We start from the raw sequence: 70,721 nt of genomic DNA, 5'->3' as shown, positions 1-70,721 counted from the left end.
CAAGGGCCTTGTAGTAGCAAGTGCAGGGAGAATTCCTCGAGGAATGCATGACTTGATGGTGTGCTTCCTACTTGGGTAATTGATGGAAATAAGCTTAAGAACATGACATTGTTACCTTTCAAGGGGGAAGAGTGTCAACGAATATTTCTCTCTTGTTACTTGAGTGATATTTATAGGCTCAAGCACATATAGGCTCATCCGCCTACAATTGGCGGATGAGTCTCACAAGCTAACCACTTGGACATATTTTGAGATTTCATTATGTAGGAAATTTCTTTCACAGCATGAGCAAGATGTGAATTGGAATGCATGGGATGAGTGTGATGGATAATAATGCTTATTCAGTACATAGCTAATTCTAGAGAGATCATCTTGAAGCTGGAAGGTATTAATGAGTTTCATAAGGTATGGAGTTTTATCCGAGGGCTGGATAAGCTAAGGTTAAAACCCATCACCCAAAGCTTTAAGTGAAGCTATTCAACATGCACACATCTATGATGATACTGTTCATAAATAGCGAGCAAAAAATAAGAATAAAACATGTGAACAATTATTTGCACAGTCACTTGCATCTAGAAAGAAAATCATTTACTCATATGGGGGAATCCTCAAAGAAAGCCAAGGGGCCTTGAGGACCGGTCTCAAATAAAGAGTTTGAGAGAGTCGAGAAAGACAAGCTCTCCTTCAATTGTTTTGGCAAGCATGAAAAGAAAAATTGTCCACAAGGGAAATTCAAGATGGCAAAGATAAGGAGGAGGAGAAAGACAAAGCCTTAAACATGGTGCAATTACTCTCTTTTATTTCTCTTCCAAGTACTCTCTGGTGGAGGTCTCACACAAAGGATCTCCTTGAGTGCTGCGCTTGTGTGTATGCATGACAATATTTGGGACGCACGTGTGCATATTCTAATTGATGATGGTGCCACACACAATCTCTTGAAGTACAAGCTACTTAAGAAGCTTACACTACCACAAACTCCAAGTTCACACCACTATGTTGTGTCTTTATGAATGGGCTCGACAAGGGGGTATAGAATGTAGAGGTTAAGGATTTCTTTGTGGAAATTCAAAAGACATCTCATGCACTTGGATTCCCAAGTGATGAATTGTGGTTCTTAGTAGAGCATGATTATATAGTTTAGGTCTTTCTTTAACTAAGAGCTATGAACATAATTCTCTTTAGTTCTTTGTCAATAGAAGACGTGTTGCTGCTAGGAAGACAAGATGTACCTTGATCTGTGCTCATATGTTCTGCAAAACTTTCAAAGTTGTATGACAATGATGAAATAATAGAAGTTTTTTTGTGTTACTCATTGCTTCATACTTTCCCAGGTTTTCCTCTAGGGTTTAATGAAATGTGTCTATTAAGGAAAGAACTTCTTCAACTTGACATGAAGTTCAACCCGACAGTCTTGATTTTTCTCTATGGCCACTCACAAAACATTTAAAAATCATGTCTCTTAGCATGCATCAAATCCACGCAAGCAACTTTTACACGATTACAAAGATGTTTTTCCACAAGATATTCTGAAGGGGTCCACTTCAAAATATGTAAGTGTAGCATGCCAGTTCACACATTTTTTTTTTTTTAAAGTTTCCAAGAGTTACAAAATTACATATACAAGAGTGGTTGAAAAGTGAAAATATGAAAAACTATTACAGTTCTATGAAGATGGAGTCATTTTATTCATGATGAAGCGCGTGTAGAAGGATTTCATGAATACCACTTGAACACACGTTGTGAGCGGGATGAAAACACACATAGCGCCTCTATAACGACCCGACACACACTCTTGGGAAGATACACACACACACACACACACACACACACACACACACACACACACACACAATGGAGCACCACTCGGCTTACACAATACCCCTGGCCGAGATCGGGAAAACACCTATGGAGTGAGAGGAGAGAGATTATCCACTTGCCCACTCCACACAGAGACACACACATACACACACACACACCCAAAAATTCAGCGCAAAAGAGGAGAATTTCTGATGTTTAGATACAAATGAGCTTGGGACAACACCAATGGGGCAAACAACTCACACAATATGGGTAAAAGATACCAGATACAATCACAAATTGGAGCGGAAGCTTCGCTCATAGGAGAAACTTACACAGCAAAAACAACATAAAAAGAGTGAGGAATTTGGCAAAATGGACAGCGCCATCGCGTCCGGAACGGCCCAAAACCCCAGTCTACAATGTCAAAGTGCTCAAATCCGACTTCGGATGAGCAGTTTACGGCCAAAACAGGCTCCAAAAACCCCAAAAAAACACCTGCGGCTGTTCCTCCTCGCTTCTCCACATTTTTTATGGTCTTCTCTCTGTTTTTTCAGTTCCCACACTTAGATTTATTAGTTGGGCACCCTTGGCCTTTTAGATGACCTCAAACGGACCCCGAACAGGCCAAAAACTGACCTCGCAGTGCATAGTTGTCACCTTTTTGCATCATCCGCACACCTGGCACTCATTTCTTTTCAATAATGTATCTTGCAACCACATGAAGTGGCCCCAAAAGTTGGTCCTAATGATGACCTTTCTGCATAACTCTCACAAGAAAACACCCACGTTGTGTCCGTCGTCATCCGCGTGCAAATATTGACCCCGTTCGGCCTCCTGACGCCACTAGATGCCATCTGACGCACCTGCTTACCTCATGTCGTCGGCCCGCGGATAGCTTCCTCGAGAAGTTTTAAGCGCTACCAAATCCTCATTATTGTAGAAAAAACACACTGGTACTGGTAATAGTGAAAATCGCTGCACTATGTACACCCTGTCCTACCTGTACACATGTGGGCCCCACGTAACCACTTGGCTCTGAAAAATGGGCAATTCTTTATTTGATGCACCATGCATGTATATGTACATATGCGCAATCCCCGTCTCCAAAAAACTCCTGACATAATTTGCCCATCCCCTTGCCTGCTAGATCATTCATGATCAGCAGCAGCAAAGAGAGATATGAGACTCGCCGCATCACAGGTCTCCTCATCCCTCGCCAACACTGCTTGATCCACAGACAACTCATCTTGCTCCACCATCATCAATCTAGCATGATACAATTTAAGACGCAATCCATTTACCCTTGACTTATGTAGAACACCATCCAGGTTAGCCAGCTCATATGTGCCATTTGGAAAACACTCCACTACCTTGAAAGGGCCTTCCCACTTAATTTGAAACTTCTTTTGGAAGGTGTTGTCCAGCTTACTGTTGTAGCGCAAAACCAAGTCATGCTTCTTGATACCCTTACTTTTGACCTTTTCATTTATCTTTGCCAAAGCCTTATCTTGCATCTGCCCATAATGCTCCAATGCACTCATCCTATCCAGTTGAACCTCTTGTAACTGCAAGAGTCTCTCTTTGAATGCATCACTAGGCGGCCCAAGCAACTTCTCTAACATCTTGACCGTAGGCAACTCTACCTCCACAGGCAATAGTGCTTCCTTTCCATACACCAAATGAAATGGAGTAAACCCTGTACCTGTCTTCACCGAAGTACGGTAAGCCCATAATGCACTAGGCAGTTCCAAATCCCAATTCTTTCCTTGGTGCTCTGTCACTTTAGAAAGAATTTGTACCAACTCACCATTGAATTTTTCATTTAAGCCATTACACTGTGGGTAATAAGGAGTGGTATGCTGGTGCCTAATCTTCATCTTTGTGCATAAGAAGTCTAGCAGTTTAGCTCTAAATCATGGCCCCTTATCTGAAAGTATCTCTAATGGCACCCCAAACTTGCAACATATTTCATCATACACAAATTTTTCCACATCCTTTGCAGTGATCTGTTTTACTGCTATAGCCTCTGCCCATCTAGAGAGATAGTCCACTGCAGTCAAAATATAGCTTTTGCCCCTGCTTGTGATAGGTAACGGGCCTATTGCATCAATCCCCCACTTTTCAAACACATCAAACGCCATAATGGTTTTTCGTAGCTCTGGCTTCAACACTCTCTTCCCAAATGCTTGACACCTATTGCAAGACCTACACCAATGGTGAACATCCTTGTGCAAACTAGGCCATACATACCCCTCTTGCAAAATCTTATGCAAGGTGATCTTTAGAGCAAAATGGCACCACATGCGCCTTCGTGATTCTCTTCCAACACTATGTAAAGATCCTCCCGCCAAGGTACACGTCTCAACACCAGATTAGCCCCTTTCATGTATAAGACATCACCAATCAATTTGTACCTGTATGCTCTTCACACAAAGCCATACTTCTTAGACTTCTGAATCTCCTTTGAAATGATTCCTGTTAGCAAAAACTCCTCTTCTTGAGCCAAACTTTCTCAGCCATGATCAAGAGGTAAAGTTGTCCTCAACACAAATAGCTCCCCAATCATGCCTTGAGCTGCTTCATGTGCCTCTCCATTTAGAGCACGTTCAATGTGTCTGATGATCCATGCTTCGAACTTTTTTAACAGGCCTTTAATTCTGAAGCACGTTTCCTTCAATGAGGTGTTCTTGCTCTTTCACACACCCAGCACTTGCTTCACCACTAACAAGGCATCACCTTTTATGCTCAACCTTCGAACCCCATGCTTCAAACAAATGTGTAATCCGGCTTCCAGAGTAGCATATTCAGCCTCATTGTTACTATGAGCATCCAATTTGAACCCTCTCTTTCATACTAGCTTCCCCTCTGGATCATAAAGTGCTATACCCCCAGAAGCTGCATCATGGCTCTTTCTGTATGAACCATCAAAGAACAACACATGTGCATTGCTGATCTGTGGCACTTCTTCAACTACCTTTCTCACCACCTCTTCCTTAACAATAAGGGGATTCTCCTTGTAGGTCAACAAATCAGCTAGGGTAGCCCTTGTACTATCTTCCACTAGAAAAGAGAACTCAAACTCTTGCAGCTCAATTACCCATTTCGTCACCACATTTGACATGTTAGTACCATTAATTAACTGTGGCAAAAAGGCATAACTCGTCAAGAAAACAAAAGGCCGTGGTAGCAAGTAATGACGAAATCGTCGACAAGCAAATATTATACTGGCCATCACTAGCTCTACTTCCGAGAACTTTCTCTCCGCTACCAACTTCACTCGGCTTTCACAATACACTGGCCTCATATAATGGTTTCCCTTCCCCTTTTGCAATAGCATGGCTCCAATGGCATCATCCCCTACTGATAGATTTACATAAAACACTTTCTCCCAATCAGGAGCTTGCATGGCTGACAACCCCCCTAACACCTCTTTCACCTCTTGAAACACTTCTTCACACTTGTCATCCCATTGCAATGGATCATGCTTTGCCACTTGTTGTAATGGATAAATAATCTGAGAAGACAATGGAATAAACCGTGCCATGTACTTCACTTTGTGTATAAAGGTTGCCAATTGCTTCGTACTCGTAGGTGATGGAAGAAGAATAATAGACTTAACCTTGTCTGGATCAGCCTCAATGCCATTTTCTGACACCATGTGGCCCAAAAACTTCACCCTTGGCTGTGCTAGATGACATTTCTTTGGATTTAGTTGTCCTCCACATTCATCATATCGAGCCAACACCATCTGCAGCTTCTCATGGTGTTGAGCCCTACTGCTGTAGACACAGAAGTCATCCATAAAAGCTTTAACACAACTACCAATGAATGGTTCCAATACCCAATTTGCTCTCTCTTGATAGAAAGATGGTCCATTTGACAACCCAAACAGCAATACTGTGTAACAATAACAGCCCCATGGCGTAATGAAAGTTGTCTTTGTGCGGTCTTTAAGAGCAATCTTCAATTGAAAATAGCCTGAAAAACCATCACACACACTGTACCTCTCATAACCTGCCACTGAATCCAAGATTTGATCGATGAATGGAATAGGATATGGGTTCTTCTTAGTGGCTGCGTTTAAGGGTTTAAAATCTACACAAATTCTCCACTTCCCATCCTTCTTTGGACTCACCCATTCTGTGGTCTCCACAGGGACTATGAACCCTGCCTTCAATAACTTGTCCACCTCTTCCCGCAAGGCTTCCATTTGCTCTTGACCCATCCTTCTTAGCCTTTGCCGCACTGGCTTAGCACCTTCTTTCAGCTCTATATGCATCTCTTCGCCCTTGAACCCTCTGATCTCTTCATATGAAGTAATGAACAAATCAGGAAAACTAGCCAGCATGTGCAAATATATATCCTTCTCCATAGCTGAGAGGTCTCCACTGATCATTTGTGTCATCAATTCCTGCTTCTTTGACAACTCAACCTTGGTTTGCATCAGCCCTTCAATCACTTCATAAGGCCCTTCACTTTCATCTTCAACCTCATTCGCAAATGCAACTAAACCAAACTCCTGGATTTCTTTGTCCATCAAAAGAAATGCAACATCAGCATCCTCATCACCGCTGGTAGTTCTATCACTGTCCTCATCTGTCACCGTGGAAGAGTCTTCATCACTAGACTCATCCTCATCTTCATAAAGCTCCTCTAATCGTTTCCTTGTGTCCATATTGTATAGCTTCTTGGCACCTGTCTTTCCATAGAGGCTAATCGTACCATGTCACCAATCTTGAACAGCTCCCACTGCACGTAACCATGGTCTACCCAGTATAATAGGATATGCTCCCAACCCTGCTGGCATCACATGAAAATCAACCACTGTCTTTGCATCATATGCCTCCACCTCTAAGCTCTTTACAACACCCAAACATTTTACTTTCTGATGGTTTGCCAATCTGATCGGAAAACCTGACACCCCAGCCACTGTGAGACCCATCTTCTCAACGCATGAGTGTGTTATGACGCATATTTGGGCTCCGCCATCCACATAACCTTGTCCCAAATTTTTCCTTTTATGCCACACATCTACTATTGGACAAATGTCTGGTAGCTCATCCATTGCCAACACCTTTACTGAACCTCTCTCTGGCTCTTTCTCCATTGGGTTAACCATCCTCTTCCACTGTCGCTTTAGCTTAGGCACCATCTCTATAAGCTGCCCAAAAGTAACATCTGCCTTCCTGCTCGTCAGATCCTCCTTCAAGTCATAGCTTAATTTCCCATCCCCTAGTGGAAAATCTGAAACATGAAACTTTCGACGAGCTCTCCTTTTCCTCTTGGCCTTGACATCCTCGCCTTCATGGCTCTTTCCTTTCTTCTTACTAGGACTGGGGCACTTCTTCCTTCTTTATCCTCTGTGGTCCTCCTCCCAAAAGGCATCACTAATGTATCCTCTAGCTTTGATGCCTTCTCCAAGGTGACTACACTTAGCACTTTTGTCTTTCCCTTTTCCTCTTGGGTTAATCCACTGGTTCCTTCATCTCCCTTAATTTCGATGCCATAATCATTTGACCTAGTTAACACCTGTCTTGGCAATGGATACATGTCTCCCCCCATCCTTGGTGGCTTATCACATTGCAGGCTGAGGTGACCCAACTCTCCACAATTATAACATGTGGGCGTCTGCCTCCAAAACCTACCATTGCTTTGTCCAACACCATTCCTATGCCTTTCTTCACCTCCTGGCTGATTTGCAAACCTCCCTCGACCTCGATTATTTCCCACTTGACCTAGCATGTTTAGGCTGAGATTCTTCATCAAATCTACCACTTGCCTCATGTCTTGCCTTAGCCCATCATCTTACACCGATGTAGTGACCACTACTGGCATAACCTGAGTAGTAATAGGAACCACTGGTTCATGATGAACACCTCGTAAAGAGTCCATAGGCTGAAATTCAGACCTCATGGGCAAAGACTCCACCCCTAACTGGCTCATTTTCCTCAACTTCCACTCTTTGTTCCTTGCTACCTCTACTGCATCTTCATATGTCCTACGCTTCTTTAGCTCCACTCTCCAACGTATATTCTCCCAAAGACCAGCCAAGAACCTGTCCTTCTTCATCATGTCAGGCGGGGGTACCTGTGGTGCTAAGGCCTTGCACATCCGCTCCCATACCAATGAGAACTTACGTGTGTACGCATCTACTGGCTCACCTTCCTTTTGCACTAAAGTCTGTACTTCTTGCCACACTTTGTCAGGATCTTCTATCTTCACAAACTCCACTTCCAACCCATGCCTTAGATTGTCCCAACTCAATCTTACAGGTGGATCCGCTGCACGCAACTCCTCTTCAAATGTTTTGGACCAGACTCGTGCATCACTCTTCAAAAAAATTTGGAGAAGATGTAACATCTGCGCAGGGTCATGAATCTGGTTGCTAATGCAGGCAACCTCCATCTTTTCCAAAAAATCTTCCACATCTTCATCACTTCTTCCATGAAACTCCGGATAAGAGAAAGCCATGGCTACCCAAGTTACAATGCTTTGAGAACCCCTTTGAACACACGTGCAAGAACCCAAAACTTTTGACTACCCAATCCCCAGAAACTTCAATGGAGCTTAACTTTAGATAAGGACAAACACATGCACATCAAATGAGTTTTCATAGTTGATCATCGGAATTACAACAGGCAAAGGACATTCCAAGATCTCTCGTAATCTTCTTGGCCCGAACATAAAGACTATGCGCTGCTGGAAAAAAATCTTCCTGGACACATGAACATTTATCTGGATTCTTTGAGTTAAATGAAATGGAGTGAATTGAGGGCCATTTTGATCATCCATTAAAGCCAACCATGAAGCTCCCAAGAAGGCACACCTGACTTAACCTCTGATTTTGCCAAAATTTCAGCAGCATAACAGCATAAATGGCTCAAAAGACCAAAAAACCAGCCATCATAACTTGGAAAAATTTTGGCAGAGTTTCCCCAGAAATAGAGCAGTAGGAACCCAAAATATAGATTGTATATGTATGCATAAACTGTCAACAATAGAACCCGAGCATCAAGTAGGACTCACTAGTACATAGCCTATGGCGAGGTCACAAAAAGGGTGCTCCAGCTACCTGTATCACCGAAAGGATCTCCACATTTGAGAATCCCCCAGCTCAATAAAAACCTCACGCTATCGACCCTCACACGAAGGCTAATGCAAATCGCGTATAGTCAAGTCTCAGAAATGACTATCTTCCAGACTAAGTCTCAGAAATGGCTGGGACTGCCAAATACAACCAAGTATGGCTCCACAAATGCGTACAATGGCAGTTTCCACAAGTAACGTACAATCCAACAGACAATGCGCTCAAATAGGCGCCAAGTGATGCATACCCACAACAACTGCAAGTGACATCACTGCTAGTATATCACTGTACTCCAGCTACTTGTACCTGTGTGAATCACCTGTACCTGTACCTGTCCCTGTAACCTGTAACCTGTAACTTGTAGCCCCGAATCTTGAAGCTAAAAGCTCGAAGCAGAAGGTACTCGAAGAAGATCCTCCGTGGGGGCGCCAAAAGAATGTGAGCGGGATGAAAACACACACAACGCCTCTATAACGACCCGACACACACTCTTGGGAAGATACACACACACACACACACACACACACACACACACTATGGAGCACCACTCGGCTTACATAATATCCCTGGTCGAGACAGGGAACACACCTATGGAGTGAGAGGAGAGAGATTATCCACTTGCCCACTCCACAGAGAGACACACACATACACACACACACACACCCAAAAATTCAGCGCAAAAGAGGAGAATTTCTGATGTTTAGATACAAATGAGCTTGGGACAACACCAATGGGGCAAACAGCTCACACAATATGGGTAAAAGATACCAGATACAATCACAAATTGGAGAGGAAGCTTCGCTCATAGGAGAAACTTACACAGCAAAAACAACATAAAAAGAGTGAGTAATTTGGCAAAATGGACAGCGCCATCGCGTCCGGAATGGCCCAAAACCCCAGTCTACAATGTCAAAGTGCTCAAATCCGACACTGGATGAGCAGTTTACGGCCAAAACAGGCTCCAAAAACCCCAAAAACACACCTGCGGCTGTTCCTCCTCTCTTCTCCACGTTTTTTCTGGTCTTCTCTCTGTTTTTTCAGTTCCCACCTTTAGCTTTATTAGTTGGGCACCCGTGGCGTTTTAGATGACCTCAAACGGACCCCGAACATGCCAAAAACTGACCTCGCAGTGCATAGTTGTCATCTTTTTGCATCATCCGCACACCTGGCACTCATTTCTTTTCAATAATGCATCCCGCCACCACGTGAAGTGGCCCCAAAAAGTGATCCTAATGATGACCTTTCTGCATAACTCTCACAAGAAAACACCCATGTTGTGTCCGTATTCATCCACGTGCAAATATTGACTCTGTTCGACCTCCTGATGCCACTAGATGCCATCTGACGCACCTGCTTACCTCATGTCATCGGCCCGCGGATAGCTTCCTCGAGAAGTTTTACGCGCTACCAACTCCTCATTATTGTAGAAAAAACACACTGGTACTGGTAATAGTGAAAATCGCTGCACTATGTACACCCTGTCCTACTTGTACACATGTGGGCCCCACTTAACCACCTGGCTCTGAAAAATGGGCAATTCTTTATTTGATTCACCATGCATGTATATGTACATATGCGCAATCCCTTGCTCCAAAAAACTCCTGACAACGTACTATATTATTTTAGGTGCATATGCGTAGACTGAAGGGTAAACAAGTTATTTGATTAGCTTAAGGGATCTTGCTATTTTTTCAAGTTAAATTTTGGCTTTGGCTATCATTAAATACGCATACATTTAGCAAATATTTCAAAAATTTCTTTTCATCAAGATTTGGCCATTATGAGCTCTTACTTACACTTTTTAGTTTAAATAACTCTCTAGAAACTTTAATGACCACAATGAATGATACATTACGAACATAATCATGAAAATTTATAATTGCTTTCTTGGATGACATTTTGGTTTACAATGCTATTAAAGAAGAGTGCTTAAGGCACCTTAAATTGGTGTTTGATATGTTACGAGAGCTCAAGTTTTATGCAAAGCTGAGCGAGTGTGATTTTCCTAAAATTAAAATCAACAACTATAGGTCAATACAATGTTGTAATTGATGCTTTAAGTTGCATGCTTGAGATAAATGCTCTTGCATTTATGAAAATTCAAAGTGAATTTATAAAATCTCTTAAGAGCAAGTGTGAGCATGATCAGTCTTTCTTCAAGGTGTGGAGTCATGTTACAAAAGAGATATGGCCAACACTCAAGCTAGTGTTTAGGACAACTGCGCAAAGTTCCACTTTAACTAGTGATAGATGGAAACATTTTTCTATTGTTGATAATGATTACTTACTCCACAAGAGGAAAGCATGTTTACCGACGGACAATGATATCAAGCCCCAAATCCTTTATGAGTGTCAAGATAGTTGTAGTGTTGGTTATCCTAGGATATTAAAAATCTATACGCTTGCATGCCAACAATTATAAAAGCACTAGGTTATTGAGGTAGAAAGATCAAGGCAGGGGAGCTGCTTTGTCCGTTAGAGATCCCTACTAGCAAGCGGAAAATTATCTCTTTGGATTTTATAGTAGGACTACCAACTACTTCACATGGACATGATTCCATTTAGGTTATGATTGACCGTCTTACCAAGATGTATAGGTTTATTCCTACAAAGACTATGATAAGAACTCTAGAATGATCAACATTGTTGGTGGAAAATCCCTACAAGTTGTATGGTTTACCCATCAACATTGTAAGTGATTGTGATCATAAGTTCAATAGTCATTTTTAACAAGAAATATTTGAAAATTTGGGTACTAAGTTAAAGTACAGTTGAACATCCTAAAAGTGATGGTCAAATTGAACGTTTCAATTAAGTTATAGAGTATATGTTACATGCCTATGTGAGTAAGAAACAATCGGATTGGGGAGACTACCTTCCAATTTTAGAGTTTGCGTGTAATAGTGCCAAACATGTTTCTACATGGTTCAATCCCTTTATCTTAATGTACGACTATTAATCCTATCGATCAATTTCGATGGGATTAGCCAATGAAAACATCCAGCAAGTCAAGGACTAATTACAATATCACATGACTCTGTTACGTGGCTGCTCATTTAAATGTCCAAAGAAAGCACATGTTGGCATACCTGCAATGCGCACCTATCAGTTTTGCTCACCACAATGTATGTTGCACAGTTTGTAAGGCCTCCATATGAGGAGAAGCCAACAATTCACATATATTTGGTGGATTCCAACTTGTACGCTGATGAGGTCTTTATTTGTGATCGTAGATGGTACGAAACAAATTTTTAGGAAAGATTCGTCAAAATATTTCTTTTCACCAGAATACCTTGGCCAAAGGACGATTGAAAAGTCATTGAAAAATGACCAGCCAGTGGCTAGTGGTCCTTGGCCGATGGCTAGTGGCCAGATTTCAGTGACCAGTGGCTGGACATCAATGGTCGATGGCTGGCATTCAACGGTCAGTGGCCGAGTTGTACTCGGACTTGTCTTCACAAGGGCGGCTACACATGGATGCATGGACGACTGTCTCTCATGAGAGAGGGTAGTCCATAGAGGCTCCCTTACATCTATAAAAGGAGGCCATTTCCATGAGCCATTGTACACACACATCCTTATTGAAGGATATCCAGCCCCTTGTATTCCTACTTGCTCTAGTTGTTTATATCGCCATCTAAGCTCTACCTTGAGAGCGCATGGGTGGATGCCGTCATCATTTTGTAATAGTGCTAATCTAAAATTTTGATTTTCCACTAATCTACTTTGTATCGTATCTCTCTCTACTCTCTTGCTACAAGATCCTATTTGTTCACCATTTCTTACACGGTATTAGAGCATTAGGTGCTTAGCTAAGATTGTATGAGAAGTACTTGTATTACCATGCAAAATCAATCATGTTGGCATCTTCGAGCGTGGATGCCGGTGCTACTCCGCTATGCATTTGTCCACCTGTCTTCACGGAAGGCAAGCTTGATGGCACCAACTACACTTATGGAAATTCAAAAATTTTACAATTTTAAATTTGTATGAATTATTGGATACAATGTTGGGGCAAAATGGTGTGGACCCAAAGGCTGCTGCAACAACTGATCCGAAAAATCCAAATCTTGTGTTTCCCTCGGATGCTACTCTTCTGTGTGCCTGGAAAGAAGGAATGCATGCGCTATGCGCCATTTTTATGTGCCTGGAAAGAAGGAATGCATGCGCTATGCGCCATCTTTATGTGTAAGTGATTATATGCTCACCTTGATTCAACATTCCACTAAAGCACATGAAGCTTGAGGCATATATGAGATGCACAATCACACCAGAATTCAAAATCTGAAAAATCAATTTGGTGCTGAGAAGCTTGCTGATGGAGAGAAGGTGGAGGCCTTTGTTAAGCAAAAGATCAATTATCTATTGTTGGTGTGGCTATTTCTCCAAAAGATTTAGCTTGACACTGCATTCATATACTTCTAGAGAGATATAACGGTCTTGTTCTGACACGTAGTACCCAGGTTCGTCCAACCCCTCTTATGTTTAAAGATCTAAGTGCAATGTTGCTTAGAGATGGTGGGCGTGATGTTGCTCTCAGAGCCAATGCAAAGGCAAGGGGACTACGTCAAATAGCTCTAAGAAGAAGAAATTTTCAGGTAGTTGTTTTTATTGTGACAAGAAAGTTCATGTTGTTAAAGACCGCAGAAAGAAGTAAGCAGATGAGAAGAACGTCACCATGAAAGCTTCAAAAATTCTCCAACCATGCTGAGGTAGATCTTGAACTATTATGGGTTGTCATAAAAGAGGTATGCTAATTGTCGCTCTTTCTTTAACAGAAGCAGAGTATAAAGCTACTTGTTTGTAGCTTGTGAAGCCGTTTGACTCGGGGGGGGGGGGGGGGGGGGGGGGGGGGGTGTTCATGGACTTAGACTTCAATGTGACAACTAGAATTACATGGTGATTTCCAAGAACCCTGTCTTCCATTCATGCACAAAGAATATTGAGGTTCAGAATCAGTATTTTTGAGAGCTTGTTGAGGAAGAGATTGTGGAGCTAGAGTATTGTCCGACTTAAGATAATTGCACAAATATCTTCACCAAAGATCTTGGAAAAGAGCAACTACTTTGACACCTTCATCAACTCGGAGTTGGCGCTTGACCAACATAAAGCATCTTTGGGTGTTCATTGGGGGGGGTGGTGTTAGTATATCTGCAATGCGCACCTGTCAGTTTTGCCCATCACAATGTATATTGCACAGTTTGTAAGGTCTCCAAATGAGGTGAAGCCAATAGTGCACATATATTTGATGGATTCTAGGTTGCATGCTGATGAGGTCTTTATTTGTGATTGTAGATGGTAAGGAATAATTTTTTAGCAAAGATTCACTAAAATATTCCTTTTCATTGAAATGCCTTGGACGAATGGCAATCGAAAAGTGGCTGAAAAATAGCCAGCCTGTGGCTGATTGCCAATGGTCTTTGACTGATGGCTGGCATTCAACAATTGGTGGTCGAGTTCTACTTGGACTGGTTTTCACAAGGGCGGCTACACATGGGCACATGGATGACTGTCTCCCATGAGAGAGGGCAGCTCATAGAGGCTCTCTTACATCTATAAAAGGAGGCCATCTCCATGAGCTACTGTACACACATAACCTTATTGAAGGATAGCCTTCCCCTTGTATTCCTACTTACTCTAGCTGTCTATATCATCGCCATCTAAGCTCTACCTTGAAATCACATGGGTGGATGAAACCATCATTTTGTAATAGTGCTAATTTAGGTTTTTGATTTTCCACTAATCTACTTTGCATCATATCTCTCTCTATTGTCCTTGCTACAAGATCCTATTTTGTTCCACATTTCTTACAACAAGATGGGTATCAAAAGGATGATAATGCAAAATGACGATTGGTTACTTTTGAAGAAGGTGACCAAGGCTTTCTGTGTATCAAAAGATTTCAAAAGTCTAAAAACGTGTCTAATTTCAAGTGTCTCCTCAATATTGTGGTCCATTTAAGGTCATCAAATTCATTGGAAAAAAAGCCTATAAATTGGATTTACCATCCTCTTTAATTGTACATCCAATGTCCAGTTGTTTGAGGAAACGACTAGGCATTGACGACAATATTGTGGATATAGATGTTTTGGTTGATTATATCAAACCACCAAGGTTGCCTCATGAACAAGGACCTACATTATTGAGTTTTATATCCAAGGATTCTCTAAGGTGGGAGTAGTGTGAGGATCAGGGTCCAAGAAAGGGCATGGGCTATGGACCCATTGGCTTGGGGAAGGGGTCTTATATAGTTAGAGGCCATATAAGGGCATGACTGGGTGGTTCAAAGAAAGCATATTCCCTCTGTCCTCTCACTACCACCTATCTTCTTGCAAAATGATTTCCCGTTTCTCTGAGTTTTGATTAAACTGCAACACCTTGTGTATACTGCCTGTTGATCTCTTTGATATCCAAACTTCACTTATACCCTTGAGTTCTGATTCTCAAGCCCAATTTTGAAAATTAAAGAAAACAAGCCAGAATTCTTGTGTACACTTTGGATTCGACCCTCAAGCTTGTTCTATGCTTAAAATCTCAAGCCCAAGCCTGGGTTCCACGAGAAAATTTCTTTTTGTGCTAAAATTCGTGAATCCTTGTTCTTGCCTATCTTCCCGAACTTGAAAGATTTTTGGCCCGGTTCAAGAGGCAACCTTGTTGCCTCATTTGCATCGGATGACTTGAAGCCATGTATGTTTGTCTTGGAGTCTTTGACACCTTTAAGGCCTTGCTTGAGTCATTGTCAAATTTAGAGCCTTTCTTCTCGAACGAGAGAGCTTTGCATGATGATTTATATGGCCTTTTACATGGACTTGTAAACTATAAGCTTGAAAGACTGTTCCCAATTCAAGATTTTTGGAACCTAAACTTGTTAGTTTGTTCTTACATATTTGACGACTTGTTCTCCATTTCTTTATTTGTTGTGGTCCGCTCGTGATCTTCAAATCCTACAAAAGTAAATGCAATTGAATGCCCCTTGAATGGCCTTGGGACCTTGGGTGCCCAACCCTTTCCCAAAATATGAAAATGAAGTTCAAGAAACCATGGTGGATGTATGCAGGCGATGAGAGAGAGAGAGAGAGAGAGAGAGAGAGAGAGAGAGAGAGAGAGAGAGAGAGAGAGAGAGAGAGAGAGAGAGAGAGAGAGAGAGAGAGAGTAACCTTGCAAGATCCCCATGCCATTACGATTTTCCATGATTCTCACAATCCTACCTGTTCATGGTTTCATGCAGGCCAACCTCCACTGTTGTGTGTGTAGGCCCTCTTTCTCAAGGCCATCATCCTTGACTCCGAGCTTCTCCTTCACAACCCTTCTTGGTTGCATGCCTTGCATGCGGGGTACATGGTCTTCTTGCATGTCATGCATGGACCTCTTGTGGCCCTCATTGCATGCTCCCTCCATCTAGGCATTTATTAGTAGCTTTCTTCTCTCCCCACCATAGCTTGCTTACAAGCCAAAGTGCTAGAGAGGCAAAGACCTCTGAGCTCTGATATCAAACTAATCTCCACCAAACTAGTCCTTAAACAACTCTGCTACTCAAGCCTTGAATTGCATGCCATGTGGGGTTCATAGCCCCTTGCCCATGACCCTTGTGGAAAAATGCTTCCATCTGTTAAGTTCATCACTAGTTAAAGTGTACCTATGTGTAGAATCCTATTGAGAACACACGGTTAAGTGTTGGCAAGACCTCATTTTGTAACAAGATTCCACCTTTTGGAGTAAGAATGATCATGCTCATACTTTCCCTCAAGAGATTGAAGGCATTCACTTTGAATTTTGATAAATTCAAGAGCATTTATCTCAATCATGCGACTTAAAGCATTGTCTACATTGTGAAGGAGTACGAGCGGAAGTGCGACGCGAGAGAGAGTGCGAGAAGAAGAGCACGACGATATGGTGAACTCGCTCTATTGTAATGTGTAGAGCATAGTGAGTTCTTATTAGGTTTTTACAAAAGAATATGTGTACATACCTGGCGGCCTGCCCACTTACCTGGGCGACCACATTGGGCTTTATACCCCAACAACCTCCCACTTAAAGTCCAATGTGGTACTTTAAGTGTGAGAGAAGCTACTATACAAGCTAATATACAAGAGATGTACTACCCTACACCTAACTGCTTGCGAAAACGCGCAAAGCTCTCTGAGGGAAGTCCTTTTGTAAGTAGATCAGCAGGATTTTCTGTGGTGTGAACTTTGACAAGCTGAAGTTGCTTATCCTCGAGCATTTCCCTGATGAAATGATACTTCACATCCACATGCTTTGTCTTTGAGTGATAAACTGGATTGCGAGCCAATTGTATAGCACTTTGACTATCACAATATAACACAGACATCTCTTCTTTGATTCCCAAATCTGTTACTAGTCGATTAAGCCAAATTGATTCTTTGCATGCCTTTGATGCTGCAACATATTCAGCCTCTGTAGTAGACTGAGTAACACAATCTTGTAATCTAGAACGCCATGATACTGCTCCACCAGCCAATGTAAAGACATACCCTGACGTAGACCTTCGGTTGTCTAAGTCACCTGCATAATCTGAGTCTGTAAAACCCTTTACACTTAGCTCCCGACTCCCATAGCATATACGCATACTCTTTGTAGCTTTCAGGTATCTCAATATTCCTTTCACTGCCTCCCAATGTTTCTTGCCTGGGTTTGACATGTATCGACTTACTACTCCCACTGCAAATGCAATGTCTGGGCGAGTAGCAATCATTGCATACATCAAACTACCCACTGCAGACGCATATGGAATCTTATCCATTTCAGCCTGTTCTTCCTCAGACACAGGACAATCTTGTTTGCTAAGTTTCACATATGGTGGCAATGGAACACTCAATGCCTTTCCCTTCTCCATATTGAAACATTGCAAAACCTTGTCAATATACTCTGTTTGAGATAGCCAAATCAACTTCTTTGATCTGTCTCTCTCAATGTGCATACCAAGTATATGACTTGCCTCACCCATGTCTTTCATGTCAAACGATTTTGCCATCTTTGACTTCAAAGCTGAAATTTATTCCAAGTGCTTGCCAGCAATCAACATGTCATCCACATACAAAATAAGGATCAACCAACTACCATCCTTAGCCTTCTTTGTATATAGACAGTGATCGAACTCACTACGTTTGTAGCCTTGAGAAAGCATAAATTGTGGAATTTATGGTACCATGCCCTCGGTGATTGTTTAAGCCATAAAGACTCTTTAACAACTGGCATACCCAATCTTCCTTGCCTTTCTCAACAAACCCTTCTGGCTGCTGCATGTAAATTTCCACATCTAAATCACCATGCAAGAACGTTGTCTTGACATCCATTTGGTGCAACACCAAATCTAATATGGCAACCAATGCAAGAAAGCATCTCAATGTAGTCATTTTGACCACCGGAGAGAAGACTTCATCAAAGTCAATGCCTTGTTCTTGCTTAAAGCCCTTGGCAACAAGCCTTGCTTTGTACTTTGGCTGACTATCATGAGCGGTGATCTTATACCTGTAAACCCATTTACAAGGTAGAGCCTTTTTGCCCCGTGGTAATTTAACTAGCTTCCATGTCTGGTTTTTATGCAGAGTTGTCATCTTTGACTGCATGGCCAATTGCCAATTCCCGGAGTCCTTCATTTGCACTGCTTCCTTGTAACATGAAGGCTCATTGCAATCAGTCAACATGACATAGTTCATAGATGGAACAAACCTATCAGGAGGTCGTGTGACACGTCCAGATCTATGCACAATAGGTGGCTCAGGCTCAGCCACAACCTGTGGTTCCACTCTATCCTGTCCTTGCTCCTCTTGAGCCCCGACATTTTGTCTTGCACGTGTAGGTCCATCTTCTTGGAAGACAACTCTTCTAATCTCCTCAACCCTCTTTGGTTTAGAATGATATTTGGATTCATTAAAGTGAACATCATTGCTGCGGACAACCTTTCTGGATTCGGGATCCCAAAGTCTGTACCCCATCTCACCAGAATTACCATAGCCTAGAAAGATGCACTTTCTACTCTTTGGCTCAAGTTTGTTCCTAAATTCCTTTGGAACGTGAGTATATGCCTCACAGCCAAAGAGTCTGAGATGCTTGTATGAGGGCATTTTGCCTGACCATACCATCTCTGGCACTGAATCCTTCTGCAAAACCTTGCTAGGAGATCTATTTACAAGATGAACAACTGTTGATACAGCTTCAGCCCAAAACCCATTTGGCAGCTGTGCATTAGACAACATACTTCTGACTTTCTCTTGTATGGTCCTATTCATCCTCTCAGCAACACCATTTTGAGGAGGATTGTAAGGAGCAGTAAGTTCACGTTTTATACCTTTTGACTCACAAAAGTCCTGAAAGGCCTTTGAAACATACTCTCCACCATTGTCAGTGCGTAAGCATTTAAGTTTCTTGCCACTCTGATTCTCCACAAGTGTCACAAACGTTTTGAAAACACTCAATGCTTCATCCTTGTGCTTGAGAAAGCAAACCCACACTTTCCTCGAGTAATCATCTATAAATGTCATAAAGTAAGAAGCTCCCCCTAGAGATAGGTTAGGCAATAGGTCCACACAAATCACTATGAACAAGTGCCAACTGTGTATCTCTTTTACTGCTTCTGTGCTTATGTGGCTGCTGTGTTTGCTTACCATACAGACAATGTTCACAGAATTCAAAATCATTAAATGAAAAGCCAGGCAAATAACCAGAACGAGACAAGATTTCCATTCCCTTCTTGTACATATGTCCTAACCGGCTATGCCACAAAGAAACGTTCGGCTGCTCGGTTACATTGATTACATTTTTAGAGACATTTGATACATAAATCATGTAAAGTCCTCCAGACTTTACTCCATGTGCTACTGTCATAGAACCCTTGGATATCTTCCACATGTTCTGTCCAAAAGTGGTGACGCAGCCAGCATCATCAAGTAAACATGTGCTGATCAAGCTCTTTGTAATTGTGGGAACATGTCTCACATTCTTCAGCGTGAAAGAAGAGCCATTCTGAAACTTCAATTGAACATCTCCAACACCTAAGATCTCACATGTCTGCCCATTGCCTAGCCGAACATGATCTTTAGTGGGCACATAAGAGGTAAACCACTCCTTGTTTGGAGACACATGAAGTGATGCCCCTGAGTCTATAATCCAGTCACTCAGTGCATTTCCATCAGATGCTGTAAGAAGAGTTGAGTCCATTGTATTCTTCAAGAAGTAGATGTCTCCTGACACTGGACTGTCATCCTCTGCAATAGTGTTTGTCACATTTATTTCTTGAATCTTCACTGAGGACTTGTTCTTCTCACCATGGTCTTCAGCTTTCTCTTTGCCTTTTTCTGCTTTCCATTCTCTGCACTCTCTTTTCATGTGACCCTTCTTGCCACAATGGTAGCATTCTATGTCACTCTTGCCTTTAGCACTGCGGGACTTGCTACGAGACTGATTCCTCTTTCCACCTTTGTACTTTTCTTTGGTCCTTCCCCTGACAACTAAGGCTGTTCCTTTGCCTTTGTCCATTGTCTTTCTATTGGTTTCTTCAGTAAGCAGACTTCCTTCTACACCTGCTATGTTCAAACCATCTGGAGGTGCAGAATTACTCAAAGCTGTGCGAAAAGTGTCCCAACTTTTCGGCAATGTGATCAACAGGAACATAGCTCTAAGAGGTTCATCAAACTTGACACCTTGAGCTGACAACTGACTATAGATTGTGTTGAATTCATTCAGATGATTGGACATAGGTGTCCCTTCTTTCATCTTCAAGTCAACAAGCTTCTTAAGCCAGTATACCTGTGAAGCTGCAGTCTGCTTCTCATAAAGATCACTCAGCTTTAACCATGCTTGATAAGCCGACATCTCGTCTGCTACATTGAAGTAAACGCTTTCTGCCAAAGTCAGCATAATGGTAGAAAGTGCCAATTCATCCATTTTGCTCCATTCATCTTCGTCCATATCTTCTGGTTTTATCCCCTTGAGCTTTATAGGTTTTATCTACTTCTTTTGTACCAACACGTGCCAAATCTGCTTCTTCCACAATGGGAAATTGGTTCCATCTAGCTTCTTGATATTGTAAAGAGCAGTGTCCTGTGATCCAGCCATAGCTACGCTTCACAGTAGTTTACTTTCCTGGGAAAAATTCGACAGAGTTTCCCCTGTAAACTGACCTCTGAACCAATATCAACATGTCAAATGAACCAAGAAATCTTCAGATTCTGCATAAATTTCGGCAGAGTCTCCTTTGTAAAATGGCTCTGGTGTACTAAAAAACAGACCAAAAACAGCTCAAAAACACTGTCTCTCTGACACTGTAAGCTGTGGGTAAACCTGTCCTGCACCTGTACTGTCTCTGACTGTCCAGTCACTGTCCTGTAAGCATAGACTGCGACAATGCCTCAACGGTAGTAAAGCAGATGCAATCCCAACTGTCTAACTCACAGTCAATACATCCTAGCTGCCTATCTAAGGGTGCTCGAGGGATCGCTCCAAGACCTGTATCACCGAAAGGATCTCAACATTCGAGAATCCCCCAGCTCAATAAAACCTCACTCGACCCTCAACAAAGGCTGTAGTAAATCTGACAGTACATAGACTTCCCACAAAGTCATACATCCACAAATTTCCCACTATATGCTGTAACCGTTGCGGCGGTTGTTTGCTGTGTGACTCACAGCCAGCAAACCCTCAACAAACATACATCATCTCTGACAATACATCCCATGTGGAAGTACCTGCAATGTCAGGATGAAATCTGGAATATCAAGCAGCAAACACAAGCTACCTGATGAACTAGAGGATGTCGCCTACAGTCTGTGTATAGATGCGCCCGTGTCGTATGTGACACGCCTCCAAGAACTGTGAGCCGTCCTTCGATGTGTAGACAGCCACAAATCAACACTCTGGGAGTGTCGATATCCTCAGCACCTGCTGTCGTAGGCCGAAAACCCCAAATTTGCAGAGTCGGATCTGCACCCGTCGAGACCACGTAGTCGAAAATGGCCTGCGCAGACCTTTGTCGAAGCCGAACGGTGGCCGAGATGACCTCAGAATGAAGTGTCTTCGCCTGTCGAATTTCACTCCAATCTGAGATGGTGACTCTAGCCTCCTGCAGTGCTACCCCGAGCCTCGATCTGAGCTCCGATACCAGTTGAAGGAGTACGAGCGAAAGTGCGACGCGAGAGAGAGTGCGAGAAGAAGAGCATGACGATATGGTGAACTCGCTCTACTGTAATGTGTAGAGCATAGTGAGTTCTTATTAGGTTTTTACAAAAGAATATGTGTACATACCTGGCGGCCCGCCCACTTACCTGGGCGACCACATTGGGCTTTATACCCCAACACATTGTGCTGACCTTTTTATAGTCATTCCCTTGAAGGATTTCATCCCACCTGGCCTTACACACCTTCAAATCTTTCTATTGTGCAAAACATTTGATGCTTAAAAAAAAAACAATCTCAAATTGAGCACCATATAGATAGTGTGCCATTGCTTCACATTGTGAATAATGACACGATGTTCTTGCTCATAATTGGCCTAACTATGCTTAGAAAAATCCATTTGCTTGCTTTCAAAGGCAACATGACACCTTCTTGCAGGAGCATTATACCTATGGCTTTGTTGTTGGCATCTATCTCAAGTACAAACAGTTTGAGAGGATAAAAAATAGTTAGAATGAGTGTTATGCTTATAGCTACTTTAATCTTATAAAAAAACTGTTGTTTCTCTTTGTCTCAAATAAAGGCCTTGTCCCGATTATTTAAATGGTCCATCATAGGAACCTCTATCGTAGCATAATCTTTGATGAATTTACAATAATAGCCTGCTATACCTAGAAAAATCTAACGTTCTTCCAAGCTCGTTGTATGAAGCCATCGTAACATCACATTGACCTTGGCCGGATCCATTTGAAGACCGACATAAGAAATCACATGCCCAAAATAGTTGATTTTGAGTTTTAAGGAAATCGCACTTGCTGAGTAAGAGAAAATTCATCTTAGAGAAGTATCAAGCTTCCCTAAGTTGATCAAATAACTCATCCACCCTTGGGAGATGATAGTTGTTCAAGGCGTGGTAATCTATGCACATGGACATAAACATGTCCTTTTTTACCAATAAAATTGGTGCCGCCCATGGCAAAGAGCTTGGTTGAATGAAACCATGGCTTAAGTAGTCAACAAGTTGCCACTCTACCTCCGTGGATTTCATGTGACTTAGCTTATAAGGAGGCTTACTTATAGGTTTTGCTACTAGTCACTGTATGAATTCTATCTTGCATTGAACATTGTGGTGGTAACCTTGGAGGAAAATCTTGAGGGAAAACATCTTTGTAATCGTGTCACATTCACCGAAGTTGATGTGCTCCATGCTCAAAGACATGATTCTTAGTGTGTTCATGACTAGCCATAGAAAAAGAGTAACATTTCTTGGCTGCTTCTTACAGCTCCATGAAATCACTCCTTATCCAAAAGGCAAGGTTGAACTTGGAATCTAGATCTCCACAAACACATTGTCATTAAAAATTTAAAGAGAAATGCAACAAAGCATGAGGCAATAACACAAAAAGAATTCTTCTATTTCATTGTTGTCATATAACTTTGAGATTTTTACACAATATATCAACGAAGACTAGGTACATCTTGCTCTTGTAGCAATAACACATTTCTTCCATTGGCAAAGAGCTGAAGAGAATTATGTCATCCAACTTTATTAATATATGTAATTGATTTAGTTTATTAAAAAGCCAGTGGGAAATATAATCATGAGAGCTTCCATCGTTATGCAAAACAAGGATCATATTGTCATTTATCAACCTAGGTAACACAACAAAGAATTTCAATTTTTAGGATTACATGGAGTGTTGGTGTTGATTTCATTGAGAGAATCTTAAATCCAATATTCATACTCATCCACATCCATACTTGCACGGTGGACTTTAGTGAAGCGGTACAAAATGTGAGTTGCGGCATGCTTCTTCATGAGAGATTTAACATGGTTATTGGGATGAATGTGTCCATGATGCTTAACACTTGAAATGAATGGGACAATTGTCTTGTGGACATGATTGTGCACTATTATGTCTAGGTGGAGGGTTTTAATTCACATAAAAGGATTACATGTCTAGGAGGTCGAGGGTCTGAATTTACATGAAAGGATTATATATGATTTGAATGAGATACATTCTTGGAGGGATTAGTCATTTTACATGGTGGTTTGGACTACATGTTTTTATTGAAAGAAATAAAGCACCTACAAGGGAATAGATGGGTGGGACCAAAAAAATTTGGAGTTATAAATGGCTTGAGGAGCAAAAGAAATCGCCTCTTATAAAGATGAAGGTTTGGTGTATTCCACTCAACCTAAATACCTTTTTTTAATCCATCTTCATATTTTTGTTGAAGTATGTCATCATAAACTTCTTCAAGAATTTGTAAATTTAACAACATTTTTCAAAATCTCTTTGTATAATAGAAAACAATGCTATGGGGAACCCCAAAAAATTAGTCCAAGCATGACCAACATGGAGAAGTAATTGTGAAGATAAAAAGATCTCCTTGACTGAAGCCTGAAATTACTTTTAAGTGTGTGGAGCCTTGATGCTTTCTACTAAATATTCCTCCCCCATAAATATCTTTTTCTAGATAAGTAATCATCAAATTGACTAAGCAAGAAAGAGTGTCCTCATCCTTTTTCTTACCATCATACTTTTTGAATGTAAAGGAACAACAACTAATACTTGATTCTTTGACAATTTGTTGATACTTCAATTGTACACAAAAATTTTCACTTCTTTGATACCCATCAATGTGGAAACAACTTTCTTACCAAGAGCACTCTAAAGCCTTACAACATTTTTGTTTGATTGCCAGTTTGGTCCTTCAATAACTTCATAAGGTAGTCAACAAGTAGATCTAAAGGCCATAAGGGTTGTAGTTCTCGCCAAAAATTTGCATAGCTTATTTTAAGTGTTCATGATGTAGTGGTGAAGATGGTGGGAAAGTGTCTTTGGTTGGAAAAAGAGATATAGTGCAAAACCATGTAGAAAGGTAAAGGCTTTTTGTAGGGAGTTCGAGCTTTTAATTTCTACTTGTGTGCATTTCTTTTGGATGATAAACAAGTAAGGTGTATAGTCAAGGGGTAAAACACTTGGCTCTTTACCTTTAGGTGGTGAGTTCAAAGCTTCGTTTCATTACAAGGCTTACTATGCATGGGGTGCAAATGGTGCATTTGAGTTCCAATGGTTTATGGTTTGTCAAGGTCTATGCCTTGATTGCCAAGCTCAAGGGTAGGCTTGTAGTGTGTCATAGAGTCTTTGGTTAGATGGGGGGGCCTACAAATTGCAAGTCAAATGAAGAAAATTCCTCTGCGTGCCAATTCATAAAGTGTGCTCAACAAGGAGAGTTGTGCATGTAATGGGACATTGAAAAATAGCAATGCAAATGTAGTAGCACAAGAATGGTCTCCATGAATTCAAGAGTTTGATGTTAGTAAAATCTTCACCCTAATTGATTCTAAGATAAGTATTTTCATGGTACTAGGGATGTTGCTTAAATATATGGCCAAATTTTTAATGGATAAAACATGAACTTTTTCAATTGCACATTTTTCTAAGGGCCAAGAATTTAGAGCAAGGCATTATCTCTGGGCCAATAAATGATGCTTCAAATGCTATTGCAACTTGATTGGGGTGGGAGATTGAAATTTCAAAAAGCTTGTTTCTAGTTATGTTGCTTACTCGATTCTTTCTTTAGCACAAGTTAGAGTGTAAAGTTGCTTACTTTACCTCTCTTACAATGGTTTGGCTAATGAGTCCTTACAAGACTTGTGCATGATAGAAAAGACAAAAAGAACACTTGATTCGAAACCTATGCTATATTCAAAAACCACATCTTTGATGCATGCATAAAGGACATTGTATTATGCACCATGGTGTGTTAGAGCCTACAAATGGTAAGATTGTCCTAGAGTACTACTCTACTAAAGTTAATTGTCGCTTTCAAAATGCATAGTCAACTTTAGAAAATAATGTTTAACTTTCTTTCAAGAGATTTTCTAAATCTAATATGCTTGATGAGATGATGTCGAGCTTAGGCAAGGTTGCAACATTCAATAACCACACTACAATATTGTCTAGCTCGTGGGTTACACAGATGAAAATAAAATAAGTTTTTATTTTTTATTCGTGCAATTCTTGTGGCTCAAGAAATCTTGCCTCTTGTCAAGGACATGGACAATCTATGTAGAGTTGTTTCATGAGTTTTAGTATCACCTCTTGGCAATGTTTCTTCGATAACATAAAAAGGTCAAGGCATCAGTTGGGGATAAGTGATGGGGCATTAATGAAGTTTAGTACATGGAGTTGATCGATAAGCCAAGTTTTAGGCAAAAACTTTTCTCTAGGTACTTTTTAAAAATGTTTTAGTGCTTTGCCCATATTGCCAAGAATTTCGAAGCATGATTATTTGCAATTGTAGTTGATTAGGATTAGTTGAATCCGTTCAAGTCTAATATGTTTGGATATTTGATCACTCTAAGCAAGGCATAAGAATGGATTTCAAATTTTCATGCTATAAATATTTTTGTCTAGTTTCATGCCATGCAGAAGGATAGATGCAAATTGAAATTGCATCTATTTGATGATATGTTTTTGCTAGGTTCAAATTGCTCTGCTTCTTTCTCTCTAAACGGTAGTGCTGTCTTGGCCAATATGGAAACTCAAGATTTATCTTACCTTGAGATATGGTATGGAAGCAATAAGTTATGAATAATTATTTTGTAATCAATCAAGTTGTCTCTGCTCAACAATGATTGGGCTAGGTTCTGATATATATCATGCATTACAGGCTATGAGTGGTTTGCAATTTCATTTTCTAGCTTCCCAATGATGAAGAATGATGGAACGATTGAGCATAGTGTAGAATGTGGAGTTAACAAGTTTTTGGGATCCATAGAATTGTGCGCCGCAACTACTCCACATAGAGCTCTTCTTTTTTATAAGAACAACAATTTTTTTTAATGGGACGTACTATGTATGTGGAGAGTAAGTGTACCACAAAAGAGCACCAAATAGGCATTTCATGTTTCCAAAAGACAGAGAATTAGGGGCCAAAAGTTTTGCTTAGATGTAACACTTTGACAAAAGGGGGGGGTATGTTCTTCCGCTCACATGTGGCCAAAAAGATGGAGATACTCTTTACAAGTTGCCCATTCAAGGAAAGTATCTCCATGGATTCTGTTTATGAGTTGCCCATTCATTGCAGTCATCAGGTTTTTTAGTAGTAACTCTATGCTATATGTATATGACTAAGCTTTAGTGGAAGTGGGAGGATAGACCTGTGGCAAGTTTCACTTGGTCTTTTAGCTTTTGAACTTGTCTCAACATGCTGGTGGTCTGCACTGCTACCCTTTGGGTGTGGGTGTTCGATGCCATCTCTTCACATTGCTCTAGATGGTCTTAAAAAGTAAGTGCAACCATGTACTGATCTGACAGAATTGAACCCAGCGCTCATATTTAAAGGCACTAAAGCCCCAATCTAAAAATTCTACCTTTTTTTAATCCATCTGACACCTCAGAAAGATGTAGTCATCAACCGAGAGATCCTCGCCCATCCAAAGGTGTTGCCTCTATCCTTCAGTCTTACATGTCTTTAGCTTCTTTGCTGATTGACCTAACAAAAGCTCACATAGTATTAGATTTCTGTCAGAGCATTAAACAGGCCAGCTACCTGGCCAAGACAGGCATGACCTGCTGTGTGTCTTTTCATCAAACTCTTGCAACACACTAAAGACGAAAAACTTGCATGTTTGTTTCGAAGTGATGGCCTTGCTTGCAATGCTAACAAGTGTTCGGAAGGGAGCTTCTTACTCATCGTCAAAGCAAGAGCCTTTCACTTTTAAGGGTTCTCGTCCGCTGCAGTGGCCTTGATAGCAGCAATCAAGAGGACCGGCTGGATGGGGTCCGCACATAGTCTCTGCTTTTTACGACCAAGACAACAAGCCACCCCCATGCCCAGTTCCAGGAATGACAAATACTGAGGTAAAGGCCCCAGTTATGGGACAGCCCCCTTTTAAGACCATACCTTGCTCCAATATATTCATACGCTGCTGCTCTAGACCGTCAAGGTTGTGGGGAGGGGGGCTGCTGATCCTGGCCCTCCATCCACCTTGCATTCCTGGAAGGAATCAAGCCATCCGTCGTCAGATCGTCGCCAAGTCAGCACCCAGAATGTCAAGTGTCCCATACAGTCTGCAGGCCAATCAATGCAATGTAGGTCAGCACACGGAATATCACCTGCTGTCAACAGCTCAGCCCTCGTAATGTGCTAAGTGACAATCGCTCTGCAGCTGCCACATCAGCATGCAGAATTGTGTCCTCTTCGTGACTGTACCTGTCTGCAGGCAATGTGCTGGCCCTCCTCTTCCATGACCATTGACGGCCGGGAATGGTCGTGCACAGACCATTCCTGCAATCAAAGCTCCAGCCGCCCATGATTAACGGGAATGGTCAGTGCAGGACCATTCCCTACACCGTCAAAGTCCAGGTTCGGAGGGCTGCAACCTGCAGCCGTACATCTGCTGCCGATGCTTGCCAACTCAGCAGCCGGAACACTTGAAGCCAATATAGTCTGCAACCTCTGTCCTGCGAACACATCAGCCCACGGAACGGTCTCTAGTGCTGACACATCAGCGGGCGGAATGTTGAAAGCGACATGCCACAGGTTTTCTGCAGGATGAAGCAATCATTGCATGCCATGTCTGCAGCCAGAATTTTGTGCAAGATGGGGCAATCATTGCATGCCAAGTCAGTGGCTGGAATTTGTCACCTGCACTGTTGACGGCACTGAGGCCTGAATTATTGACGGCACTGTCACCTGCACTGTTGACGGCCCTCCTCCCTTGGACTTTTGACGGTTGGGAATGGTCGTGGTCAGCACGTGGGAGCACTTATTACGGGGGAATGGTCACTTCACGACCATTCCCTAACCCATCAATGGCATAATGAAATGATATCTGGGATCCTATTGGTTCCAATCGGGGGTTTGACGTCAAAATTTTTCGCGTCCTTGAAAACCTCCCTCCTCATAGTGGGTCTTGCTACAGGCATGCAATTTTGTTAAACGAGATTTGAAAATGGTTCGCACGAGAGATGAATTCTGAGCCGGATGTGGCCGCGCTTGTTTTGCGTACAGTATATGATCTCAGCTCCAGTATGTGCCACTCTAGGCTTGCACCAGCACACCATAGCCTCGGATCAGCCCGCAACAGTTTGGATGCCGCAGGTTTTCTGCAGGATGAAGCAATCATTGCATGCCATGTCTGCAGCCAGAATTTTGTGCAAGATGGGGCAATCATTGCATGCCAAGTCAGTGGCTGGAATTTGTCACCTGCACTGTTGACGGCACTGAGGCTTGCATTATTGACGGCACTGTCACCTGCACTGTTGACGGCCCTCCTCCCTTGGACTTTTGACGGTTGGGAATGGTCGTGGTCACCACGTGGGAGCAGTTATTACGGGGGAATGGTCACTTCACGACCATTCCCTACCCCATCAATGGCATAATGAAATGATATCTGGGATCCTATTGGTTCCAATCGGGGGTTTGACGTCAAAATTTTTCGCGTCCTTGAAAACCTCCCCCCTCATAGTGGGTCTTGCTACAGGCATGCAATTTTGTTAAACGAGATTTGAAAATGGCTCGCACGAGAGATGAATTCTGAGCCGGATGTGGCCGCGCTTGTTTTGCGTACAGTATATGATCTCAGCTCCAGTATATGCCACTCTAGGCTTGCACCAGCACACCATAGCCTCAGATCAGCCCGCGACAGTTTGGATGCCCTTAATATGGTACCCTTACCCTACTGCAAATATGCTGCACGATAAAGAGACCTTCAAGAGCAGATTTCAAAATGTGTGAGCCATCTGCATTTTGGACTGCAACTCACACCCCTGGGTTCTCATAGCAGGGACATAACCTACCCCAGGTCTGCACGTTCTTCATATGTGTCTTCTCCTGCCTTGACACAGGGTGTGGGTGTGTAGGATGAGAAGAGGAGTGGTGGGGTGTGCTAGGCATGTCATAGAGCACATCATTACTATGACACCCATATGCTCCTAATTACATCATAATCATTGCTTCTGTGCCATGTTATCCAAGAGACATGTACCCAAGGGGCACATCAATCCACATAATACATCGTCTCTTCTTCGCTACTATATTTTTCTCTCATGGCTTTAATGATCCTGGCATCCTCCTGCAAGCCAGCACCTGCATAAATTTCAGTCATCAAAACATAAGCTGCAGCATCATATTTATCAATTTGTACAGCATTGTCAAAGGCCAATCTGCCAAGCTTCACATTTCCAAACTGCCGACAAGCGCCCAACATAGCAAGCCAAACTGGAAGATCATTCAGGGTTGGCATCCTCTTGATCACTGCCAGGGCCTTGTCTATTTCCCCTGCACGCCCCAAAAGGTCCACCATGCTAGTTTGGTGCTCTAAATCTGGTACGATGCCGTATCTAGCGCACATGTTTGTCAGAAACATTTGGCCCTCATCCAGTTGACCTGAGCGACTGCATGATGCAAGTGTGGAAGCCAACGTGACTGCATTTGGAGAGAGGCCCTCACATTGCATGCGTTCCAAACAGTTGAGTGCTTCCACACCCTGCGCCTGTTGCGCATATCCTGCAATTAGTGCACTCCAGGAGACTACATCCCGGATAGGTAACTCATCAAGCACTCGTGCTGCTTTTGAAAGTGCACCACACTTTGCATACATGTCTACCAATGCATTCCCAACCGCAACATCTTTTACCAAAAACCCCTCTCTTTTAATCTGATTGTGAATTTGTTGGCCCTTGTCAGCTGCTCCTATGCTGCCACATGCTTTCAAAATGCAGATAAAGGTAACATCATTTGGAGGGAAGCCCTCATGTTGCATCCGCTCAAAGCACTCCAATGCTTCCTCGCCCTGCCCCTGCTGAGCATATCCTGTAATTAGGGCATTCCAAGAGACTACATTCCGAGCCGGAAGCTCACTAAGCACTTGGGCTGCTTTTGCAAGAGCACCACATTTGGCATACATATCCACCAAAGTAGTGCCAAGAACAACATCTTTCTCTAGCAACCTCCGGTTTACAATCTCATGGTGAATTTGTTCCCCCTTGTCAGCTGCTCCTACACTGCTGCAGGCTTTCAAGAGAAAGATGAAGGTGACAGTGTCTGGAGAAAGGCCCTCCCTTTGCATTTGTTTGAGACACTTCAGTGCGTCCTCTCCCTGCCCCTGTTTGACATATCCTGCAATTAGAGAATTCCAACAAACAACGTTCCGAATAGGAAGTGCCTCGAGCACTCGTGCTGCTTTTCCCATTGCCCCACACTTGGCATACATATCCACCAAAGTGTTTCCAAGCACTAGATCCTTCCCAAGTAATCCTTGTCTTACAATCTCATCATGAATTTTTTCACCCTTGTCAGCTGCTCCTATGCTGCCACAGGCTTGCAAGACAGATATGAAGGTGACTGTGTTTGCAGAGAGGCCCTCCCATTGCATCTGCTCAAAGCATTTCAGTGCTTCTTCACCCTGCCCTTGATGAGCATATCCCCCGATAAGCGCACTCCAAGCGACCACGTTTCGTACAGGAAGCTCTTTCAGCACTTGGGATGCTTTTCCAAGGGCACCACATTTGGCATACATATCCACCAAAGAAGTGCCAAGAACAACATTCTTGTATAACAACCCCTGTCTTGAAATCTCGTCATGAATTTGCTGACCCTTGTCAAGAGCTTCTATGCTACTACAACACTTTAAGATACTTATAAAAGTAACTGCGTCTGGAGAGAGGCCCTCACTTTGCAACCTTTCAAACAACTTGAGAGCTTCCTCGCCCTGCCCCTGCTGGGCATACCCTGCAATTAATGCATTCCAAGAAACGACGTCTCGAACAGGAAGCTCATCAAGTACTTGTGCTGCTTTGGCAAATGCTCCACATTTGGCATACATATCCACAAGAGTATTGCCGAGTACAATATCCTTCTCCAATAACCCCTGACTTGTGATCTCATCATGGAATTTTTTGCCCTTGTCAACATCTCTTATGATTGCACACGCTTTCAAGATGCAAATAAAACTGACTGTGTTCGGAGACAGCCCGTCACATTGCATTCGGTCGAAACACTTTAATGCTTCCTCGCCCTGCCCCTGTTGCACATATCCAGCCAACAAAGCATTCCACGTGACTACGTTCGGAAAAGGTGTCTCATCCAGAACTGCTGCTGCTTTTGCAAGTGCAGCGCACTTCGCATACATGCTGACTAAAGTGGTCGCTACATAGCAATTCTCTGTCAGTAAACCCCATTTGACAATATCAGCATGTATGCTTGTGCCTTTGTGAAGATCTTTTTGCTTGGCACAAGCCTTCAAAAGAGCAACAATATCAGTACCTCTCTTGAAAGTATCTATGGTGGTCGCCATGTTCCTTTAGCCACACGTGAATTTTGCAGCTTCATTCCTGTTGAGATCACAATCGGAGAATCCAGCACAGATTGGACCAGCACTCAATCCACAATGGATCCATTATATACCTCCAGGGTATCGTTGAGTTCTTGTGGTGATGAGCCTTCTGTTGGCATCCTGGACCTGCGAATGGAACCACGCCATTTCCATCAGCCGGCCATTGCTGACCCGGAAACCGTTTTTCATATGATGTCGGAATGTATATTTGACACCGAGGGGTGGCCCTCTCTCTAATTGACACCCTCATTTTTCAGAATGTGAGCTTGATGTAAACTCGGACAAATGTGAACAGTTGTGTGCATGTAAACTAGATGTGAACTCTCCAAACTATGTGTACTATATTGTTGTGGTGTCAACTCGATGTGAACCCGATATAAACTCAAAGTAAACGCAGTGTGAACTAAGATCGCATCGTGCTAGAACCACGCGATATAATGCTACCATTCTCCATGCCTATCAAAACGCGCACAATAGCGTAGCGTTAAAGCAATGGTCTTGGGATGGAGAGGTTGTGAGGCCGGATCACACCGAACCCTATAGCGTAGCGTTAAAGCAATGGTCTTGGGATGGAGAGATTGTGAGGCCGGATCACACCGAACCCTTATTTTCTCCTCCAAATTAATCGAACGACCCACGATCAACAATCATCTAGGATCATAGACCCCTCAAAAGATGAGGGTGTCAAATAGAGACGTGGGATGTCCTCAACAATCATCTGAAATCGTAGATCCCCTAAAAAAATGAGGTTGTCAAATAGAGATGTGGGGTGTCCTTAACACTAATTGACACCCTCCTTAACACTATACACCACGAGATCATAAATGAACCCCGGAGGTGGACTTGACACACGGGGTAACACTAATTGACACCCTCCTTAACACTATACACGACGTGGTATTTAATGAACCTCGGAGGTGGACTTGACACATGGGGTGTCCTTAGCAGGGTACCTCGGAGGTGGGATCTACAATGGGCACTAAAAGTAAAGCGCCCAAATCCCAAGGCCCATCAACAACTAAAAACAATTCAATGGCATTCACCCGCCTAATCTAAACACTAGGGCCCATTACCTCCCTGATGGTAACCTAGTTCCCTATCTACACGCCCGCGTGGATTTGCTTGTCCACATTGCCACTTCACTTGTTCATAAAGTGAACCAGGTTAGGCAAAAAGTAAACTCGGACAAAAAAAAAACTCGAATCCATTGCATGGTTAAAAAGTGCTACGATAATCGTGTCCGAGTTCCCCGTCATCAATCCCACTACTTGGAGTTCATTCAAGGCTTCATGGCATTAAGTGTTGAGCTTGTCCCACCCTCATCACTAAATGACACCTCCCTTTTGAAGCAGATTCATGGTTGGAAATCTATGTTGTGTCTCGACAAAGATCTTGACCATATATCAAAATGTAAATTTGGGTGTAAACTATGTGTGAACTTGGCATTTGTGAACTCAAAGTGAACTTGGTCATGAGCTAAGCCAAAACCTTATCAGAAGTAATTCATCACACTATGATTGTCTTTAGAGTCTTCCCTCCTAGAAAAAATGTTCACAAGTTTCTTGAGAAGGTAGACAAGCTTCAAAGAGGGGAACAATTTCAAAGGCAAAAACCAAAGCAAAAACCATGACACACAAAACAATAAGAAGAGGAAGGAGGGACTTTACAAAGGTGACAACAAACTCTTTCACAAAGAGCTTGAAAGGTATAAAAGAGAGCATAATTGTTTCTGATGTGGTAAGCCGGTCATAGCTTCTGTGAATGCCCTTTAAAACTAACCAAAAAGGAAAATTCACTAATCACTAAAGTTTTTTTTTGCACAACAGCTCAGGTCAACAAGGAGCTCCACTATGTTATGTAGCATGCGAAAAGATTTGGGATCAAGATGCCTTCGTCCTATTTGATCCTCACTATACCCATAATTTCACCTTTCAAGATATGGCTATCAAGTTGGCTATTCACTCTTTTGAGTTGGGTCCCTATGAAGATTGTAAGGTATAGGCTTTGTCCTAGAGTCACTAGAGTGCGAGTGAATGAGAGAAGAGGTGGAATTATCCCACATCTAAATGTGTAAGGGTGTAGAGCTACTTAAAGCTCCTTTCATGAATAAACAAATTCAACCAAGTTTGCATTACAAGTCTCTTGTTTATGGTGAGCTTGTGATGGGTTAACAAACTACTCAAGATCGTGTTTATGAGTCCAAGTTAATCTATCTTGGAACCTAATTCGCTTGAGTAACAATGTAGCCCCACTTGTGTGCATGATGTTTGTCTATCACCCACCTTAGCTAGCACGATCCCATTCCCATCAAGTGGTATCAGAGCCATGGTGCACTAGCTAGGTTTATTGCTATACATTTGTGTGATTGTGTGATTAGCATCTCCGTTAGAGTGATTAGTAGTTCTTAATCATCGTTACGGTCCATTGGCGTTTTTCATAACTAGTTGCATCTCTCACTAATTAAGCCCTAATCTAGCTATATGTGGGCATGTCCTTGGCACACCAAAGAAGCCACTACACTCCATGGCTAGGTAGGATTGATTAGGGAGAGGATTAGTATCCATTTTTGTGTTTGCATTTAGTACGCGTTTTGTGTCGATTTTTAGCTTATTTGCCTCTTCAATTAGTTTTTCTGTCTTCGCAATCACCTAACACTATTCACCTCATCTCTAAGTTCTCGACACAAGCTCTCCGTAGAGCCTTCATGTTCTACAATCTGAGCCTAGGAGCCCCCTCATCTCCATCCCCAAATTTTTATGCTAAAATTAGGTGTGGGCTTATGTGTGTGCATGCATTCCTTGCTAAGCTTGGTATATAAATCGTTTTTCGAGGGCTTTACACAACCAAACCCTTGAGGCTTGTTGACTAGTCCAAATTGGATTTTCTATGTTTGGTTCGGAGGTTGTGGGGTTGAAATGGGTCAGGTCCACTTAGGGGATGATGGTCGGACATGAAGCTCCTAATTCAAAACAATTTTAAAAATTGGCGGGTCCACTGGGTCCAGTTCCCATGCCGCACTTCAAAGAGAAGCCTCTACATGTTGTTGCTCGATAGCTACCTGTGCTACCTGATTCCCTATCCGCACTACCCGATGTAATATTTAATGGTCTAGTAACTTGTGTGTAGCGGAAAGTAACATAGACATAGTGAGCATTTCATTAGAATAGATTCTTAATGAGCATAGCAAGAGTGCTTGGATGGAGAGAGCAACAAAAGCATAACACCTAGTTAGATAAGCATGAACAATACTTCACAAAGAGAGAGAAATTAAGCTATTGACAACAGTTGAGGACCGGATTTACATGGAGCCAGTCCCCCCTCCCAAAAGGCTTTGTATTATAGGTTTCTCCCATCAAGGGAGACATTATACAATACAATACTTTGTGTTCCTTCAATAACTTGCTGGTGCAATGAAGATGGAAGATCCAAGCACCAAGATTACACTTGAAAACACAACCACGATTCCCTCACGGTCTCAAACCCAAGACCTCACACACCTTTGAAGATGGTAAGAGCTAGCGGGGTATGAGAGTAGATCAAGAGGAAGAAGGAGTATTCTTATGAGAAAGAAGTATGTCTCCTCACATAATCACTCGTGATAGCTTAACATAGCTTAGTAATTAGCATGGTAGAGGAGATGAGCATGCATTGGAGCTTGGCTCTTGGTTGGATTTGCATCACAAAGCCAAGAGTTGTTGGTGTAGGCCTCCCTTCTCACAAGCTTGGAGTAGATGATGAACTTTCCATTAAATCTTGAGAAGGAGAGATAGTCTTCTTTACTTCACACATGAGCTTGTGTGAGTGTTTGTGTGTGATAATGCCTTGCAAAAATCAGGCCCCTCTCTCTCTCTTGGTCGACCTCTCTTGCTATTTGCTCATGTTGGCATCCTATTGGCCCCTACAAAGCTTAGCCAATGACAATTAAGAAGCATAAGTGATAGCCTTGTGACATGTATCCTCCTTTCCCCTTTTGTGAGATCTTTAGGTATTTAAATAATGCAATTAAAATCTCATTAAATCTCATTGGACCTCTTAGTCTTCTGGTGGAAAATAGGAATCAGGCAAGCCATTGGGCTGTTGAATGCTCATTAGACCCCTTGGGAGACTGTCCAATAGCCTTCTAGAGAGCTTAATTTCTATTGATTCTTTTATCAAGTGTTTTTAAGTGAATTAAACTAAATTTACTCTAGCCTAATTCTCATTGGTCCACCTCTATGTCCATCCAATAGGATTTGAATGCACCTTGGGGGCAACTGGGCTAGGGAGCTGACATGTGTCCCCTATGCCCTTTGTGTAAAGGGAGCTTGCAAGAATGTGTGTGTGTTTCTCTCTCATCCCCTACATATAAGGCTCGCCCCCTCCAAGATAGGGGTGTGGAAAGACTTTTGAGTCTTTCCACAAGCATCCAATTTACCCTAAGGCTTGACCAATGGACATTACCTTTGAATTTTGAAACCTTAGCATTTTGGAAGTCTTAATGGGCTAAACCTTAGGGTCTTTGAAGCCCATTGATGCACATTGCTCTTTTACAGATGCCCCCCCCCCCCCCCCCCCCCCCTTTGGATCCCTACTGTGACCGATCTGCCAGCCTAACCAATATTCTAGCTTTTTCTCCCCTTCTACTTTCCCATATTAAATGATCAATTTAACATGAGAAAATCATTTAGGAGAATTAGATATTAGTTATTATGACACCCGACATTGATAGGCCCTTGTCCCACATCCCACTGCTCAAAGCTACCACCCCTTATAGGGGCACCTCCCACAAGCAGGCCACCTCCCAAGAGGTTGTCCCCGCGTGCGCTGCAAAGCACCAAAGATCCGAGCCCTTTGAGGGCCTACTCTCACCGACCTGCAACAAAGCTGAAGCCATCAAACTTCAAAGCTTTATCGAGGCCAGTCAAAAGCAAATTCACCTTGTGTCTAAAGCAAAGGGCACTACTTCTTCATTGTGAAGAGGGGCTTCACTCTGATGAAAAGGAGCTTCACAAAGAAAGAAAGTGTTCCCACTCTCTCTCTCTCTCTCTCTCTCTATCTATCTATCTCTTCCCCATTTTTATAATAAAAGGAATCACATCCAAGCACAGTAACTTGCAAATAAATTTTCTATCATCTCCTAAGGGGTATTTGTGCATGTGTTAGTGGAATTAGACACTGTCTTGGAGAGTCTCCAAGATAAGACTGTCCTCTTAGCACAATGGGAGAAAAGGGAATAGAGAAGTTCAATGGGGAGGGGTTTCACACATGGTAGAAGAAGCTTAGGGTCTACTTGATGAATAAGACATTACAGAGAGTGGTCAAAGCGCCACTAAATGATCAAGAGGGAGTGCATACTAGGGCATTTAGTGCACAAGCTATAGAAAAGGATGAACAAGCACTTGAGATCATTATCATTGCACTTCATGACAACTATGTCCACTTCATTGATGAATGTACAAGTGCACAGAAAGAATGAGTTATTCTTGAAGAAAACTTTGGGGCTAGAGCTAAAAGAAGTAAAGTGAGCGTTACAAAACCACAATGTATGAAGGAGAGGACATAGCTAGCCTTGTGAATAGACTCAAAAGCATCATAACCCAACTTACTTACATAAAGTATGATATACCAGAAGATGACAAAGTGGCTGTGCTTTTGAGTGCACTTCCACCCCCTTATGACCACTTAGTCACCATCCTTGAAGAAAAAGAAGCGGCTTCATCATTACAATTTACAAGACCTCATCAATTCGCTTCAAGCAGAAGAGAAAAATCAAAAGAGCTCATCAACATCATCAAGAGGAGGAGCTTTTTTCGCATCATCATCATCAAATGTAAAGAAGTGTTATGATTGTGGGAGAGTGGGACATGTAGCAACGGATTTCTATACCAGCAAATCTTACAACAAATGTGGTAAGAAGGGGCATCCTCCCTCTTGATGCTACCAAAGTGGAGGCATCAGCAGTGGCAACAGCAATAGAAGCTACGAAGGCTAGAAACCTGTAAGAGGATCAACTCATGTGGTGGAGGCCGAAGCAGAAAACAAAGACAAAGGTGAGAACAACATACTCTGAAGATTGTAGCCTCTCTACTTCAAGGGGAGGACTTCTTTTGTCATCCTTTGTGGGTATGTGTTGACATACTGTGTGGATACCATGTGTCATCCTTAGTGGATATAGAATCTTCAATGTATTTTTCTAGTCCAAACCCCAAGTGGAGGATTGTAAGGTATGGGATTTGTTCTAGAGTCTTTAGAGTGTGAGTGAATGAGAGAAGAGGTGGAATTATCCCACATGTAAAGGTGTAAGGTTGCAGAGATACTTAAAGATCCTTTCATGAATAATCAAATTCAACCAAGTTTGCATTACATGTCTCTTGTCTATGGTGAGCTTGTGATGGGTTAGCAAACTACTCAAGATTGTGTTTATGAGTCCAAGTTAATCTATCTTGGAACCTAATTTGCTTGAGTAACAATCTAGCATACACACCCTCACTTGCACCTTAGCTAGCACGATCCCATTCCCATCAAAGATGCAGATGGAGATTTTGAAATACAAGAAGCCCATGTTACTCCTTTAATTGGTAAAGTTCGAATTCGCATCTCGCATCCAAGGGTATGTTGATTAGGAGGACTTCTACATTTTCCCTTTGAAGAATGAAGATGTTATATTAGGGTCACCATGGTTTAGATGTATGTAAGGTAATTTATAATTTCCTGATACAGTTATTAAATTTCACCATAGAAGTAGAGAGGTAGCCTTTCAAGCCAATAGCAAAGGTAACACAATTCTAGTTGTGTCTCAATAAGATTTTCATAAATCTATAAAGAAGTGGTTTATGTCAGGGAGTCTATAACTAATTGGGGATGGGAATGGAGAGAAATTTTGGAGGGAGATTTCTTTAAGCCTTTCATTGGAGAAGTGTTTGCAGGCAGTGAAAAATATTTCTGTGCCTGGGTTAGAGAGAGCTTTTTGGAGGGAGCTATTTTTGTTATTTCACATTCCAATGGAACCTTCAAACTAGCATGTACATTTGAAAAAATTATGCTTCCAACATAGTAGAAGAACAAAAAAGACACAAGCCACCCGCTTAAATCATGAATTTCTCCAAAAAGAATTACAATATTAAATCAACAGCTAACATGTATATTTGAAAAAATTATGCTTCGGACATAGCAAAATAATATGAGAAGACACAAATTACAAGCCACCGTTTCAAATCATGATTTTCTAAAAGAATTACAATATTAAATCAACAGCTACAATTTGTGCTATACAGTTACATATTAGTACTAGGAGATGTGAGTGAAACAACTCAATTATAATTCTTTTTTATGTTGTATGACGATAGTTGAACACACGAAGTAGAATATCCTCATTTGTTAGCTTGCTTTGATGGTGGATAAACATATTGGCATTTAAGTCCAAGCCAAAGTAGCGGAGGAAGATGAAGTAAATATGCTTGCAAGCCATGAGGATTTGCTTTGTGCCACTCGTTCTGCAAAGTCCCCACATGTACACATCAGGATATTGCAATATGAACTTCATACGTCTTGCCTCGCACTTGTGAAGAAGATGTCTCTACCATGAATTTTTCATTCATGACTATCTTCAGAACAGTGTGCTGCACAATCCGCCCTTCCATGGTTACTACCAATTCAATTATCTTGGAGGCTTGAAATGATGCTCCAGGCCGATAATGCACATTGTTGGTTTCCTTGACTTCAATATTCTTTATTTTGTAGCCTCCTCTCTCCAATTCCAACAACTATGAAGCAATCATGTTTGTTTCTTTTTCCACTAGGCATGTACTCGGGACTCTAACACGGCATTGAGTGATTGTGTTACATATTTGCCACGTGTGATCCACACTATCATTGCAAAACCACAAGAATTGTGCTTTTGAACCATTATCATGAGAACTATCATCCCCTTTCCCATGTCAAAATACCCCAAAAGGATGGTGCAACAACACCTACACCTGTGCTATTTATATATTTTTTAAATTTATCGACTCTAGATCCTAACCACCCTTGACATTGAACCATGCTTCCCTTTGGTATATGGTGGATTGCCCACATTTTCTTATATTTGTCTCCTCAACCACTAGCCCACCCTCATGTTCTTCAACCTGACGGGCCAATCCGACAGTTGCTTGGAGAGCTCTACAATTTTGCAGGATGTTTTGTGTGAGATACTCAGGTCGATGTGAAGCATTCTCCTCCTCATATCTTACTTTCCTACCCTATTTTTGCTTTCTGGCTACTGCGATATTATCTCCCTCCACTGTCGGTTGTTGATAGAGTGGTGTACCTCCAAGCCTCATCCTCAATCTCTCTGGCAATAGGAGCTTGGCCTGGTGCTCGGCTTTGTTGTGCCCGACGAGCAAGTTTTTTCTGTAGAAGGTCCAGCTCCATGGTATCTACCATTGACAAAAGCAAGAATCTTCACACTTTGTAGCAAAGCGTTTGACACATCAGACATGCATGCATTATACAAGCTCAACATTTCTTTGTTTCCCTTGCCAGTAAGCCAACTTGTGTGCTTTGTTTCAACAAGATTTGTAGTCGGAATGTATGACAAATCATCCACTTCCTACAACACTTTTTTATTATGAGATATCATTCGAACACTAAAATAAAGGACACCTTCGAAAATATCTTGGCAATGTTTACCCCATCAAAGTGTTTTCTCTCGCAAGAGTATCGTACATGCCACCAACTTAGCCAACAATCCATTTGCGACAAGTTACAATCGAACACTTTTTGAGAAGCCCACCAAGCTCGTATATTCCTATACAAGATGGTTGCGTCTTCCTCACTCCTTGCACAATGCCATAATTCACACATACACTTCTGCTCATCTTGGACATTTTTAGGCACATATTGCATGGTGTGAATGTGTAAGCCCTGCTCCCAATGAAACAAGAATGAGCGTTCTGTTCTTCCATAACATTGCTAGGTCCTCCACTGAATATAGTTTGAATAGTTTTCCAATTTTCTTTAGCCTCATCTGCCACCATGAGTCCTCTAAAATCAGTTGGACAGTGTCCGTTGTCCAACAGCACCGCATTCATCATTTCCCAGAACATGATCTAAGCCTGCGGGTCTTCTTCCTTCATCTTGTAGATGGAAATTGTTTGCGTCTCTTGAATCCTGCAAAGATAAAAGATCAATCAATGCTACAAAGGAACGAAGAAGAAGTTGTAAGTTGTCTTTGTAGGCCTTACATAGGATTATAGATATGTGTTGCCATTGTTGTCCACCCCACTACCCTACACACGTGTTCAAAGCAAACCCAGCTTCTTTGCAAGTCCCCACTCTTGTCTTGTCACATTATATTTACCAGCTCAACACCAGATCCAGGTCCATTGATGGGCATTTTGAATACATAACATCTTTTATTAGGGTCTGTAGATTGTCCTGGAAATAGCATACCGTGGAAAAACCTATAGTCGCAATTGTTTTTCAATTGAAGTAATTGGGACTCCACACTTACTCCAATTTGAGTAGAAGTTGCTTCTCTCATCCAATGTTTAAACTTGAGATTAACATGCATGGATGCTAGCCAAGAGGAGCGTAATAGGCTCAGAGTCAAGAAAATGAAACAACACCTTTGCATATGGATCAATGGTCACATCTCCTCCAGTATAGAGAGAAGCTCGTTGCTATTTAGTTGCTCCCCATTTTCTCAAACCACTACTCCCATTACCATTTGCTTTGCGATATTCAATTGTAAATGCCTAGGTCCAATTGTTGGCAATTCAGACACCACATGAGACACTAGTTCTCTCGTCTATTATATTTCCGATTGCAAAAATCACTTTGTGACGGGGTGGTTATGGCTTCCGATGTGGATGAACAAATGGGTCCAGTTGTATAAGGCAAGCAAGTAATAGACACTATAGGAACAATTTCAAAGCAGAGCTGGACTTTGACCACAGTGAAAGCACCATAGTGTTCCATTTTTTGAGCTCAACATACCAATTGACATAATTGATGTAAGCAATTTCCCTATCCAAGAAGTGTCATTTGGCCATCTGCTTATAGCATTGATTAAGCACGAACCATTTTTGTGGATAATACGTCCACCACATTTACTTCTCTTAATTAAATCTGGATACTTCATTTTGGAATGAACAGGCTTAACCCAACATGGCCATCATACTTTTGATCCATCCCTAATTTTGGGAACACCATTTGGCATAGGGTCTCATAAATGCAATCTCATTGTACACCTAGGGAACTTCATCAACCTTATTCTTAACAAAACACCTAGAAATCATTCGGCTCAACTTGGGGTACTTGTGGCTATTTAGCACAATCTACTCCAATGTACTCCGTGTTTTTTCTAGCTAGGTTTGAATCCAATTTTTTATTTTTTATTTGTCTTTCTTCTCTTCTTCAATCCAAACATCTTTGCATTGATTCCTAGCAAACATAAAAAGAATCCTAAAGTTTTTTGGTTGAGTTTCCAGCAACAAAACCTTCTTTTTTAATCAGTGGAGCTGTTAGATAGCTCCACCATTTCCACATTTGATCTTGAGGACATATCCACACCCATGTTTGTGACCAACAAATTCTTTTTGGACAAGGTTGAATCAAATACACATTCAAATTGATGACCTAATGTCACACCATCTTTCACCTGAGTATGAATGTCACCATCCAAAATGGAAATGATGGCAAGCATCTCGCTGTTACTACAACCCCCATAATCTCCAGGATTGACCATGGAAAATCTTGTAGGACAATCAAGCAAGAAAGGTTCACCGCTAATATAATTCAAGAACAAACTCACCTTGCACGACACCGCCATTGTTGGGAGAATCTTCTGAACGTTAGTGGCTATCTAGATATATTTTAGCTGACACCTTCGCCTATATTTATAGACAATCGACACACTCAAATACAACATTGAAGCTCTCTCTATGTAAGCGAGAGCGAGAGAGTCTTTGTCACACTCTCTAAACCTCGCATGAGTCTCTCTCTCTCTCTCTCTCTCTCTCTCTCTCTCTCTCTCTCTCTCTCTCTCTCTCTCTCTCTCTCTCTCTCTCTCGCTTTCGTTGATCCAAATTGAGCGCTCAATTTGAGAGAGAGAGAGAGAGAGAGAGAGAGAGAGAGAGAGAGAGAGAGAGAGAGGGAGAGAAGTAGAGAGAGACAAAGAGAGATGAGATTAATAAAAAAGAAAATTTTAATTGCTAATGGAGATGAATATAAATAAAACTCTTTGATGTCTAATATCAATTTGATAAATCTATAGAAGTTTCAAAAGTAATATTCTCTTTGGGAAAAGAATAAGAAAAACAAGGAGATCTCTCACGAAGAAAATGTGCCCGAGGAGGAGGCAAGTCCCTCGAGCAAATAGGGATGCATGACCTACTACAAGACCGAGTTACAATTGAAAATATACTTTTTGGAATTTTAATGAATACCCATGGAATGTGGGGGTTGGAATTGCTGAACTAATAAGCAAAGCCGATGTTTTAATTCTTGTTGAAACTTGGGAGCATGATACACAAAGGATTAAGGGTTTGGAGGATTACAATGTACATCATTGATGTGATCAAAATATCTCAAGCAACAAAGAGGGCAAGCAGGGGTAGCATGTATGGTTAAGAAAGAATCGAAAGATTTTGTATCAATTGTGAAAGATGACAAGTACAAACATTCTTGTATCCAGTTGCTACATTCCTCATCATGATTCCCTCTTTTATGCTTGCATAGATAGAAATCAGTCATTTTTTGATTTAGAAGAGGATATTGCTTATTTCAAAGGCGAAGGTGATATTATTGTATTTGGGGATATGAATGCTCGCACAAAAACATTGCAACATGATACTCAACAATTTGATATTCCATACATTTCAAGGGAGTTGGAGGAATTTCACTTGTATGATTGTACTTCAATGGATGAGAAAGAGCCGGATCACTATGGAAAGTTACTTTTCCACATGAGTAATAGCACAAGTATACTCATTGCCAATGGTGTATCTTTGTGGAGTGAAACCAATGGATTTACATGTAGGAAACATAATGGGGATAGTGTGATTTACTATATGCTACTCTCCAAAGCTAGCATGTATTGCATAAAGAGTTTTATGTTTGGCCAATGGACCCTGCAATTTGACCACGGACCTTATGTATTGACCTTTCATGTGGAGAAGCAACTAAGCATGATAATCTTAGCCAAAGGGAAGAGAAGTTATCACTATGTATGGATTTCAAACGGGCACCAATGTACATTGAAATGGTTGATCAAAAGTTATGGATGACAAAGCTTCAATATGACGCACCATTGGAAACTAAATGGGACGCTTTCAAGAAAGTTATTTGCTCTTGCGCCGAAGAATGCTTTGCCATAAAGCATCTCCATGGTATCAACAAAGATAGATCACACAAACGGTGGTTTGATAAAGAATGTCAAGATGCTCAAAAGTCCTTGATAAAGCTTGATGTAACTATGGACAAAGACAACTATCAAAGTCATTTGCATACATACAAGGTATTGATTCAAAAGAAGAGAAGAAGGTGGTAAGTAAAGCAACAACTTTTTCAAGGAAATGGCATATGCATGAGGAAGATTTTGGAGAAACTTGAGGGGCAAGCAGGTTGATAATTTTTGTAACTTGAGTCTTATGGATATCTACACACATTGTAGACAATTATATGAGCAAGCAAATGCTGAAAAAATACCATTTTATGGTTCACTCCCATGTATACCTTCTTTTTTAACTATTGAGGATGTATGCGATGGGCTTGAAAAGTTGGCCACTCGCAAAGCGGCCGGAGATGATCAAATGGATGGGAGATTTTACCCATGAGTGGATGTGTGATATGCTCAACCTTGCACTTCAACATGGTATGCCTTATGATTGGACTACTAATTGGGTTAAGCCTTTGCATAAAGGAGGGGATGTAAAGAATGTAAACAACCATCGAGCCTTTGCATAATGGAGATGAGATTGAGTGATTGGGCTGAAGAGAATGAAGAGCATGTAAAAAGACAAGCCGGTTTTTGTCGATGCCATAGCACCATTGATCATCTTGTCACTCTTCGTTTTCTCATGGAGGAAAGTCGGTTGAAAGGCAAGCGATTGTATTATTGTTTTGTGGACTTTAAGAAACCTTTGATATGATTCCACTTAACAATTTGTGAAGGATGGAAGAATTCCAAGTGCCAAGTGAGTTTATGCTTACGGTTTCTCAAATCTATGAGAAGATGATTTGTCAATTTCGCATGGGAAGAGAAATTTCAGAGAATTTTGTAAGCACTATTGGGGTTAAAGAAGGATGTACATTGTCACCAACTTGACTTTATGCAAGAAGAAGGCATTGAAGAGGTCACTATTTGCAATGCGGTAGTCATGCTTTTGTTGTATGCGGATGTGTAGTGCTTCTAGCACACACTTCAGAAGATGTGCAAAAGCTTATGGTTGTCCTTGAGAACTTTTGCTTGCATAGTGGGATGATTGTGAATGAATCCAAAACAAAGGTTATGCTTGTGAATACCAACCATAAGGAGAAGCCATGCATTGTGTACAACAATGAGACAAAGTTGTTGAGAGCTTTAAGTACCTTGGCCTTGAGATTCTGTCCAATCACAAGTGGCATGAATGTGCTCTGCGTCGTTTGAAAGCGGGAAAGAGAGCATATTATGCATTTGAGAACATGTGTAATTCGAGAAACATCAAGTGTTGGGTTCTCAAGAAGTATCTTTTTGATGCATTGGTGATACCTGTTCTTCTTTATGGAGTTGAAGTGTGGGACTGGATCATCTCAAAGTCTACTTGGAAAGAGTTTGAAAATGTCCAAAAGTGTTTCCTTACAAACTTTGTCCAAGTTAAGACACAAACACCATATATGATCCTACTTCTTGAGCCGGGATCTCTTTAAACTGAGTTTATGGGCATGGAAAGTGTTGTTGTGTACATGATAAAGTCTTGTCTATTTAACCTACACGAATCATCCCTCCACTGTAAATAAACTCAACATAAGTAGTAGCACCAGATCTCTTGGCCATCTTTAGAACGAACAAGAATTGAAGCACAAATGATTTGATCTACAAAAATAATTGGAATTTTCATCTTTTTTTACTCTCTCTCTTCCTCTCCCTTGTTCTCTCTCCCTGCCTCCCTCTCTCTGGATCTCCCACTATTTCAACATAAGTAGCAGCACCAGATCTCTTGGCCATCTTTAGAACGAACAAGAATTGAAGCACAAATGATTTGATCTACAAAAAAGAATTGGAATTTTCATCTTTTTTTACTCTCTCTCTTCCTCTCCCTTGTTCTCTCTCCCTCCCTCCCTTTCTCTGGATCTCCCACTATTTCTCTCCCTTTTTCTGTGGATCCTCCACTCTTTCTCACCCTTGCTCTCTCTCCGTCCACCTTCACTCCCCCTCCCTCTCTCTCTATTCTTCTTTCTCCCATTCCCTCTCTCTCTCTATTCTTCTTTCTCCCATTCCCTCTCTCTATTTTGACACGTATATTGATGCCTGCACCGATTTCATTTGCAAAAACAAAACCCGTGTGTTCTTTCTGCGTGTTTGCCCCATGTTTTGAAATTTGTCTTGCTCTCCTCCTCCTCACTTTCTTTAGATCTGCTGCTAGGGAGCTCCTAGGCTTCAAATATCCTCACATACTCCCCAACATCAACAAGGTAAGATTCTTTTTGAGATTTATGATACATTTCTTTTTTTGTGTGTGTCAAAGTGTGTGTGATTTTTTGCAAATGGCATCATTTTCTCAAGTGTTTTGTGCTCACATATGCCGCACATGTGAGTGTCCTATCTTTCTCTTATTTTGCGCGTGCACATACACACACATAATCACACACATGTGCATAAGCACACAAATAAATAAAAATTCACATTGATTGGTCAACAATCTAAACACACTACGTGCGCGCTCACAGGCACATTTTCAAATTAAAAATTTAAAAAAATATTAATTTTTTTCTTTATAAATCTTAGTAAAAATTATCATTCATAAACAAACATAATGGAATTTGATAATAAAACATACGAGTTATTTTGATTTAGTTCAATGTATACTTAGTTTTTAGATTTTTATGTATTTTTATTTAAAATTTAATATATTATGTTGTTTTTTAAATTTTGGCATGTTGTAGGTGTTGTAAATGTTAGTTAGAATGTTTTAAGCAAAGTTTTAGTGCTAGGTTTTATTTACATGTGGTTATCTTCATACGTTTGGCTGTCTTAATACTTAACGTTAAATTATTAGGATTAGAGGGCTAGGTTTATGTTTAGGTTTGCTTATTAGGGGTTAGTCATCTGAATACATTTATGGTAAGATTATTAGGGTTAGCAAGGTTTGATCTTATTGTTGATAAATGGCGGTCCGTATTAGATCGGTTAGGATAAAGCAGCTTTTGGTTTAGCCACTAGTAGTTTCGTGATGCGTATTATATTGCTTAGGGTAAATCGGCGTTGTTATGTAGACTCCACATACTTGGCCTTTGTGAAGGCGGTTGGGTTGCTTCAATCCTCTTAGGGCTACCCACTTAGGGCTAGCTGCTGAGGCGGTCTGGGACGGACAACAAGAGAGGCGACCTCTAAACACCCCTCAAGGCTCCCATACTGCTCAATTGGGGCTGGGACAACTACAAACAAGAAACAACAACAACAAACCCACAGCCAAACAAGTGAACGTGGACCACCTAGTTATGGTATGCGAACTAGGACGCAAGAGAGATTTTATCACAACCAAGAAGATGCACCACAAAAACACACACAAGCAACTTCACACCAAGACACACACAAAATGGACTAGAGAGAGCTAGAGCAAAGGAAAGAGAGAGAGAAATGGAACTTGCATAATACCTTGTCTGTGACTTGCAACTGGATATGGCTCGCTATGATGGTATCGTAGAGTTTGCACAAAAGTATCTCAATGCTTAGTGAACGCTAACATTGCCAACACACACACACACACTCTCTTAGGGTGTGGGAGACCTCTCATCACAATACCCTCTTACAATGGACACAAAATTGGCAATGAAAACTCACTAAAACACTTGCTAAAACAAGGTCAACCGATAGAAACTCAAAATACACAAGTCACCTTGAATTCACCAAACCGTATTGCACAAATGGAAGGACAAAGATTTGAATGTCGAATCACGCCTTTGATGCACCAAACCTCAATTTATTGATGATGGAGGAGCATATACAATAGTGGTTTTGAGATTTTTGAACTCACGCTCTCTCACTTGCATTGTGTAGCTTGAAAGCTTCTCTTACACCAAAAGTGAAGCTCACAAAGTGGTTGGTATGCCTAAGTCTCTCCTCACGCATAGAGTGTTGGGGTGCTATGTGAGATATTGGAGGTTATTTTACGAGAATGAGAGGGGCTTATTTATAGGTTGGAGAACCTCATTAAGATTATTTGGAAATCCTAAATTACAAGCTAACAAATCAGGATTATGATTTTTTTTGAATATCAAAACATTGCGGGTTTTCTTTGTCTGCTTGAGTCATGGATGTGGGCTCAAAAGAGAGCATTATTGATGGTTTAGATAAAGTGGAAGTAGAGTTTTAAGGAATGAGAGAGAGAGAGTTACTATGCATATGTCTTGAGGTGAGGTGTCTTTTATGGTTAGATCAATGGCTATTTTGTGCTAGTATGTTAGTGGTTAGTGTTAGTAATCACTAGAAAGTTAATGATATATTTACAATGGGTAGAATGAGGTGGATGGTTGAAGTAGTATGGTTGAATGAAGTGAGAAAATCCTTGTGATGGTGAAGCTTGAAGAAGTACTTACTTGTGTAGGTCCCAAAATGACTATCAATCATCATAATCTTCTTCTCTTCTTAATGCCACCGCCGTCAAGGTTGATTATTGCAATGAAAATGGCACTTCAGTTGATGAGGTCTCTTAATTTGCAGAGGTTAAGCATGGTTTACATGCTGACTTTTATGTATATAGAGAAGAGGTAAGATAGGATTGTACTTTGGAAGTAATAGAGAGAGACATAGAAATGGTGTATGTACATGTAGAGCTCATATGAGAGCTATGAAAGTAAGAGGGGAGGTTAATGGTGAAGAATGTGACAGAAACCATGGAAGGAGCAGGTTTGAGTGAGGGATTGAGAGGAATGAGTGTGTGTGTGTGTGTAGAAGTGTGGAAAGAGGTGAGAGAAGACTATGGGCTACTTGTGAGAAAAGTGGGCAGACTGGGGTCCACTTAAAAAATCCTAGCTCACCGGTGGTTTCTCCAAAAATCACCTACTTTTTTGAGGTGATTATTCAGCTCTTGTTCCACATTTTCTTTTTTGACCACCGCTTTAAATTAGGAGTAGTGATAGATATCAAAAATCCCACCAAAATATCTGTTTTTCTTCACAAAAAAATCTTTAGTGGCCCCCCTTTTGTTGAATTTGCATATAGCTCCAAAGGTGAGCCCCTCCTTACATTAGAGCATGACCTAATTGATTCTTAGGGGTTTGAAAACATGCATGGTTGTCGATTATGCATAAATATATTACATGGATATGAGGGGAAAAAACAGGCTAGTATATATAAACAATTTATGGAATCTAGAATAGTGTCAGCTATATATAAATATAAAATGAAAAAAAGAGATATATGAAAATATAAGGAATCAAATGAGGGGACCCTCATTTGTTTTTATTGAAGTATATTTATTTATAAGAGATAATAAAAAATACCTCAAGAAAATAGGAAGTTAGTAAAAGGCAATGACTGATGGTGAAAGGTATTTTTGAAGTTTTCCCTTGGAGTGGATTCACACCAAAAATAAGAGAAGCTTGTGTGAAGATATTTTTATATGGAATAACAAGTATGCAAAGTAAGAAATTTATGGTATTGCTGAGTCAAAGTACATAGCATACATAGGCAAATAACGCACACCTAGGTAGAAATATTTAAAGAAATACCAAAATAATTATGAAAATTCCTTATATTTAGGCCCTATATACAAGGCAATATTTACACACAAATGGACCATAATATATTTTATTTTTTTGATTTTATTTATTTTTTTGGTTCAACTAGCCCAATGACTAGCTAGCTGAGGGTTTTAAGAAGATATGGAAAAAGCCCCCTAACTCACGCACGCCTATGTACAATGAAAGGTAAGAATAGCCACAGTGTTTAGGTGATTTTGGTAGGGTGAGGTAACTCACTATGGCAATTAAGGAGAGCCGAAAAATGGCTATCATTAGCCCTCCCCCAGGATGATGGTATATTCATGTACCATCATAGAGTATCTTTTGCAAAGAGAGTGCTTCTGAGTCCTCTATGATATCTGGTCCCTTGACAGGATTTTCATTGTGTGGCTTCTTGTCACACTCATGCTTTATGCAGCAAAACTTACATGAGATAGTCGCTTTTTGACAGTTGTTCAATAGATCCTTTGGTAGAAGGCGACTCAAATAGGGCTTCAGGCGATACCTGTTTACCTTCCTGGAGTGCTCTTTACCATTCAAGTCCATAAGCTGATAGTAACTTGAATTGAAAGCCTTCTTGACTATGTATGGCCCTTGCCATCTAGTTTCAAACTTGGCATCAAAACGGTTGTCGAGTCGATTGTCATACATTAGCACAAGATCTCCTTCCTTGATGCCTTTGTCCTTGAGTTTCTTGTCAAGCTTCTCCTTTGCTTGTATAGCTTTCCTTTTGTATCACTCGTAAGCTGCTTCTCTTTTCCATTCAAGCTCCACTAATGTAAGAAGTTGATCCATCCATACCTCTTGATCATCTTGTACACCTCTGCCATGAAGCCGCGTTGTTGGAATGTTGAGCTCGATAGGCTGCAAAGCCTCTTGACCATAGACCAAGTGAAATGGTGTGAACTCCGTGGCTTCCCTATATGTGGTTTGATATGCCCACAAAGCACCATCCAAGAAGTCATCCCATAACTTTGTTTTGTTTTGCACCATATTTCTAATGATTCCTGCAATGACACCATTAGCCTTCTCCACCAAACCATTTGACTGTGGGTAGTATGGTGTGCTATGACAATGTAGAATGTGAAGCTCTTCACAAACGTCTGTGAGTAAACCCTTCTTGAACCCTGGACCATTATCAGAAACAATCTCTAGACGTGTGCCAAATCTACAACAAATATTAGTGTACACAAACCTGCTCACTGTTTTTCCATTTACCCTGGCCACACTTTGAGCCTCTACCCACCTAGTCATGTAATCTACAACCACTAGAATGTAGAGTTTACCATTATTTGTTCTATGCAGAGAACCCATAGCATCAATGCCCCACTTTTCAAAGGGTCCATTTGCAAGCACTATTTGCCTTGGACCATGCAACAGCCTTTTATTTCCATTTACCTGACAGTTGTGACAACTTTTACACCAATGTTGGACATCCACATGCAAGCTTGGCCAAACATACCCCGCAAGAAAAATCTTCTTCACAGTTAATTCTTGGGCAAAATGACCACCACATGCCTCTTCATGCAAACCTTTTAGAATGGCTGGAATTTCCTCGATAGTTGGTACTCTTCTGCACACTTGATTCTTCCCTCTTTGATAGAGGGATCTTTCTAGGAAGAGATAGAAACTTGCCTTCTTCATGAGTCTCCTCTTCTGAGCTTTAGTGAAGTCTTGTGGAAACTCGCCCTCCAAAATATAGCCAATAATTGGAGCCAATGAATCCAACCCCTGGTATCTTGGTTTCTTGACAACTGTTGCCACCATGATGACCTGCACTTCTTTCTCAACACATGTAACTGCTTGTTGTGCAAGTAAATCGGCATCTTCATTTTGTTTCCTAGGAATATGATATAGTTTCACTTCTTCAAATTGATTAAACAACCTACGAATGGCATGAACCTTTGTCCTGAGGCTTTCATTCTTGCATGCCCAAATGCCTAATATTTGCTTCACAATGAGAAGTGCATCCCCCTTTACCATGAGACGTTGTATACCTTGACTAATGCACATCTTCAAACCATGAAGTAGTGTGTCGTATTCTACTTCATTGCTGCTAGTCGAACCTGGTAGATTGACCTTCTCTTTCATGACCACCTCTCCACTTGGGTTGAACAACACTAGCCCTCCCCTTGCTTTTCCTGTGACTCGTTGAAAAGCTCCATCAAAAAACAAGGTAAAAGCATTAGGAATACTTTTTGGTGGAGGCAATGGTAGGGTCTTTATTTCAGGCATCTTAATCTCCTTCTCATGTACCCTATAAGTGAGAATCCCTTCCAATTGTGCACGCACACTATCTTCTACCTTGAAAGAGTATTGGAACTCTTGCAACTCCATAATCCACTTAGAGATCCTAGTACTAAGATTCATTTGAGATGACACCCAAGGGAACAATTTTTTTGCAGTGAGAATTACAAAAGGTTTTGGTAGCAAGTAGGATCTAAACTTTCTCACCGCAAACATGAGAGAAAGCATCATGATTTCTGCCTCCGTGTAGCCTCTCTCCAAGGCATTCATGACCCTACTAGCAAAATAGATGGGTCGCATCCTGATACTGTGGGGATCTTGTTGTAGTAAAACAACACCAATTGTTTCTTTTCCAACACTAGAGCTAACAAAGAATGTGTACTCTCAACAAAGAGGCATGAGTGTTGGTAGCTTTGACAAAATGAATTTGATGTTTCAAAAATATTCTTCAAGCTCATCAGACCAAACAAACTTGACTTGTGTCAAATTTTGTAAAGGGTGAAGCAACTCCGAAGCTAAGTGAATGAAGCGTGACATATACTTCACCTTTTGAATGAATGAGATGACCTCCTTAAGACTCTTCGGTGACGGTAACTCAATAAGAGCCTTTGACTTTGAAGGATCCACCTCGATGCCTTTGTAAGAAACTTTGTGACCAAGCAAGATCACTTCATCCTCACCTATGTGGCCCTTGTCGGGGTTGAGTTGACCTCCCATGCCATAGAGCTTCTTAAAACCTTCTTCTACCCATTGTAGATGTAATGATTTTGAACTATAAATGTAGAAATCATCAATGAACACCCTAATTGACTTTCCAAAAAATGCTTGAAACACCATGTTCATGAAACGTTGGAAAGTTGCAGGAGCATTTGTCAGGCCACATGGCATGACTCTAAAAGCATAACAACCCCAAGGAGTGAAGAAGGTTATTTTCAATTGATCCTCCAATGCAATCCCTATTTGAAAGTAAGCTGAGTAGCCATCACACATGGTGTACTTCTGGTGACCAGCTACTTCATTTAGTACCTCATCCTAAAATGGGAGGGGAAAGTGATCTCTTTTTGTTGCCTCATTTAGTGGATGGTAATCCACACACACCCTCCACTTACCATTTTTCTTGGGAGTGACAACAACAGGAGAGACCCACTCCGAATTCTCCACTGGATAAATAAAACCTGCTGCTAGAAGCTTTCTTACCTCCTTAAGTAAAGCCTGCTCCTTGATGACTCCTAGCCTTCGTAGCTTTTGAGCTTTAGGTTTGGCCTCTGGCTTTAGCTCGATCTTGTGTTGAGCATCATCTACTCCACGCACGTCATGTAGTCTTTAGCAAAAACTTTAGGAAATTTCCTTAACACACCTTTGAACTCCCCTCTTTCATCCTTTGTAAGTGTTGTAGACAACATACCTTCTAACATTCCTTCATCTTCCACATTTTGGTTCTCTTGGGAACCTACCTCCTCCAAACCTTGACAAGAGGTCTCTTGGTTGGTTCGCTTAAACCTTACCCCCATGACTTCGATGGAAGACTCCTCTTCAGTAATGCTACCGCTACTTTCTTCTTTTGAAGTGTTATCGATCCAATTTTGTTCCGTCTCACTTTGAGATGATTCTTCATGGAGCTCCTCTTGGCGTTGCTCCTTCATGTCAAAGACAACCTTCTTCCTGCAAATTAATTTTCCACTCTCCCAATCCTGCAAAGCTCGCATTTTCATTAGCCATGGTCTTCCTAGGATAAATGGATAACCACTTTCCTTGTTTGACATAACATAAAAATCCACCGCCTTCTTAATGCCAAAGGCCTCTACAAGACATTTTTACAAATGCCTACACACCTAGCCTTGCTATAGTTTGCCATCTTGACTTTGATTTCAGGTGTCTCATGGATGTGTATGCCTAGTCTTTGCATGAGTCCCTCTGTCATGATGCAAATTTGTGTACCCCCATCCACTAGACCTTTCCTAACCAATCTCCCTTTGATGTAACAATCTAGCATAGGTGTAATATCCTCATTCATTTCAGCTTGTGCAATTTTTACAACATGCACACTCTCTTTTACCTTTCTCCTAGTGCTAACTACCCTTGTTAAATCCCTCCTAACTTGTGGACATAATGCAAGAAATTGAGGCCATGAGATATCATGACCCTTATCTCTCATGTCTTCCAACAAGTTGTACAGAGCCATACCATGTCCGAAAGGGAAGTCTTGGAGGTTGATACAACGTCGAGTCCTCTTGGTTTCCTTGGTCTCCTTTGCCTTCTTTTCTCGTCCATGATCACTTTGTGACATGAATCCTTCTTTCTCCTTACCTTTTCCTCGGCCACGCTTAATGCCATTTGCTTCCATGTCAACCTCTTTTGAATTTGTCACCCCTACCACATGCACATTTGGGTATGGCAAAGGTGGAACTCCTTCCACTCCTCGCGGAGGTGGTCTTGCTCCATTTGGCCTTTGTAGAAGTCGTGGTTGTTGACTAGTTCCTTCACCTGCATTCATCACTGGGTAATTCAAGTTAGGTCTCCCTGGCTCCCCACGGGCCAAGGACAATTATACATCCCATGTCTAGACTCTCCTAGGTCGTGGATATCACTCTTCAGATTTCTTTGCTTGTCCCTTTGGACCTATAGCTTGTGCAAGATGAATTGATAGGTTGCTTAAAGATTCATTTAACTTCTCAATCACTTCAGAGGTTACTTCAGGAATCTCTCTAGATGTTAATGCTTGCAATTTTTCCTTAGGTCTAGGACCCTCTATTGGAACCTCTCCTCTTGACACTTGAGTTTCCTATACTTCTCAACAGCTCTAGTTTTAGCTGCATCAAAGGTAGCAGGTGCACCCGCCTCAAATTTTATCTTGAGTGTGGGAAAGAGATCGGCTATGAACCTCTCCTTCTTTAGGAACTCTACACCATTACTAGGTGAAGGAGTACGAGCGGAAGTGCGACACGAGAGAGTGCGTGATAAGAAGAGCACGACGATATGGTGAACTCGCGCTACTGTAATGTGTAGAGCATAGTGAGTTCTTATTAGGTTTTTACAAAAGAATATGTGTACATACCTGGAGGCCTGCCCACTTACCTGGGCGACCACATTGGGCTTTATACCCCAACAACCTCCCACTTAAATTCCAATGTGGTACTTTAAGTGTGAGAGAAGCTACTATACAAGCTAATATACAAGAGGTGTAGAGAAGTGATGTACTACCCTACACCTAACTGCTTGCGAAAATGCGCAAAGCTCTCTGAGGGAAGTCCTTTTGTAAGTAGATCAACAGGATTTTCTGTGGTGTGAACTTTGACAAGCTGAAGTTGCTTATCCTCGAGCATTTCCCTGATGAAATGATACTTCACATCCACATGCTTTGTCTTTGAGTGATAAACTGGATTGCGAGCCAATTGTATAGCACTTTGACTATCACAATATAACACAGGCATCTCTTCTTTGATTCCCAAATCTGTTACTAGTCGATTAAGCCAAATTGATTCTTTGCATGCCTCTGATGCTGCAACATATTCAGCCTCTATAGTAGACTAAGTAACACAATCTTGTAATCTAGAACGCCATGATACTGCTCCACTAGCCAATGTAAAAACATACCTTGATATAGACCTTCGGTTGTCTAAGTCACCTGCATAATCTGAGTCTGTAATACCCTTTACACTTAGCTCCTGACTCCCATAGCATATACGCATACTCTTTGTAGCTTTCAGGTATCTCAATATTCCTTTCACTGCCTCCCAATGTTTCTTGCCTGGGTTTGACATGTATCGACTTACTACTCCCACTGCAAATGCAATGTCTGGGCGAGTAGCAATCATTGCATACATCAAACTACCCACTGCAGACGCATATGGAATCTTATCCATTTCAGCCTTTTCTTCCTCAGACACAGGACAATCTTGTTTGCTAAGTTTCACATATGGTGGCAATGGAACACTCAATGCCTTTCCCTTATCCATATTGAAACGTTGCAAAACCTTATCAATATACTCTGTTTGAGATAACCAAATCAACTTCTTTGATCTGTCTCTCTCAATGTGCATACCAAGTATATGACTTGCCTCACCCATGTCTTTCATGTCAAACGATTTTGCCATCTTTGACTTCAAAGCTGAAATTTCTTCCAAGTGCTTGCCAGCAATCAACATGTCATCCACATACAAAATAAGGATCAGCCAACTGCCATCCTTAGCCTTCTTTGTATATAGACAGTGATCGAACTCACTACGTTTGTAGCCTTGAGAAAGCATAAACTTGTGGAATTTATGGTACCATGCCCTCGGTGATTGTTTTAATCCATAAAGACTCTTTAACAACTGGCATACCCAATCTTCCTTGCCTTTCTCAACAAACCCTTCTGACTGCTGCATGTAAATTTCCACATCTAAATCACCATGCAAGAACGCTGTCTTGACATCCATTTGGTGCAACACCAAATCTAATATGGCAACCAATGCAAGAAAGCATCTCAATGTAGTCATCTTGACAACCGGAGAGAAGACTTCATCAAAGTCAATGCCTTGTTCTTGCTTAAAGCCCTTGGCAACAAGCCTTGCTTTGTACTTTGGCTGACTATCATGAGCGGTGATCTTATACCTGTAAACCCATTTAAAAGGTAGAGACTTTTTGCCCTGTGGTAATTTAACTACCTTCCATGTCTTATTTTTATGCAGAGCTGTCATCTCTAACTGCATGGCCAATTGCCAATTCCCGGAGTCCTTCATTTGCACTGCTTCCTTGTAACATGAAGGCTCATTGCAATCAGTCAACATGACATAGTTCATAGATGGAACAAACCTATCAGCAGGTCGCGTGACACGTCCAGATCTATGCACAATAGGTGGCTTAGACTCAACCACAACCTGTGGTTCCACTTTATCCTGTCCTTGCTCCTCTTGAGCCCTGACATTATGTCTTGCACGTGCAGGTCCATCTTCTTGGAAGACAACTCTTCTAATCTCCTCAACCCTCTCTGGTTTAGAATGATATTTGGATTCATTAAAGTGAACATCATTGCTGCGGACAACCTTTCTGGATTCGGGATCCCAAAGTCTGTAGCCCATCTCACCAGAATTACCATAGCCTAGAAATATGCACTTTCTACTCTTTGGCTCAAGTTTGTTCCTAAATTCCTTTGGAACGTGAGTATATGCCTCACAGCCAAAGACTCTGAGATGATTGTATGAGGGCATTTTGCCTGACCATACCATCTCTGGCACTGAATCCTTCTGTAAAACCTTGCTAGGAGATCTATTTACAAGATGAACAGCTGTTGATACAGCTTCAGCCCAAAACCCATTTGGCAGCTGTGCATTAGACAACATACTTCTGACCTTTTCTTGTATGGTCCTATTCATCCTCTCAGCAACACCATTTTGAGGAGGATTGTAAGGAGCAGTAAGTTCACGTTTTATACCTTTTGACTCACAAAAGTCCTGAAAGGCCTTTGAAACATACTCTCCACCATTGTCAGTGCGTAAGCATTTAAGCTTCTTGCCACTCTGATTCTCCACAAGTGTCACAAACGTTTTGAAAACACTAAACGCTTCATCCTTGTGCTTGAGAAAGTAAACCCATACTTTCCTCGAGTAATCATCTATAAATGTCATAAAGTAAGAAGCTCCCCCTAGAGATAGGTTAGGCATAGGTCCACACAAATCACTATGAACAAGTGCCAATTGTGTATCTCTTCTATTGCTTCTATGCTTATGTGGCTGCTGTGTTTGCTTACCATACAGACAATGTTCACAGAATTCAAAATCATTAAATGAAAAGCCAGGCAAATAACTAGAACGAGACAAGATTTCCATTCCCTTCTTGGACATATGTCCTAACCGGCTATGCCACAAAGAAACGTTCGGCTGCTCGGTTACATTGATTACATTTTTTGAGACATTTGATACATAAATCATGTAAAGTCCTCCAGACTTTACTCCATGTGCTACTGTCATAGAACCCTTGAATATCTTCCACATGTTCTGTCCAAAAGTGGTGACGTAGCCAGCATCATCAAGTAAACCTATGCTGATCAAGCTCTTTGTAATTGCGGGAACATGTCTCACATTCTTTAGCGTGAAAGAAGAGCCATTCTGGAACTTCAGTTGTACATCTCCAACACCTAAGATCTCACATGTCTACCCATTGCCTAGCCGAACATGATCTTTAGTGGTCACATAAGAGGTAAACCACTCCTTGTTTGGAGACACATGAAGTGATGCCCTTGAGTCTATAATCCAGTCACTCAGTGCATTTCCATCAGATGCTGTAAGAAGAGCTGAGTCCATTGTATTCTTCAAGAAGTAGATGTCTCCTGACACTAGACTATCATCCTCTGCAACAGTGTTTGTCACATTTATTTCTTGAATCTTCACTGAGGACTTGTTCTTCTCACCATGGTCTTCAGCTTTCTCTTTGCCTTTTTTTGCTTTCCATTCTCTGCAGTCTCTTTTCATGTGACCCTTCTTGCCACAATGGTAGCATTCTATGTCACTCTTGCCTTTAGCACTGCGGGACTTGCTACGAGACTGATTCCTCTTTCCACCTTTGTACTTTTCTTTGGTCCTTCCCCTGACAACTAAGGCTGTTCCTTTGCCTTTGTCCATTGTCTTTCTATTGGTTTCTTCAGTAAGCAGACTTCCTTCTACACCTGCTATGTTCAAACCATCTGGAGGTGCAGAATTACTCAAAGCTGTGCGAAAAGTGTCCCAACTTTCCGGCAATGTGATCAACAGGAACATAGCTCTAAGAGGTTCATCAAACTTGACACCTTGAGCTGACAATTGACTATAGATTGTGTTGAATTCATTCAGATGATTGGACATAGGTGTCCCTTCTTTCATCTTCAAGTCAACAAGCTTCTTAAGCCAGTATACCTGTGAAGCTGCACTCTGCTTCTCATAAAGATCACTCAGCTTTAACCATGCTTGATAAGCCGACATCTCGTCTGCTACATTGAAGTAAACGCTTTCTGCCAAAGTCAGCATAATGGTAGAAAGTGCCAATTCATCCATTTCGCTCCATTCATCTTCGTCCATATCTTCTTGTCTTATCCCGTTGAGCTTTATAGGTTTTATCTGCTTCTTTTGTACCAACACGTGCTAAATCTACTTCTTCCACAATGGGAAATTGGTTCCATCCAGCTTCTTGATATTGTAAAGAGCAGTGTCCTGTGATCCAGCCATAGGTACGCTTCACAGTAGTTTACTTTTCTGGGAAAAATTCGGTAGAGTTTCCCCTGTAAACTGACCTCTGAACCAATATCAACCTGTCAAATGAACCAAGAAGGCTTCAGATTCTGCAGAAATTTTGGCAGAGTCTCCTTTGTAAAATGGCTCTGGTGTACTAAAAACAGATCAAAAAACAGCTTAAAAAAAACTGTCTCTTTGACACTGTAAGCTGCGGGTAAACCTGTCCTGCACCTGTACTATCTCTCACTGTCCTGTCACTGTCCTATAAGCATAGATTGCGACAATGCCTCATGGCAGTACAGCAAAGATGCAATCCCAACTGTCTAACTCACACTCAATACATCCTAGCTGCCTATCTAAGGGTGCTGGAGGGATCGCTCCAAGAGCTGTATCACCGAAAGAATCTCAACATTCGAGAATCCCCCAGCTCAGTAAAACCTCACTCGACCCTCAACGAAGGCAGCAGTAAATCTGACAGTACATAGACTTCCCACAAAGTCATACATCCACAAATTTCCCACTGTATGCTGTAACCGCTGCGGCGGTTGTTTGCTGCGTGACTCACAGCCAGCAAACCCTCAACAGACATACATCATCTCTGACAATACATCCCATGTGGAATTACCTGCAATGTCAGGATGAAATTTGGAATATCAAGCAGCAAACACAAGCTACCTGATGAACTAGTGGATGTCGCCTACAGTCTGTGTAGATACGCCTGTGTCATATGTGACACGCCTCCAAGAACTGTGAGCCGTCCTTCGATGTGTAGACAGCCACAAATCAACACTCTGGGAGTGTCGATATCCTCAGCACCTGCAGTCGTAGGCCGAAAACCCCAAATTTGCAGAGTCGGATCTACACCCGTCGAGACCACATAGTCAAAAATTGCGTGCGTAGACCTTTGTCGAAGCCGAACGGTGGCCGAGATGACCTCAGAATGAAAATCTAACAACACCAAGCCCTTTGGGGTCTCCCACGAGATTTGGGGCCGTGTCTTCGCCTGTCGAATTTCACTCCAATCTGAGCTGGTGACTCTAGCTTCCTGCAGTGCTGCCCCGAGCCTCGATCTGAGCTCTGATACCAGTTGAAGGAGTACGAGCGAAAGTGCGACGCGAGAGAGAGTGCGAGAAGAAGAGCACAACGATATGGTGAACTCGCTCTACTGTAATGTGTAGAGCATAGTGAGTTCTTATTAGGTTTTTACAAAAGAATATGTGTACATACCTGGCGGCCCATCCACTTACCTGGGCGACCACATTGGGCTTTATACCCCAACACTAGGGTTAGCAACATTTCTCACCCATATGACCCAAAGACGTAGAAACTCTTGTTTATACATGTAGTAGTCATCTAAGCCTTTTTGTATGTGAGAAACAATATCTTGTCATAGTTTTTGAGTGTTTTGGGGATCAAAGAAGTATCTTTTGAAATGATTCACAACTTCCGTGTAATTCCCTTTAACTTCCTCAGGCAAAGAGTAAAACCAAGTGCTAGCATCTTTCCTAAGGACCACCTCCAACATTTCTACACGTTCTTGATCAGTTACTGTTCTCTTGATATGGCAAGACATCTTGAAATTTGCTAAAAATAATTCTGCATCCTCTCTAGGCTCTCCAAAGAAAAGAGGATATCCGGACATTTGGCATTGGGCCTCCATTGAATCAGTTTGAAAGTGACAACACGTTGTGAGCGGGATGAAAACACACACAGCGCCTCTATAACGACCCGACACACACTCTTGGGAAGATACACACACACACTATGGAGCACCACTCGGCTTACAAAACACACCTGGCCGAGATAGGGAACACACCTCTGGAGTGAGAGGAGAGAGACTATCCACTTGCCCACTCCACACAGACACACACACACACACACACACACACACACACACACACAAAAACTCAGCTCAAAAGAGGAGAACTTCTGATGTTTAGATACAAATGATCTTGGGCCAACACCAATGGGGCAAACAGCTCACACAATATGGGTAAAAGATACCAGATACAATCACAAATTAGAGAAGAAGCTTCACTCACCGGAGAAGATTACACAGAAAAACAGCAGAAAAAGAGTGAGGAATTTGGCAAAATGGACAACGCCATCGCGTCCGGAACGGCCCAAAACCCCAGTCTACAATGTCAAAGTGCTCAAATCCGACCTCGAATGAGCAGTTTACGGCCAAAACAGGCTCCAAAATGAGCAAAAACACACCTACGGCTGTTCCTCCTCTCTTCTCCACGTTTTTTCTGGTCTTCTCTGTGTTTTCTTAGTTCCCACACTTAGCTTTTTTAGTTGGGCACCCTTGGCCTTTTAGATGACCTCAAACGGACCTCGAACATGCCAAAAACTGACCTCGTTGTGCATAGTTGTCACCTTTTTGCATCATTCGCACACCTGGCACTCAGCTTTTTTCCAATAATGCATCTCGCCACCACGTGAAGTGGCCCCAAAAAGTGGTCCTAATGATGACCTTTCTGCATAACTCTCACCAGAAAACACCCACGTTGTGTCCGTCCTCATCCGCGTGCAAATATTGACCTCGTTCGCCCTCCTGACGCCACTAGATGCCATCTGACGCACCTACTGACCTCACGTCGTCGGCCCACGGATAGCTTCCTCGAGAAGTTTTACGCGCTACCAACTTCACTTTATTGTAGAAAAAACACACTAGTACTGATAATAGTGAAAATGGTTGCACTATGTACATGCTGTCCTACCTGTACACATGTGGGCCCCACGTAACCACCTGGCTATGGAAATTGGGTAATCCTTTATTCGATGCACCATGCATGTGTATGTACATATGCGCAATCCCTTGCTCAAAAAAACTCCTGACAACGTTTTTGTTTTTTTTTCTTAAAAAGATTTACACACTAATATTTTCTAAATTGCAATCTATTCTACAAGAAGATAAAAATATTCACATCGAATGACCTATGATAATCAATAAGAGACAGGATGACAGGGTTTGGTGACGCGAGAATTTCTCCTACTCTTTGGGCACCAAACATGAACACCATACATTGTTGAAAATGGATTTTTCTACTAATTGCAATGTTTACTGTAATGTATGGAGTGAAATGGAAGGGGAAAACCTCTATTCCTGGGCCATTATCCATTGTCTATGCATGACCTAATGCTTAAAAAAAACAAAAATATAGACGTCCAAACTAAGGTCGTACATAATGAGAGGTAAAATAAAAGGATTTACTGAAGCGTTTATCTCGGCCAACCTAAGAGGACCTAAAATTCTACGAATTACACATTGAAATTGCAACTTAGTACCAACAATTATGTGTACCTTTTGCCTTGCAATGGGAATGAAAAGATCATACAAATTCTCGTGATTCATGCAAACTACTTGACTATGCTAAAGGTTGATCCTACATAAAAATACACAAGTCCTCCTCCGTGGGGGCACCAAAATTGAGGCAGTCCGGAACGGGCAACAAGAGAGGCGACCTCTAAACACCCCTCAAGGCTCCCGTGCTGCTCAATTGGGGCTGGGGCAACCACAAACAAAAAACAACAACAACAAACCCACAACCAAACAAGTGAACGGGCACCACCTAGTTATGGTATGCAAACTAGGATGCAAGAGAGATTTTGTCACAACCAAGAAGATGCACCACAAAAACACACACAAGCAACCTCACACCAAGAAACACACAAAATGAACTAGAGAGAGCTAGAGCAAAGGGAAGAGAGAGAGAGGGATGGAACTTGCATAATACCTTGGCTATGACTTAGATGGCTCGTTATGATGCTATCGTAGAGCTTGCACAAAACTAACTCAATGCTTAGTGAATGCTAACATTGCCAACACACACACACTGTCTCAGGGTGTGGGAGACCTCTCACCACAATACCCTCTTACAATGGACACAAAATTGGCAATGAAAACACACTAAAACACTTGCTAAAACACTTGCTAAAACAAGGTCAACCGATAGAAACTCAAAATACACAAGTCACCTTGAATTCACCAAACCGCATTGCACAAATGGAAGGACGAAGATTTGAATGTTGAATCACGCCTTTGATGCACCAAACCTCAATTTATTGATGATGGAGGAGCATATACAATAGTGGTTTTGAGATTTTTGAACTCACGCTCTCTCACTTGCAATGTGTATCTTGAAAGCTTCTCTTACACCAAAAGTGAAGCTCACAAAGTGGCTGCTACACCTAAGTCTCTCCTCACGCATAGAGTGTTGGGGTGCTATGTGAAATATTGGAGGTTGTTTTACAAGAATGAGAGGGCCTATTTATAGGTTGGAGACCCTCATTAAGATTATTTGGAAATCCTAAATTACAAGCTAACAAATCAGGATTATGATTTTTTTTGAATATCAAAACATTGCGGGCCTTCTTTGTCTGCTTGAGTCATGGATGTGGGCTCAAAAGAGAGCATTATTGATGGTAGATAAAGTGAAAGTAGAGTTTTAGGAAAGGAGAGAGAGAGAGTTACTATGCACATGTCTTGAGGTGAGGTGTCTTTTATGGTTAGGTCAATGGCTATTTTGTGTTAGTATGTTAGTGGTTAGTGTAAGTAATCACTAGAAAGTTAATGATATATTTACAATGGGTAGAATGAGGTAGATGGTTGAAGTAGTATGGTTGAATGAAGTGAGAAAATACTTGTGATGGTGAAGCTTGAAGAAGTACTTACTTGTGTAGGTTCCCAAAATGACTATCAATCATCATCTTCTTCTTCTCTTCTTTATGCCACCGCCGTCAAGGTTGATTACTGCAATGAAAATGGCAATTCGGTTGATGAGATCTCTTAATTTGCAAAGGTTAAGTATGGATTACATGCTGAATTTTATGTATACAGAGAAGGGGTAAGATGGAATTGTACTTTGGAAGTAATAGAGAGAGGCATAGAGATGGTGTATATACATGTAGATATGAGAGCTATGAACGTAAGAGGGGAGGTTAATGGTGAAGAAGGTGACAGAAACCATGGAAGGTGCAGGTTTGAGTGAGGGATGGAGAGAAATGATGTGTGTGTGTGTGTGTGTGTGTGTGTGTGTGTGTGTAGAAGTGTGGAAAGAGGTGAGAGAAGACTATGGGCTACTTGTGAGAAAAGTGGGCAGACTGGGGTCCACGCAAAAAATCCTAGTTCACCGATGGTTGCTCCAAAAATCACCAAATGTTTTGAGGTGATTAAGTGCTTGTTCCAAATTTTCTCTTGTGACCAGCACTTCAAATTCGGAGTAGTGATAAATATAAAAAATCCCACCAAAATACTTGTTTTTCTTCACAAAAAAGTATTCAGTGGCCCCCCTTTTGTTGAATTTGCATATGGCTCCAAAGGTGAGCCCCTCTTTGCATTAGAGCATGACCTAACTGATTATTAGGGGTTTGAAAATATGCATGATTGTGGATTATGAATAAATATAATACATGGATATGAGGGGAAAAAACAGGCTAGTATATATAAATAATTTATGGAATCTAAAATAGTGTCAGCTATATATAAATATAAAATGAAAAAAAGAGATATATGAAAATATAAGGAATCAAATGAGGGGACCCTCATTTGTTTTTATTGAAGTATATTTATTTATAAGAGATAATAAAAAATACCTCTAGAAAATAGGAAGTTAGTAAAAGGCAATGACTGATGGTGAAAGGTATTTTTGAAGTTTTCCCTTGGAGTGGATTCACACCAAAAATAAGAGAAGCTTGTGTGAAGATATTTTTACATGGAATAACGAGTATGCAAAATGGTAAGGAATTTGTGGTAATGGTGAGTCAATGTACATAGCATACATAGGCAAATAACGTACACCTAGATAGAGATATTTAAATAAATACCAAAATAATTATGAAAATTCCTTATATTTAGGCCTTATATACAAGGCAATATTTACACACAAATGGACCATAATATATTTTATTTTTTTGATTTTATTTATTTTTTTGGTTCAACTAACCCAATGACTAGCTAACTGAGGGTTTTAAGAAGATATGGGAAAAGCCCGCTAACTCACGCACGCCTATGTACAATGAAAGGTAAGAATAGCCACAATGTTTAGGTGATTTTGGTAGGGTGAGCAATTACGGAGAGCCAAAAAACGTCTATCACTGCTTAGGTTCTAGTTCTTTGCAATTTGGCTATTTTAAGTTGCTTATATTAGGGCTAGTGTTGTTTTAGGTTGCTTTTGATTTGGTCACTTTTAATCTGTTTAGTGTCACATTACTTTAGCCATTCAAGTAACCTGCTTAAGGTATGCAGATTAGGGTAAGCGGTTTAAGTCCGCTTAGGGTTATCCACTTAGGTGTTAGTTCTTTGAATTCAGGTCGCTTAGGGCTAGCCGCTTAAGGTTAGCTGCTTTTGATTTGGACGCTCTAAATTGGCTGATATTAGTGTCGCATTACTTTAGCCATTTTACTAAGCCACTTAGGGTATGGCACTTAGGGTAAGCGACGGCTGTTTCAATCTTCTTAGGGTTAACCGCTTAGGGCTAGCCGCTTGTGTGTTAGTACTTAGGTGGCTAGATGTAACAATCTAGGAGGCAATGTGGAATGAAGTGTTGATTACTAAAGAAGAAGAAGAAGAGAAGATGTTGAGGGGTTGCGATTGGCATGTAAATATTTTCACGACTTCTATTTGCAAATCCATATGACCATATTTCTTTAGTAACATTGAAATTGTTTAATTTATGTGCTTGTAGTATCACAAATACGGTGTCATGCAGCTCCGCTGCCATGATGAGAAAAAGAGCAGAGAAATGCAAGCTAAGCTTCTTTGAAGCCTACACATTAAGTGAGCAGTGATCAGGGCTTGATAACAGGCCAAGCTTAATGATTAATGTATGCCAGATGCGGCTTAGAAGGGCCAACAGATGCCTCAATGATGCCAAAAATGAGTATGCTTGCAGTGACCACAGATGAGAGATTATGATCTAGAACTTTAGTGCTTGAAGTGCTCTACCGGCCTGTCTTTACGGCTCATCGATTGGAGCTACGCTGAGGAAGTTAGCAGTTTGAAGTTTGAGTCGATTGCTGATCCATATTGGATTGGGCAACTGCAAGTGAGGGGACATAAATGAAATGAATGCACAGGCCTAAAGCGCTCACTTTGTGGGGTGCATCGGTCTTTTCAGATCAGTGATCGGATTTACGGTTGCCAAGTTATTGGCCGTTAAAGATTCAATGGGGGCCGGTTCCGTGTCAGACCAGTCGACTCGACCGGAGTGCCATCTGGGAGATTTTGTCTCTCGCTCGGATTTTGGAGTGGAGCAAAGTAAGTGCTCAAGGATAATCTTGTCCGAAATATTATCTCCTGCAGTGCATTGATAGCAGCTACATGTTCGTCAAATGTGGTGTACGTCTCATTAAGTACAAAAACTGCTTGAAGAGCTTTAAGTGATCTCATAGAATGCAATGATTGCGGGATAACTCCAACAGAGGCAGGGCTAGGAAGCTGGACAAATGCAATCACGTACACTTATATCTTGAAGGCAAGCATCACCATGCAAAATGATGCAGGCATCGAAATTCATGAAGATATTGTTAGTCAAGGACATCTGAAAGGAGTTATGCTTGGCAATGTTTCGGCCAATAGGTATGCCAAATGTGATGCCCTTCAATGGCGTCCAAAGGCAACCAAGCAAAGGCCGCCCAATAAATAATAGGCACTATGGCCGCCGAAGATATAGGATGGTCGCCCGCCAATTAAACCCTGAAGGGTGTGTGAAAAGCAAGGGAAGAAAAAAGCCATGGCGTGGACAAGGCAGCGAGGACGAGTGCTGGAAGGAGAAGAAGGGCTTACGCCCGGCTGTGTGATGCTCCAATGAGGATGCCGAAGAAGCGGAAAACTCCCAGCTTGCCATAGCCCACAGATTCCGACCGTGTCCTGCTGACTTTCATGCTGCCCACAATCCGCCCTGCCACGTCATAGGTTCGATTCTTGCGCCACGTCAGTGACGCCCGACGCCACTGCTTAAGAGAGAAGGCACGCTATTAATAGTGGGGGATTTTGCATGAGATGGGGGCAAGCATAAGAAGAATAACGGCTATCAATGAAAGAGGCAGAAACGAGAGTTAACGGAAGGGAGCCAAGGCGAGGAAGTGAAGGAGGAGATGGGGGCAAGCAAGCAAGAAAGGTAAGAAGCAAGAGGACATCATGAGGCAGGCAAAGCAAGGGTTAAAGCATCATATAGCAATTGAAGAGAATGGAAGTTAAGCCAATCCAAAGTATAAAGGCGGGCAATTGCAATTTGTAATAATTGAAGATTGATGATCGAGGTAGTGAACTGAATTGAAGCTTGCAGAATCCACGGGGCAATTGAAGCAATTGAAGTAGCAGAAGAGAATTTTCATCATTGACATCACTCCGAAGATTGATTAAGGATTTTGTTAAGTCCGGTGTCGTTAACGGCCCGATTAATGTTGTAAACGGGAGCTTAAGCTCCTAATTAGCAGATGATCCAAGTGACGGTGCTGTTAACAGATCGCCTTGGCTAAGGACTAAGTTGTACTCAAGTTAATAATCAATTAATTGATGATTGCGGTGATTGGCAGAGCTATCAGTTGTTCTTGTTCTCTCTCTTCCACACCTCCCACAGCCAGAGGCTCGACGCCTGCCTGGCTCACGTAGCGAACACATATCCCCCGACAACGGAGCTTGGTGTTCGCATGGGAGACACTTTAGAGTGCCACGGACAGATGAACGAAGGGTCACATTCGACAATGGGGTTAGGGCAAGCTTCATCCAAGAAACTCAAAGTAGTGCCAAGGATGAGAATATAGAGGCTACGTCAAAGACATCTTGAAGAAAAGCTTTAGGAAGTTTGACATTTTTATCTGTGATGTCAAGTGGGTTCAAAGTTATTACCATTGAGCCTAATGCAACTGTGCACAAAAATAAAAGTGGACTAATTCAAGTGAACTCTAGGCGGGTGTGGACACATGGTCAGGATACATTCATACTTCCACAGCATTGTGAAAAAGTTTTTCTCTCAATAGATCCACTATGGGATGAAAAGAATGAGCAAGATTTGTCTAAACCGTGCTGACTCTTTCTTGTTCAAGTTGTTCACAGAGCAAATAAGTGTGTGAAGGATTGGAGGTTGAGGTCGAAGAGCTTCATGACCAAAGTGCATAGTCTATGGACGATGTAAATGAGGATTTGAAGCTAGAGGTCAGTGGTGAGCACATGCCTGAACCTCGAGATGAACTCTCAGACACGCAAGTAGATGCAAAGAATGATGTAGAAGTGGAGTTTCATCATCAAGATACAGAAGTGCAGATTGAGATAGATATCTTTTGTGCATCAACTCTCACCGAAGATGAGGTTTTGAGTACTAAATTTTGCTAGGAACTCGTTTGTATTGAACACTTGCCTTTACCGGTTTTTTATTATTCTACAACATTGGATATATATAGTAATTTGTGTTGCAACTTTATTTTTTTGTTATTTGCATTGTTTAAGTTGTTCTTTTATGGATATGTGAACTAACGTATTGTCTCTGTGTTATCAAATAAAGTTTTGCAGCCATGGCTAATGATGATGACCCACCATATTCTCCTAGCTTTAGTTTTCCAGTCACTCTGGGCGGCATGTCACCCGAGCAGACGGGTGCTTTTTTGTCAGAGTTTTCACATGGACAGGTTTCTTACACAAAGGCCCTCGAAGGAGATTGTCCCTCTAGACCTAGTACAACCAGCCCTACACCTAGGGCAAGTGTGCCCCCTACACCAACTGGCCCTATATCATTGTCGAGTGTGCCAGTTACACCGACGGGTCGTTCTTCTTCAAGACAAGGTAGGCATTGTTCTAGAGATGGTAATTATTGTGGTAGTGCTTCTATTGCATCCACACCACTTAGAGAGCGTACACCTCTCTCTTTAGTAGATAGTTCACCAGCATGCACAACACATATACCTTGGGGATCACATGAGCATGATCCTAGCAAGATGTACAAGACTAGGGATGGGTTTGTTGTCATGGATATGGCCGAAAAGGCCATGAGACAAAGGATTTGGCACCTCTGTATAGATCAGTTTGGGCACTCTGTGATGGAGCATTGGGATGCTCAGGATCAGAGAGAAAAAATTACATCGTCGATGCCATTCATAGAGAGTACAAGGCGGCAAAGGGGTACGATCCAATCTTGAATGACTAGATCTTGAGCGTGGAATACTGATGATGTCACACCATTGGTTAGTGACTAGAGATAGGTACAAGAACAAAGAACCAAAGCTGGCATGGTTGGATGTACATGAGTGGACAAGGATTGCACGAGAGACACACGACACTCTTGAGAGATTTCAACAACAAATAGATGCAGCTAGAGCACGTTTGGACTTTATTGAATCATCACATCTTGGGAGTGGAGGCTCCTATGATGCTCTTCATTATGAGTTTGTAAGTATTATATGTACGCTTTAAATTGCCGGATATGTATATGTATCTTAATATTTATCTTATGGCTAAGTGTTTATTTTGTAGGAAATTGCCATGAAGCATCCTCACCGAGAGGAGAAGTATGCGTACAAGCATGGACTTGTGGCTCTTTTGACCCAGCTTCAGGAGGAGGGAAAGGTCATTGACTGGCACGCATTACCATGAGGGTAACATCTTTCATCTATGACTTTTGTAATTATGGTCATCTTGATGATTTTATCCATTGTATACAGTTTGACATTTATGCTTATGGTTGTATGTTTATGCTCTTTGTTGGATGTTTATGCTTACGGTCTTGCAATTTGATATGATTATTGTGTTGAAATCAAGTTATGGATATGATTATGCTTTTGGGTTGATGTTATGGTCAGACTTGTTTCAATTGCTCCTTGGTTATGGCTTTGCATTCAAGTTACGATTATGGTTTTGTAATCATATTGTGGATATGCTCTTTGGTTATGGTTTTTCAATCAGATTATGGTTATGGCTTGGTAATTATATTGTGGATATGCTCTTTGGTTATGGTTTTGCAATCAGGTTATGGTTATGCTTTTGTAATTATGTTGTGGATATGCTCTTTGGTTA

General features: G+C 41.5%; 2 protein-coding genes across 2 annotated transcripts; one reads left to right on the top strand and one right to left on the bottom strand.

The window, feature by feature from the left end:
- Positions 1-26,952: 26,952 nt before the first annotated feature.
- Positions 26,953-29,421, top strand: LOC147441483 (uncharacterized). The gene has a single exon (XM_086483112.1). The coding sequence runs from the start codon at positions 29,008-29,010 to the stop codon at positions 29,419-29,421; it is 414 nt and encodes a 137-aa protein (XP_086339238.1). The 5' UTR covers positions 26,953-29,007.
- Positions 29,422-29,507: 86 nt separating this feature from the next.
- On the bottom strand, positions 29,508-32,612 carry LOC147441482 (pentatricopeptide repeat-containing protein At3g09040, mitochondrial-like). The gene is made up of 2 exons (XM_086483111.1): positions 32,306-32,612; positions 29,508-32,203 (listed from the first exon to the last, which is right to left on the bottom strand). Exons 1-2 carry the CDS (start codon positions 32,334-32,336, stop codon positions 30,039-30,041), a joined length of 2,196 nt encoding a protein of 731 aa, XP_086339237.1. The 5' UTR covers positions 32,337-32,612; the 3' UTR covers positions 29,508-30,038.
- Between the last annotated feature and the right edge of the window lie 38,109 nt (positions 32,613-70,721).

The sequence above is a fragment of the Adiantum capillus-veneris genome, chromosome 15 (genome assembly GCF_014529385.1).
Source record: "Adiantum capillus-veneris isolate H3 chromosome 15, ASM1452938v2, whole genome shotgun sequence".
Lineage (NCBI taxonomy): Eukaryota > Viridiplantae > Streptophyta > Polypodiopsida > Polypodiales > Pteridaceae > Adiantum > Adiantum capillus-veneris.
The sequence above is the reverse complement of the archived record's forward strand: the minus strand, read 5'-3'. Positions and strand labels throughout refer to the sequence as shown.

What these genes read in the sequence shown, in the direction of transcription:
- LOC147441483 (XM_086483112.1), top strand. Translation starts at nt 29,008, where the DNA reads ATGAATTCTGAGCCGGATGTGGCCGCGCTTGTTTTGCGTACAGTATAT.
- LOC147441482 (XM_086483111.1), bottom strand. Translation starts at nt 32,336, where the DNA reads ATGGCGACCACCATAGATACTTTCAAGAGAG. An exon ending in CATAGATACTTTCAAGAGAG is followed by an intron (nt 32,204 to 32,305) that starts GTACTGATATTG and finishes GTTTACTGACAG; the next exon opens with AGAATTGCTATGTAGCGACC.